Raw genomic sequence first — 72,089 nt, 5'->3', positions numbered from 1 at the left:
TTTGACCTAGTGACCTCAAAATCAATAGGGGTCATCTGCGAGTGATGATCAATGTACCTATGAAGTTTCATGATCCTAGGCCCAAACGTTCTTGAGTTATCGTCTGACAACCACCTGGTGGACAGACCGACCGACGGACAGACGGACAGACCGACAGACCGACCGACAGACCGACATGAGCAAAGCAATATACCCCCTCTTCTTCAAAGGGGGGCATAAAAATACAAAATCAAAAACTTTTGCTCGAGTATTTTAAATACTCCCGCAAAAGGCTTTGATTTTGTATTTTACTCATCAGCTAAAAAAGTAATGAGTGAAATACTCTGCATCTTAAAAAATTATCTGGAGCTCTGATCGTTATCTTAACAAATTGAACTAGTCCAATATGTGGATCTCATCAGTTCGATCTTTACCATTAAAGTCGTCTGAAATAACAAGGTACATTTAGACCGTGTTTTGATTATCTCAGTTCGATACTTTTTATTCCGTCTGATTTTAAAAATAAAGAAACCAGTCTGTACACTGTCTAACAGTAGGGCCAAATGTTGAAAATGCGGCATACTCCTGGTCTCTTATGGAATAAGGGAGATCACTGCGCATGAGAGTGACCATATTTTAGCTTTATTGCTCCACAAATAATCGCGTGTCAACATCCGGTTTTGTAAAACTTAATTACGGCTTTTATACAATGTATTTGTTTGTATTCCTCGACCCGGCTGGTTGTCCACGGACAACTTAATTGAAAAAAATCAGTTGCCCAGACAAGCAAATGTACGACTCGGGCAACTCGGACATTTGATTTCGCCACCCCTGGTTCGAGTCAGGATTTTACTATCTGTGCGGTAAAGTTTTAAAACAAACAATATAAAAAATTATATATATTTTAAAATGACTGGGGGATTTTCTTGAAGAGTCATAGCGCACCAAATGACGTCTTTTGATGCTGTTTTTCTTTGAGTTATAACGCATCACAGAACGTGAATTGACATGTTAATTTTTTTTTAAATCTATGTTGGGAGGGGACACCCCTCCCAAACCACCCTGGGGCGCCTGACAAAAATCCTGTGGAAAGCACTGAAGTTCTAAACTTTTACTCCAAGGGTCAGTGTTCTGAGCCCTGTTTAGGATGACTTCTTTATCCTTTCTTAAATTGTATTCTTGTCTTTATTTGACATATTTAGTTCGTTCCAATGTGAACATTTATCAATTAAAGGATTTAATGACCAACTTCAATATATGCCAAATAATTAAAAAAAAAAAAAAAAGGTCCCTTTAAATTAAATTTTATTTTGTAAGAGACTACGAAAGGGTCCAAATAAGACTCTATGCGACAGGGCCCTGACAGTATTTCAATACATTTTACAGAACAATTATAAGTCTTAATGTTAATTTAATTTAGCTCAATTCAATTGCTGAAACCAGCTTGTTTTTCAAAAGTTGTTGTTTTCAAATAATTTCCTGTGCAAAAAATTGAACCAATCAAAAGTCTTATACCTCATTCCAGCCTTATGTCTGGGCAAACCCTATCAGTAGCCTTATCTGCCCCTGATAATCAGTACCCTGTTTAGCTCTGAATGCCTGACAGATTGTTATCTGTTTATTGTTAGTGGTGTGAAAAGGGGTGGTTTTAGGTATTGTCTTGTTATTTTGTTGTCTGTTTATGTAACACAGGTCATGTCTGGCATCTTATTATTTAATTGCAAATTAAGAAAATGGATATAATGGTATCATATGAAAATATCAAAATCTTGCATAACTTATGTACACAAATTAATAGATTATTTCCAAAATAATGTTTCCAATACCATAATTATTTAAATATGCAGATTTAACAAGTAATTCCTGTTTTAAACAAATATAAACAATCATATAAGATTGTTTTAAAATAAAAATAAAAAAATAATTTTAAGACATAAAACAATCATAAGATATTGTTTATAATACAAACAAATATAAAGAAAAAAAATCAAAGCGAAACACAAACTCTTTCATTTTCAGGTATAAAACTAAGTTTTATCATTTTTAGAGTTTTTGGCAGTGATACTTGTTGTCCATCTGTGAACCTGTGATGTTCTGAAAGAGCCATTTTCATCCAATATTCACTAAAAAATTATGGGGAGCACACACATTTACAATAGGGACAATGGCAAACAAGCTGTAAAAAAGCCCCTTTACAATTGACTTGTATTATATATGGCTATAAACATGAAACAAAGACCTAGTTGAAGAATTATTGTTTTATTGATGAGTATTATTTATAAACAAAAGACCCATTTATTGAAAAGTGTGTTAAAGTGAGTCTTTTAGCCTGGTTTCAGCTCTCAAATTATTTACAAAAAGACCAATTTAAACTCGCTTAAACCCACTTCTGTTTAAAAAGGATCAACTTCTGTTGTAAAAGACTCGCTTATAAAACAAAAAGACACACTTAAACACACATAAACCAACTCATAAATAAAAAGGCTCACTTTTGACACACAAAAAACTGACTCCTTACAGAAAAAAACTCGCTTAAACACACATCTTCTTAAAATAACCAACTTTAAACTCAGTTAAGCACAGTTTAGCGCACATAAAACTCGTTTTTAATAGCAAAAACCAACTTCCGCTGAGAAAAACTCAGAAAAAACACAGTTTTATGTTGGTTTAAGTGTGTTTTGGTATGAAAGTGGGTTATTTTTTTGACAAGGGTCAATCCATTTTGGGGAAGTAGTCGCTACCCTCATGAGGGGGAATTTTCGCGGTGTTTCCCTTTTTGGGGGATTTTTTTACTTACTCTCTCATTATTACATTTGTACATGTTTGCACTATATTCATTTCTTTTTCACAATTAAGTATGTTTGACAAGATTAAATTGAAATAGAATAGAGATATAATAATCATGAGACACATCTTAAAAAAAAAAAAATTAATAATATTAAATCAGGGGGAATTTTTCCCCCTAAAAGCAGGGCTTCCGCTGTCGTTCGCCAAATTCGCCGTTGGCGAAAATTTCGCAAATTCGGCGAGTAAAATTCTCGGTTGGCGAAAATGCTCGGCGAAACGTTTTTAAAATTCGGCGAATAAAATTCTCGGTTGGCGAAAATGCTCGGTGAAACGTTTATTGCCTGTCAAGTACCATCCCAGATAGTAAACTCTTTAAAACCATCGACTGTGCGTCAATACATCATCGTATTATTAACCATAAAATTTAATACGCAGTCTGCAGCAATACCGGTCAGAACCGGTCATCGAAACAAAGGAAACTTGCTGGTGCATTGTGTACTGGCAGTGACGTCACCATCTATGTATAGAACGCTTGCTGGTGTGAAAACAAAAGGTGTTATCGAATATTATGTCAATACCACGGGCCCTGCAAAAGCATTTAACAAAGAACTATTTCTTCACAAAAACACATGAAATCTTGTTTCAACAGGAATTAAAGAGCATTTCTGTTTAATAGTTTCATTATTATAATATTTTGGGAAAGGTAAAGTTTGATTAAGAAACCAACAATTTCGGAAATAAAAGTATACCATTCACTCGTTGTAATATATTTCGGATATGTTAAAAATTCGAACATTTAAAGATACGGACATTTATGTGTTGGTTTGTTGTTGATAGTTTGTTTTATCATATTTCAGGCAACTAGAATGGATGGTGGCAATTATCTGGGCCTTTCTGTCAAGAAATATGCGTGAAAAACATTCATTTATTTGAGCCTAGAAATCATCCACCACTTACAGAAAATGTTTTAACAACAGACTTGTCAAAGCTGATGTATATCATATCCAAATGACCAAATATAACTGTTTAACAATATGAAGTGAGAGGCTTTGAAAATAAAGCATCTTTAGTCTTGATCAACTGTTATGTTTTGCATAGATTGAAATATGTGCTCAAGAATGAATATCTTTAATATAATGAAAATGTGCTTATTTTGTAAACAATGTGAACTGAACATGTGCTTATGATGTATGTATAAACTGATATTCTGTTATGTAGAATAAAAGTATGATTATTACATTGATGTAAGTTTATCTAGATGTATGCATATCTATACATGTTTTTTGTTATAAACTGATATTCTGTTATGTACAATATTTTAAAAGGATGATTATAGTAATAAATATATTTCAGCTTCATATTGTAGTTATTTGTGTTCTTACACTCCTAGACTTTTACGAGGCGGTCCTAAATGCTTGGCTAAAACTTTGGCTACAGTTTCTAAAATTTGGCTACAAAAAAATCCAATTGGCTAAATTGTTGGCTAAAGAAATTTTTGAGCCAGGGGAAGCCCTGTAAAAGGGGAAAAAAGTATACTTTTCAGGTGGGGGACTGCGGCCGAAATTCGGCCACAGATTTGATAGATTGAGGGCCCTGTGCGATCAAGGTTTGAGTCACTCAGATATCCAGGGACGATTGACAGCCAGACAAATCAATGTCTAATGATTCGATTATTAATAGACACACTACTGTACATGTACATGTAGATATAAAAGATGCGAACATAACCATAAAAACCATAAAAACTGCCACCTTTATTTCTGGGGGTAATATGATTATTACAGATTTGGTCATGATTGAATGAGAAGTCACTGCGCTTTGGGCCGATTTTGGTATTTTGTGGTTATGAATGCAAATGTTTGCGTGTAAGACCAAAGCTAAATATGTTAATGAGTGACACACAAAATGTAGTAAGAATATATCATGCATATGAAGCATGCTGTCCAAAAATGGTGTCACACAAAACCCTGCAATATATTTATTTAACCCTTCCCCACTCAGAAGCAAAGTGAAAATGGCTATGTGCAAACAGCACTAAAGCAGAACAGCATGGGAGTAACTATGCTGTTTGCTGCTCATCAGTATCTAAGGTTTGGAAATAAAGCCTTAAAAACTATCTATTAAGAAAGGTCTTCAATTAAATATAACTTTCTAAGGGACTTCATGCGTGAAAATACGTATCTTTAGAAGTGATAAAGGATTAATATAAATTTTAAAGGCTAAAACAAGATTTTGCTTACATGTAATCAAAGCGTTTTTGCCTGCTATTTCACATTTTTGAATCATGTTTTGTTTGTTGTAGCTTATTTCAACAGGAATATTGTAATGTTATTTTACATAGAGGATATTTGTTGGATCCGGTGGATTATCGATTTTAATTCACGAGTGATCATAGAAAATAATATTTTCACGAGTGGCGCAGCCACGAGTGAAAATATATGTTTTCTATGATCACGAGTGAATTAAAGTCGATAATCCACAGAATCCAATAAATTTTCTTTTTATTTAATGCATTTTTCACAGTTTATATACATTGTTCAAGAGTTTAACTAACGAATTTTGCTGGGATAATGACGTCATTTCGTCAAAAAAATGACGTCATTTCACAGTAAACAATGAAAATTATCGATAATTCTCACTGATAATTCTCACTGTTTGAAACAGTGAAATTATCAGTTTTAATTCACTGATATTTCTCTATAAACCACCGGAAAGCATTAAATAAAGTTCAATTATTGCAAAAAAACAGAGTTTTTTTTACCATTTTTGGAAAGAGACCGTTAGGCCCTTTGGATAATGAAAATTTTGGATATTGAATAAAATTGGGAAATTGGTGTTGTTTTTTTTGCACACAAATACTTCAAAATTGAGAATAAACGTATTTTCAATATTATATTTACTCAGCTTCAACTAATACAACTGGATAGGGAGATGAAAATAATGTTAAGTAATTTATGAAATGCCATATTAATCACAGAGCATAGCATCTCCAATGTCCCTTCATGATCTGGCCGGTTCTGTAATTGAAAATCTATAATCATATAAGCCAGCCATGTTCATATTGCATGACTCACCGTAATTGTTTACCACAGCGGCTCATTTACTGGGTTATCTGAGGCTATTGGTAAAAGAAACGAGACAGTGTCACGGAAAGGAATACAGCAACCAGATTATGTTCTCAGAGATTGCATGGCGAGGATGGCAAAGAGGTAGTGAGGACCCTGCTTGCAGAAGTTCAAATCTTCAGTTTGTTTTTTTTCATCATTTTGGGAATGGGGCCCAGTCACTTTGGATTGGGAAAAATCATGTTGTTTTGACTAAAATTGGAAAATAACTGTTTTTTTGCTACAAAATACTTTACAATTGAGGATAAACTTATTTCATTATCACATTTGCTGAGGTTTAACTAAAGAACTGGATAGATGAACAAAAAAAATGGGGGGAGGGACTTCAATTGGGACTTTGTGGGTCCCATTTGGGCAATATATTTTTTCATTGGAAATGGGTCCCCCTACAGGACCCAAATTTGAATTAAAACAAATCACTGATCTTTGTATCAATTCTAATCCTTAAATGCCAACTGTGCCTGCTTCCTACATTTACATTTAATGTCATATACTACTGTTTATGGTTTTGAATTTTATAACTTCTGCGTTTTTCACCGCCACTTTAGGAATGGTACAAGTAACAGACATAACAGAAAATGAGCGTTGTTTTAAGCATAATAAGGAATTTTTATCAAATTCATGAAAGATGTACACACCATCAGTAGCATTGCTAAACTCCTTAACAATAAGATGCTTTTGCTATTTATATTTTTTTTTATTTTAGACAATCATGTTTTAAAGAACAATTTCTCTTTGCTGCAGAGATTTTCAAATGAATTGATATTCCACATGTGGCAATGTGGATTAAAGATAAACAGGTTTCAGGGCTCTCGGAAACGCTTAATTATGTGTATTTGTACGCATAAATTTAAAAAAGGACGCATGTTCCAAACCAATGGAGAGTCCCTGGTACGCACATTTTTTTGCAATAAAAATATCGAAAATTGCTTCATATAAAGCAACTAAAATGTGCTGAAATTGTCCGCCATTCAAATCAGGACTGGTTTTCAATTTGGTTTTATTGTCAGAGTAAGCATTCAAACAAAAAGCGAAACCCGGTCTGCACCATAGTAAGCGACCACGCGTGACCTTTTTGTTATGGAGCGGGCATGCTAGCTGGGCCAATCAATATCAAGCTCGCTTTCACATGAAATGACGTTGTCAAATGAAATGTGAGAATGGGTTGAGCTATCGGATAATATTGGGTCATTCATGATCCATGCACAGACAGTACACTGTATACATTGAATACACAGTTAATATTGTCGTCTGCCTACAAAATAGCGACCGGACGCTAAATTGTATAAAGAGATTAGCAAATGAAAAAACAACGTGACAATACCCGTAAATAAATATTTCTAAGCTGACCACTTTTTATCTTTCTACAGAATAATTACCTTTTTTGAAATAAAGAGTGGTAATTAAATAATTAGTTCAATGAATATATATTACACCTTTCTGCCGACTGTCGAATTTGGCATTTGATAAAAAATGTGTTATGTTAATTGTATCATGACCACTGATTAAAACTAGACATTCAAGTAAGGACTAGTGTAATATGGGTTTTTAATAATAAAACCAATAAGAAAATCATGTATATTTTGCTGACAATTTGAAGATGTGTGCAAAATGCAACTGGACTCCTACTTTTTCCTGTTGGACTCCTACTTTTTCCAAGGAAGGAGTCCATGAACTCCTGTGTTAAAATCCTAGCGAGAGCCCTGAGGTTTGCAACATTAATTTATGTAACTAAGTAAATACATTAAGCATCTTTACACACAAGTAGTAAATCAAGAGCTTTTTTTTAATAAGTCATAATATTTCAAAAAGGAAGTCTTAAATAATTTCTTCGTTTTTTTTTCTCCAATTTTGTACTTTCAATTTAGTTTCTCTTTTTTAACATTTTCACTAAAATAATAATTTATAACTAAGGTTACTTTTATACAGAAAACATGCTAAGTTACTTACCTTAAATTTAAGTGAACTACAAAGAGCTAAATTGATTTTATTTGCGATGCAATTAAAAAAATAATAAAACAATAAACACCTTGCTAATCACGATATCCACCATGTGTTTTTTTGCACCTTATAATAATACATGTACTTTCTCAATTAGTGAATATGTGTGAAAAACATGATCCTTTGACATCAACCAATCTTGTCATGCAATTAATCCATCAAGTAATTGACATTTTCATCACCACAATCATTAGACAATTATCAGTCCTTCCCAAAATTATAATTTATTGCCGGCCATGAGGTCCTATAATCATGCAGCCATTTCCGGCCCAGACTGATTATTTCAGGCCCAAAAACTACAAAAGGACGACGAAAGACAAATATGACATTTTTAACAATATTTAATAATATCAGATTAATTAAATGCCCTGCTTGCTTAAAAAGTAATCGGATATAACGGGAACCAAAAGTATATGGTATTGTTTCTCTCCCTTTGCGAATCTACTCATATAGTGATGACGTAGTGTGTAATTTGCATTGACGACGCAGCAAAAATCTTCGGATACCGTATATTCACGTACGTTATTCAAGAAATGCAACCAATGAAAAAATGTTTTACATGATTGGAGTATTCATAAATAACTCAGTAAATTCCCACTTTTGCCTTGAAACTTTTCTGGAAATAGCTTATGGAATTCCAAATTTCGCCATAATTTTATAACCGGACACGAGGTCCGGTTATATTAGAATCATTTCCGAATTTTCCAAATTATTATCGGAAAAATCCGAGGACCGACGGTATTTCGAAAAGACTGCAATTATGCATTTTATTACTTTTTCTTTTTTATGCATAGCAGACATAGATAGAGTAGTAACTCTGCCATTTACATCGTAACTGAAAGTGACAAACAAATTGGGATGCAGAACTGAACAGTTCTTTTCTGCACAGCTATTTGTTTTCTTCTTTGTACAGGTTTTTTTCCACTTTTTGGGAAGATAGTCCATGGCTTTAAAATTGGGAATTTTATCGGCATTTTCATTAAATTGGGAAAATAAATTCATTAGCCTTTTTATTCCAAACGAAAAGTCCACTGATTAGGGAAATGCTAAATTTGATATAAGTCTTTATAATCATTCAAATTAAAAGAACAAAATCATATAAAACTTTGTTAGATGTAATTGAATTAAAATTGAGATAAATAAGACACTTCTTTCTAAAAAAAAAAAAATTTTTTTTTTTGGGAAATTGGGAATTTTTTGCCACATTTAGGGAAAAAGTATACTTTTTGGGATTGGGAACATAGCCGAATTTCGGCTATAAAATCGAGCCAAAAAAACCTTGTAAGTACCAGAAAACGGCACTTTTCTAATTAGGAAAGAACCTAAAAATTCCGAAATATGTGTAAAAAATTCCAAATTGGAAGATTTCCAAAAAAAATCTATTTTTATAAATACATGTAGAATGCAACATTTGGTTAGTTTCCATATGCAGCTCTATGACTTGAACCTAAAGCCAGAATTTTTTAATAAAATGATTCTCCGACCCGCAGACTAACTTTTGACGAAAAAAAAAAGAATCTTGATTTTTTTTCAGATGCCAAAAGCTGGCTTTTAAACATGAAATGGGTGCCGGGTTTAAAAAAAGTTCATATGAGTTATTAATCATCATAATAAACCCAGTTTTAATTACCCACATTTATACATGAACATTCTTCATGTGCTGGAATTTACCAAATGCTACGCCATCATTGTTTGTTCAAGAATGATAGTATTAAAATGACTAAAAATTATCATGAAAGCAATAAGAACAGAACCATTTAAATTTAACAGGTGCCCGAAATGCGAAACCCATTTACGCCTATCAACTTTAAACCTTCAATATTGTACGCACAAATAAGGCCATATTTTAAAGGATAAAATTGTATGTGTTGTTTAATGCAGTTGTAGTGAAGAATTTGTGCATATGTGTTTTTTTGTTATTTTCAATGGGTACGAAACTTCAGTTTTGTTCCGGACTGGTTCGTAAGTTAAAAAAACTCCATACCATAACATTTTTAAAATAAGTGCATATTTGGTAACCCCTCCTTTTTTTTCCCTCCTCTGACCAGACACTTTTAGATAAAAAATCGGAGAATCATTTTATTACTGGCCAAACCTTTGATTAAATGTACATTTATGTAAATTACATTAAAATATAGCAATTTTGAGTGTTGCATGGTTGGTGAAAAGATCTTCTAAAATTTCCTTTTGCGTCCAAAACAACGCAAAATTCCCCCTCTAAGGGCCCGGCCCCAATCCCCCCCTCTAAGGGCCCGGCCCCAATCCCTCAAAGTGTAGCAAGGGCCTTGATGATCAAGATTCTCAAAAAATTGAAATCTCTGGAACATCACTGGGCCAGACAAATTTTATTTAAGGTGAGGCATCAAGGGGTGCCACAAACATATTTTTCTAAAGATGGAAGATAAAAACGGAAAGTTGTCCAATGTCATTCTGCTTTATTTAAATCCTTAATCATTGTTGACTAGGGCCTTACCAATAGTGGTGACTGGTGTGCCCAGGGCAGCACACAAGTTTTAAAGCCAGACATTCCCAAAAGTGCCAGACCGTCGGACCTGACCAACGTTTTTAAGACAGGTCCGATTAAAAATACTATATTGCCAGTCCGAATGTCCGGCAAATAATTTATGAGATTAAGTGTATTTTGTTCAAAGAATTAAAACTTGAAAATAAGCGAGAGCTATTATGAACTATGAGAAGGAATTAAATACGTCTTTTTTGGTTAATATTCATAAAATGTTTCTGTGTACGGCACTGAACACTTCATCCTTTGCGAGTAAAGCTGTCTTTTACGGTTAAACGAAAACACGGTCTGCAACTCAGATTGTTGCAATTGGGGGTATTAACAGTTAATTCTGGATCAAATTTCGCTTCATAGTGCTTTTTCATTGATTTATATATCTTTGTAAACAGTTTGTTAACATTTGAAGTTTAATTTTTAGTTGTCATATAATTTCGCGACCTGGAAACATTTGTCATTGCAATTTTCGTAATTCCGATAATTGCTTTGTGCTTAAAAACTTGGGCATTAAAATGATGTAATTGATATCCCAAACATGATCTGTTGTTTTAGGTACTTCTTTGATTCCTAGCAAGTATAAATGTGATTTTTTTGTAAAAATAGTTAATTTAAATTCCTCACTGTCACAAATAACTATCTGTTTCTGAAAACACTTGTTTTAAGAGCAATTGGCTACCAGTATACAATTTTTTAATTTACAATTGAGAAATTGCATTGTTTTTAACATTTTGGTTTAAATATTTTTCTTTAGAATACTGTGAGTGTGTTGTTCATACATGCCATACGTCCCGGATTGTCCGGGACAGTCCCGGATATCGATTGTCTCACGTTCGTGGTCAAACCGAAAAGGCGGCATTGAGCAATGTGGTTATTAAAGGGATCTTTTCACGCTTTGGTAAATTGACAAAATTGAAAAAAGTTGTTTCAGATTCGCAAATTTTCGTTTTAGTTATGATATTTGTGAGGAAACAGTAATACTGAACATTTACCATGGTCTAATAAAGCCATTATATGCATCTTTTGACGATTTTAAAACCTAAAAATTATAAAGCGTTGCAACGCGAAACGATTGAATAATTTGGAGAGTTCTGTTTTTGTCGTTAAATTTTGTGAAACTACGAAGATTGCTTATATAAGGTATAAAATACTTTAATTATATGTTCTAGGCGGAATAGCTCAGTAGGCTAAAGCGTTTTTACTTCAGGACTCTGGCAGGACTCCAGGGGTCACTGGTTCGAAACCTGGTGCGGGCAATGTTCTTTTCCTTTTTTTTAATTTTATTCTTGATTTTTTACTGGAGCTTTTACCATCCAATGTTTACATTTATCGATATAAAGCATTTAATGAATAAGTTAAAAAATGCCAAAATCTGTGAAAAGGCCCCTTTAAGTGACTTTAATCTACTACGTCATTATTTCCTGCTGTGTAAGGGCAAAGGATAGTTGTTCACACATCTGAAGTCCAACATCGCTGAGTAAAAAATTAAAAGCAGTTTATGTTTGCATGTTTAATCGACAAAGAAGTTGAGTAAAAAAGTAAGCATATAAAAACGTCATCCCCAATAGGTTTATTATTGTCTTGTTCTAAAAGCCCCAGTAAACATAACGTTACACACCGGTCTTAATAACAATAACACAGTGACGTCACCATCTATGTTTAGAACGCTTACACTGAAAGCACGTGGCTTGTATCTTGTAACGGAAGTACATGTAGTAATGTTTAATTTGACGTTAATAGATCAAGTGTATTTCGGATAGGCTTTCAAACTTTTGCAATTTACGATGCCAAACAAAAAACACACACCAAAAATATATGTCTATAAATATCGCTACATTTTATACATGTCCTGGAAAATCGGCAAAAGTCCCGGACAATTTAACTCAATGTCCCGGAATTGGTCTGATAAATTATGGCATGTATGGTGTTGTTTTTTTTCATTGTTCAGTGTTGTGCTGTTTATTTTTATATTAAATTTTTTCAATTATCATTACGTCAATAAATTTGAGTTGTTTACGTGATGTTTTGGTCCTATGAATCCCAGTCCGGTCCTGCAAGTTTTTTCAAGTCCACAGGACCGAATGTCCTGTGGACTTTAACTTTAAATACTTTTGGGGATGTCTGTAAAGCTATATTTTTGATTACAGATTGACAATGTTGACATCACTCAGATCAAACATGACAGCTCAATCAGAACATCATGGCACTGCCCTATCAGCAAAAACAATGTAAGTTTATTTTAATAAATTCGCAAATTGTCAAACGCCTGGACGATTCAGACGCCGGTAATTTCAGCATCATTTTTACATCGTTTACTGAACTTTCAGTTTGTCATTTGAGAACATGTTTCACAGAAAACATCACAAAATGTTCTGTTTTACTTACCATGATGGCAAGGAACATATTAATTCACGAAAATAACTTAATTTGCACTTTTTATCACACACACTGTCACTTTATCTAAAATGGCAGCTGTATCAAGAATGACGTCATAAGGCGCTAGAAAATCTCTTCGTTGTGTAACTTGAAAAAAGAGGCTAATAATCACCATATAATACGGAACATGGTTTTTGTCATAATACACCAAATAGTTTCCCTATATAATTCAATGTAAAAGCGACAACTTTGAGCGAAAATAAATGCAACATTTTGCACATAGAGACCCCCATAACCATACCTTTTCTTAAAGGCCATTCTAAGCGGAATCGATTTATGCAATAAAAAAGATATGTCATGTACAAAGCAAGAAAGAACTTGACACAAATCAAAATCGACTGTTTTTGCAACTTTTTTTTTCGGCCGTTTCTTAGTGAAATGTAACCTTTTCTACTGCAATGGTTTACTTTAGTCTTCAAGTGAATCATATTTCAGGGATTCAGTTGTGAACACCTATTCATGCCCTACCATTATCTCCGCAAGATAACACCCGAATAATGGTAAAAAGTGTAAAACATGCCTTCCTGTCAACTATGATATTTTTTTAGAGAGTACAGCCCTACATGAAGCGATCATTTAGTGTATTGTAACCTTTTCTGGTATGTTTAAGAATTGTTTATCTGGATCGGATCTGGGCGGAGAAATCGAAGATACCATTTCTGGCTTTTACTCTACGGTGAGATGTGTCAGATTTGACACTATCGTTGTTTGAAAACACTGGTTTTTAAAGTAGCTATTGTTGAAGAATTCACTATATCGTCACTGAGTTTTTTTCCACTCAGGCATAATTCTTACAAAACGTTTTTCGGCGTAGATATTAAACCCAGCCTTTCATCTTAAATGACCTTTACATAATTTCAGCAGGCCCGAATGACTGCATTCGAATATTTCATTGACTGATTCGAGAGAAATTCCCAAGAACTTTGGCCATGTCACTGCGTCGGTGTACAGCGTATAGAATGTAACACTGTTCAGTGAGAGGAATTTCGGACTACTGTCTGCATGTTAATACAACACAAAGGCACACATTTTTGCCCAGTTACAATACGCTTTTACATCCATCTCGAAGAATTTCGGGGTCGGTACTCGGTCACTTAATCCTGAGGGAAATACATAGTGACTATCGTTGATATCTCAAAACATGTATTGCTTTCACGATAAGAAAACAAACACAACCGAAATAGTATAGTGTCATGATAGTGTCATGACTCATGATAACAGGGAAATAGTTTAATTATCTAACCACAAATGTTTTTCGTACTCGGTCAGCCATTCTGGACATCGTTCCTGAAAGCCTTTATAGGCTGCCAAAATTTGACAGTGTGCTAAAAAATAGCACAGTTTGAATTCAATTTTCTATCGAAAAGTAGAGTGCTCAGATCGTTTTTAAAAAATGTAACTCTGCTGCTCTGGTCTCCTTCCTACCATTGATCAATTAAATGATAATTAAATTGAATGTGTTTTTATTCCCTTTTATTATTGTTTCATTTGAGCTGCAATGCTATGAGGTTAAATATTATTTACACTTATATGTATCATGAATAAACTCCCAGTATTTTGCACTGACCGTTCAAATGTGGTGACCTCAGCTTTATTCTACTACGTATGTATGGTATTTCGTACTGTTTTGGCGATTGGCATAAATAAAGGATCACGAACGTATACATGAAAGGAATGCAATACTGCTGGAGCAGCTGGAGTTTCACTTCTTTACTTAAGATGTTCAATTTACAAAACGCAATCAGATTACAAGACCCACCTCGCGCGAAAATGGGTATTATGCATCTGGCTGGCTGGTCAGGAGATACCTAATGAGATCGTGAAGGCTTGCGTGATTTAATAGCGGACATCGTGGCACCTGACCAGACTGCACAACTGCGCAGGCTGGGTTTGGGATACGCTGGCTGAAACGCCATAAGACCCATGTTCGCATGACGCGACTCTGTAAGTGTGATTTTAATGTGCCGATAGAAAACAGCAAGTCAATTAGATATTATTAACATAACATAGTGAAGAAATAAACTAATAATGAGCCTTGCGAGGACAAATATAATGTGATCTCCCGAAGATTATTTTTTATCTACGAACACCATTGTGTGGTTTGAATTTACGTGCACTTAATAACACACATTTTATGGATATGCGACTAACAAGAAAAGAAAACAACAACAACAACGAAACATTTGTTTTCAATTTAATTATTTACACACGTAAATGTTCTATCGTTATTTGAAAGTCAGGATACACGCCGAATATCTTTGTTTAAAGATATTTATTGTGTAAGAAATCAGTTTTAGCTTGAATTTGATGGAAACACAGGATAATATTGTTAAACACAATGTTCTGGTGATTGTATTTCTCGTATTTCTTATACATATTTGTACGTTAAGACGCCATGGCGTAGTGGATATGGTGTCCGCCTAAAGACCGGGATGCCCCCTACTTTGCTCTCGCTTAGTGATAATGGTGTAGGTTTTTCATTGCATGTTTTCGGATACATTAATACCACAGTGTGGGTGTCTTGAAATCTTCTGAGGTTTATGTTGTTAATGTTATAGAAAAAGCTGAGTAGGTAGCATTTCCTTGCGTTGAAATCCATCCCCAGTCATTCGTCCATTTGCGAAGGCTGTCCATGTCCATCTTTTAGTATATAATTATATATTCTATAACTGATGTTATGTATCTGTAAATGAGACTGTAATCTGCGACTCTCTGACTTCGTCCTCTCTGGCAGGTCGTTTATACGACACAGGAATAACAATAGCCCTATCAACCTCCCCTGTGGAACTCTGAGCCTACCGGTACGTCTTGTAACTTCTCTCCAACAACTACCACACGTATGTCTCGGTGTTTGATGAAGTGAGAGACCCTCGGATGAGTAGATTACCTCGGATACAGTTGTTCTCGAGTTTCAGTAGAACGCGACTGTGTGGGACCTGTGAAAGGCCTCGATGAAGTCCAGGATGACGGTATCAACTTGATTGTTTTTTGGTCGTAAACGTACAGAAAATCGTGAGCAGTTGCTATTTGTTGAGTTTCACAAGAATACAACGAGCGAACACCTCTACATAGTGAAGTGAGGATCTTGTTGTTTTGGAGGTTTTTTAGGATGTGGTGGCATATTGTGTGCTCGAGGAGGTGACACAGGTAAGGGAAAAAGGACGTTAATTCTCCGCTGTGTGGCGATCTCCGTTCTTGTAGAAGGGTGCTTTATTGGTATTTCTCCATTCTTTCGACTGTTCTCCAGTGTTGATAGATTGCTGCAAGATAGAGATGAAAGCTTAGGGTAGTTCCGTAGCACTGGTCAGGATAACTCTGATAGAGAGTTCAACCGGACCAACAGCTTTCTTGACATTTTTGTTCATCAGACGTTTGTGTACATCTGCTTGACAATCACTGGCGTGGTAATGCTTTCTATTACATTGGCGGAGAGTTCTGGTGTCCTATATTTTTTATGATAATAGTATTAGTACATTTTTATCCAACTCTACAACGTTTACCTCTTTTTCTGGTTTATTTTGTATGTTAGGATTGATACTGTAAATCATTGCATGCTGGGAAATTTGTCGTCTGCTAAAATGTCGTCTGCAGAATTTCTAAAATTTGCATTTTCTTCTATTTATTTTCAAAGAATACTATCACAATAGCAAACAGTTTGGATACTGATGAGACGCCACGTTTTGTGGCGTCTCATCTGGATCCAAACTGTTTGCAAAGGCCTTTAAAATTTGGTTCCCGCACTGAAAGGGTTAAATCATTGCGGTATGTAATTATTTGGACCTCGTTCTGAAACAACTGGGCTTAATGCATGTGTGTAAAGAGCCAGCCCATAGTAGACTGTGTAGTCCACACACGTTAATCAGAATCGACACTTTCCGCTTAAATGAAACGTTTCGTATAAAGGAAGCCTTTTTTGACAGAAATCCAGTTTATGCGGAAAGTGTCGTCTCTGATTATGGACTGCACTTTGCGCACATACATTTTGCCTAGTTTATATTTATAATTAAGCTGATGCAGCCAATTTAAGCAGCAAGTATATGCATAACATTGTTTCTGAAATCATCCATTATATAAAGACGGAGAGGAGCGAAAGCTTGTTTAGGTCTAATGTGTAGTCTGTAGCCCAGCATAAACACGATTATATTGTCTAATAACGTGATAATTTTCTTATTAATTGTTTTTTAAAATCTTAAGCGTCATCAGTTTTTAATTATCATATAAATTGGCTTCCACAGTGTCTTTATCCACGACAGGAAAGTATTTTATAACATGTCGTTCACCATTAATAATTAAAAAGAGATCAAGGTATAAATTTGCCATTAAATTGCTTTCTCACACGCTGGTACAAAAGTTCTTTTATTTCTGTCGACATTTTTACTGAATATTGCGGTATACAAAGAATGTGGGGACTATTTCAGACATCCTAATTGCTCGTATCAATGCGCGACTTGCTGCTACAATGACATCTCTGACGTCATTCCTGATAAACTGCCTGTACTGTAACCCCCAGTCGTTAATTCGTAATTGCCGAGTTACTATTTCAAACAACGCCGGGTTGGAAATAAACAGGAACGGGGGTGGGAAGCGACTTATAATGGCATTTGTGGCATTAACTTATGGGCTAATTTTGACACAGATGTAATACTCGGTAAAACTTGTGATCTTATTACTAAATCAGGAAAGCGGAGACGTTTCGGATAAAGTTATACACAATCTCAGCAATGACTGCCGGTAAAATGCGGAGAAAAAAACAAACAGGGAAATTTATGTAAAATGTAAGCTGGTGTTATTTTGCTTTTATTTTCTTCTATAGGTCATTTTTGTTTGAGGTTTGTCTGAAACTGAGGTGGAAGTGTTTTGCACGGAATCCGGATAGGGCAAAGTTGATTGTCGCGTGTCGATCTTCGAATTCGATGCTCGACATTCAAGCGACGCTCGGTATGACACTCGACATTTGAAGTCGACATGCGACAATCAAAATTTGAGTGTCGCGTATCGTTTAAGAAAAAAAAATATTGCAGAAAATCTTGACTGTCGACTGAATTGAGGACTGTCATACCGTGCGTCACGATTAATGTCGCGTGTCGCTTCGCATGTCGACTTCAATTGTCGTATGTCGACTTCAATTGTCGTGTGTCGACCTTGATCGCGGCACTCGACATTTGAGCGACGCATGATACGACGCGCGACATGCGATATGACACTCGACACTATATCGAGCATATATCGCGCAAATGTCGCGTGTCGACCTAAAATTCCCTAGGTCGACACGCGACATTTGCTCGACGCACGGTACGACGCGCGACACGATATGACACTCGACACTTTATCGAGCAAATGTCGCGCAACAATCGCATGTCGACCGGTTTTATAGTTAAAATTTCAAAGTGCAAGTCAGGGAGGCCCATTGCCTTATCGGTGAACATCACACCCCGATCCAAGACGGACTACTAAAAACAAGAGTATATTTATTTTGGGATAATTATAACGATGGTAAAATATGTTACTTGTCTTGGCTTTTACACATAAACTTTGTCAATCATTACATTATGCGTTTTTGTTGTTGTTTTTCCTAAATAAAGTTATTAGAGATCTACCAATTTTCCTTGCTCGCTATTGTTTAATTTGCTTGGTAATAAGCATAACGAATAAAAATTGTGGCTCAATACATGCACTAGGCAATCATATATCGCAACATTTTTATGCATGTACGTGTCTGCAGTAAACCAATAAAATGTTTTGTTCCTACAACATTGTATAATGATAAGATATGTGTTATTTTAAGTACAGCTAATAAATCACACATAAATATTTAATTGACTTAAACTGAAGTTATGTTATTATTTTTTATTTTTTTTATGATGGCATATACCGGTTCTCCACGCAGTGTTTTTTTTTTTTGTTCAACTGTATTCTGTTTTTATGTACATGGGTATTTAAATCGTTGTTTAACCGCGTATAATAACTATGCATCAAATTATTTTAATGTCAACCATTGAACTGTTTTATATGCTAACTGATTACTTCCAGTGTGAGTGCCCCTATGTCATTTGACCGGTTTCATAGCATTACGTCTTGTTCATATTAGAAAAAATTACCGTAGATGCAGTACACTACGATTTTTCTGAAACGGAAGTTTCTTTAGATGTTTCTATTGTCAATATATCGGCATATTTCAGGATTAACTTCCTGAGTAACATGTGTACAACTGGCTTGCAAATGCGCAACTCTACTACTGAATATTCTAATAAATAAACTATAAACTTACTGGGATGTTTTGTACATTTAAAAAGACTTGTTCACATTTGTGTAAAAGTTAAAAAAAATGTGTTTATATAATTTAACCGCAAAATTAAAGCATATGTATTAACAAAAACATAAGTATTTACCCCCAAAGAGAAAACACTTAAATAAACCTAACTAACCGGGACCTGAAACATCGAACGAAAAGTCTTTAGCGCTTAACTCTTTCAGTGCTGGAGCCGAATTTTGAAGGCCTTTGCAAACAGTTTGGATCCAGATGAGACGCCACAGAACGTGGCGTCTCATCTGGATCCAAACTGTTTGCTATTCTGATAGTATTCTTTGAAAAAAATCGAAGAAAATGCCCATATATTACAAATTAGCAGACGGCATTTTAGCAGACGACACATTTCCCAGCATGCAAAGGGTTAACGCCGCAACTACTCGGTTATCTAGGTTTAGGTAAACGAAAGAGATTAAGTTACTTTCTGTAGGCGATACGCTATTTTCCAAAATTACCGAGAAAAGCGCTAGAAACGTTTTATACTTTTGTCTATTTCCGGTGATATTTTATCACCCGCCAAAAGGCGTAGGGATATTGTTTTTGTGTTGTCCGGCCGTCTTTCCGTCCGTCCGTCCGTCGCATGTTTGTTTCCGGAGCTGTTTCTCGGTAACTATTTCATAGATTCATGAAACTTAAAATAAATGTGTATTATCATACTGCGGATTCTTTCGAGATCGGTAACTCCAAGTTATGCACCATAAATCGAATTAAATTCACTAATTGGGTATGACCGGAGCTGTTTCTCATTAACTATTGTATCGGTTTTCATGAAATTCAACAATAAATGTGTATGATCAGAAAGCAGTGGTGCAAGCTTACATTCAGTCGGGATCAACTTGGTAGCTCTAGAGTGCATGTTTTTGTGTGTTTTTTTGCGTAGTACTTATAGTTTAAGTGTTAGACGTAGTACTTAAAGTTTTAGTTTTAGATTTTTTGTTTCTTTAATTGTCTAATTGCTATATATACACATAGAGTTATTTCTACAGTGTCTTGTTGATCTTTCTTATCTATGGTTACTGTGAATGTTTTACGTTCTACTTATAATATAAGTATAATAGAGTAGTTTTATAGTATAATTGAGTAGTTTTTGATCGATTTCTTTTGAAACGGTGTTGCAAAATGTATTCGTATCTGCGATACGTCAAATTTTCTAATGTGAAGCGCCTTTGAACGTGCACTCTTGCATGAAAAGGGCGCTATATAAATCCGGTATAATAATAATAATAATAATAATAATAATAATAATAATAATAATAATAATAATAATAATAGAGTTATGCCCCCTTAATTGATTGTAATTGAGGAATCGTGTGTGTGTGTATGTCTGTAGCTGTTTGAAATTTATGAAACTAAGTAATAAATGTATAATATCATACTGTGGTAGTACATGTATAAGTTTAGTTGGGAGCGATTAGTTTACTCAAGAGTTATTGTCCCTTAATTGATTTTAATTGAGGAATTTTGTCCGACCAAACCTGTTTCATACTTAGGTGATGCACGCGTAAATTCTGTCGGGATCGACGAGGTAACATAAGAGTAATACCCCCTTTATTGATTAAAATTGAGATATTTTGTTAGACTGTGTACAGTCCTGCATTATCATTTTATCATTTTTGTAGAGATAACTCTCTCCTACTTCTTGTTCTGAACTTATGCTACACAGATTTACGTTTTCTTATCTGCTTACAATGCAGGACTGTTAAACCCTGCGAGAGAGGTGGGCAGAATCCTGGGAAGATTGTAATCTGATATGGCCAGCTGATGGGCCAGACTTAATTCAGCCAGAAGAGAAAGGGAGCTTTGATATTGTATTGCAATACATCTCAAGAAGTAATTGTGAAATTAGAAAAGAAAAAAATATCAGTCTGTTGACAGACTAGAATTTTGTCTGTCCTGAACTGTTTCTCAATACGTTATGTATGGAGTTGCATGTAAATTAAAAATAAATGCGTATCATCGTACGGCGCTAGTGCACGCATACATTTTGTCGGGATCGACATCGTAACTCCAGAGTAATGCACCCTTTATTGAATGGAATTGAGAAATTTTGTCCATGCGGAGCTGTTTCTCGGTAACTATTGAAAAGAATACAATGGAACTTCAAAAATTAAATGTTTATCATCTTACTGAAGTGGTGCACGTGTAAATTATGTCGGGATGGACTTTGTTACCTCAGAGTTATGGCTCCTTAATTGATTGAAATTTAGACGTTTTGTACGTCCGGAGCTTTTTTTGGTAACCATTGTATAAAATGTCATGAACATTAAATAAATGTGTATTTTCATACTGTGTTAGTGCACGTCGGAGATTCGTCTGGATTGACTAGGTAACTCCAGAGTTATGACCCTGTTATTTATTTTAATTGAGGAAATTTGTCTGTCATAAACTGTTTATGAATAACTATTGTATCAAATGTGATTAAAGAAATGTATAATCATACTGTGGTCATGCACTAGCATGTTTTGTGGGGATCACCTATAAAGTTTAGGCCCCCTATTTGTTTGCTTTTGAAGAATTTTGTCTGCACGAAGCTGTTGTATAGAATTAAATACAATACAAATTAAATGTGTATTATCATACTTTGGTGCTTCTTAGACAAGATTCGTTAGGATGACTTAGGCCGGGTTTCCATGCATCCGTGTCCGCGCTCCGCGTCCGCGTTCCGTGTCCGCGTTCCGTATACGGACACGGAGTGTCGTTTCCATGCATCCGCTTATTATTTTAGCCTTTCCGTGTAAAAAAAACTCATTCCAAACGTGCTTGAAATATATACTGTGTCTTTTGAAAAGCGATTATAGAGTGTACAATATGCAGACGATATATATTCGCATATTACTATTCTCACTTACCTGAAACGCCATCAATTGACATTTCGTTGGCTATGCTTTTCCAGATGTTTGATGCAATTTCTTTGTCTTTGTATTCTTTTATACGTTGGTTGTATATTTCAGGGTAATCCCTTGCTAAATTTATTATTTTTTTTCACAAATATATCTATGCTTGAAAGTCGGCCTTTCAATACGCGGACGAAAAATGCGGACACGGAACGCGGATACATGGAATCGCTCCAAAAGATTTCAACCAGTTCGTTTTTTTCGCGGACACGGACACACGGACACGGAACGCGGACGCGGAGACATGGAAACCCGGCCTAAGACAGTTTAGAGTTATAGAAAGCCATTTAATTGATTAAAACTAAAGGATTTTTTTATTCGGCGGGTGATATCAATTATTTGCTTATTATTGATATGGATATTGTACATTTCTTTATCACAACAGACGTATTTTTTCTACCTTTATCTGGTACGTAATCGCTGCCTGACGCACAGCAAATGCTTTAATGCTTTAATCAACATATGTGGAGGTTGTTAAGAAGAGATAATATGGTCAATATAAAACGAACGCGACTATAAAATTGTGCAGTATAAGATATATTGGCAATGGGTAAAAGTTTCACAATACAAGGTCCCAGAGTTTTCCGTTTGGTCCTGGGTATATTAATTAAAAAGAAATGTGGCATTTAAAAGGGCCCACATATGTACTGTTCTTACAAACAATCAAAATTGATATTATTTTTGTAAGCCGGAAAACGATTGTGTAAAATTGTTTGCTCATATAGTTTAGTCATATAAATCGCAAATGATGTGGCTTTTTTCACCAGAATTTAAATGAACGGCTATTTTATCATTTGTTCTTGCATACAAAAAGGAGGATCGGTCGGGTTTAGTAGTGGAAACAAACAGCTTTTTATTTTACGTCTTAATAGAACACGAACTATCGCCCTTGTTGCTTCATTTATAACGCATGAGGATTCGAAATCTAGTATATAAAAAATCAAACTTCAACATCTTCAATCACTCCACGTTTGTTGTAAACTATTTATTAAAAAAAATAATCGTGTTAGAAAGAGGACTATTTCAAAATTCGTGTTAATTTTTCCCCACATAAAATCCTTTTGTGAAAATAATTGATAATTGTATTAAATTAAATTATCTTGGTCTATGCGGTATATAATACGGTAGTGGGCGAAGCCTCCCATTGAACACACTTTTCATCCGGAGGTTGGCTTTAAAGGTTAAAAGGAGTACTCGGGCGAGAACCAGCCACCAGGTGGCTCAGTTGGTAGAGCCGGCGGTTGTGGGTTCGAGTCGCTAACAGTTACTTTGCCTACGTGGTTACTTTAGTTTGTTAAACAATTTATCTTTGTACGTATGTAATGAAGTTGGTCGGAGTCCCTCTGGTCCTGTTTTAACGAGCCCTAGATTGATATTTTAAGATTTACGAATGTTTCCTGAATGACAAAACTTGTATTCGTTAAGTTCCTGTGCAAAATGAATTACTGTATGCAATGCACGGAATAAAAATGACTTACGAAATAACAGGACGGAACGAAAGTTTCATTGGATTCAAACCCCACCCAACAAAAAGTATCATTCTTGAGCCGGCCTTGACTTTCATACACTAAATCTACTCTATTTGATGACGATGAGCACGTTTGCCCTACACCAGAGGTCATGGTACCGGGGTTCTCGAAGACTTAATCTTAATGTGAGGGGACAAAAAATATCACTTGACCGCAAATGCGAACGACCACTGATATTTTGACAGAAACATCGAGTCAATTGGTATTTATGGATGCTTTTTACATTTAACTATTTGAACTTTAAAAGGGGACTTTTGCACAGTATGCGCGGATCTTTCCGCCTTCTCTCGCGATATTTCCGCTTTCTATGGGGATATTTCCGTGTTATATCGGGATATTTCCGCTTTCTATATTGTTTGCAAGGAGCTATACTTTCTGAGATAATTCAAAGACGAATTTCCATTCGACGATGTAAATGAACAACACTTTGTGTTAAAATGTTGATGTTTTGTTAATCAAATGTCCATTTCCAACTGACTGATTACACGCATACCCGGTATATGTAAATCGCTTTAAAATGTCGATTTTGAGATCAATGGAGGTTTAAAATTTGTGCAACGATTGCCAACAATTGCAAAGTCGAACTTTTTATTACGCGAATGACCACACTCGGAAAGTTTTGCAAATGTTTTACAACAAATGTAGCAGAAGAATAAATCAAAACAATAACAGAAAACTAAATGTTTCAGATGAAACATTCCAATCCGGCCAAAGTCACATAAGTCGTATGTCGTTATTGTGACAATTGGGGTCAGGTAAATAATTTACCGCGCCAGCATGAAATTAAATACACAGTGTCAATTATGAGGTGCACTTGCAGCCACAGCAGGGCGAATCAATATTGATACACGAGCAATCTCCGGAATCCTCCGTAGATGTAATAACCCTTCACCTGATCCAGAGTGCAGCGCAAATCAAATACCGATAGGTAAAGGTACGCTTATTCTGAAACGGTTAAGTTTACAATTTTCGCAAAAAAAAGATCTTAATAAATAGATATACAAAAATATATAACCACTTTCAACACGTATTTATAAACGTTAACGACGTGTGTGAAGTTAGCCTATTTAGCAAGTTTAGTGCATAGGTTGAATCATGCATCCTTTTTAGCCTTTTTAGCACCCTTTTTAGCACCCTTTTTAGCCTATTTAGCCTATTAAACACGTTCAGTACATAGGTTGGAAAATACATGAAAATTAGCCTATTTAGTATATTCAACAGCCTTTCAGCATATTTAGGAGGTTTGAAACATATTTTTTTTAAATAAATCCTATTAGCATATGTACCAGTATTTTCCGCCTATTAAGCGGATTTAGCAAGTTAAGTACATGCCTATTATAAAATACATCCTATTTAGCATACTAAGCTTATTAAGCAGCCTTTCAACAAGTGTATTAAATAGGTTGAAACAAACAAAGTTAGGCTATTTATAAACCTATTCAGCCTATGCAGTCTATTTAGCCTTTTAGCAACCTTATTGAATAGGTTGATGCATTTATCATATTATTAAGTTTTAGCCTATTTAGAAAGCCGATTGCACTATTTGCACAACGAGTTTGTATGCACCGTTAAGTGCCCCTTTCGAACAAACAAGAGTTATCCCAAGGAAGTGACATAGCGCACGCTGATCTACCACCGGCTGCCTGTCGGGCTGACCTAGTTTCGGCCCAGGGTTTTAGTTAGGGTTGGCGTCAGGAGGACGTTCATCAAGCCTATTAAGCGTAGTATACGCAATATCTACGGCAAGTCGATATGCAACTTTAAGGGCCCCTTTCGGAAAAACAAGAGGATGCGACATAGTGCACGCTGATCTCCCGGCGGCTGCCTGTCGTATTTACCTACTTTCGACTCGGGGTTTTAGTTATGGTCGGCATCAGAGGGACGTACATGTAGCCTTTTTAGCGCATTATGCGATATATCGACGATGAGTGGGTATGCACCTTTAAGGGCCCTCTTCGAACAAACAAGAGTTATCCCCCGGAAGCGATTTATTGCAAGCATATCTCCCGCCGGCTGCGTGTCTGGCTGACCTAGTTTCGACCCGGGGTTTTAATTAGGGTCGGCGTCAGGGACACGTTAATTCAGCCTACCGGTATTTAGCGTAGTATGCGATGTATCTACGCCGAGTGGGTATGTACATTTAAGGGCCCCTTTCGGACAAATAATAGTTATCCCCCGGAATCGACCTAATACGCGCTGATCTCCCGTAGGTTGCCTGTCGGACTGACCTACTTTCGGCTCGGGGGTTTAATTAGGGTCGGCGTCAGAGGGACGTTCATGCAGCCTATTAATTGTATTATGTGCTTTATCCATGGCGAGTGGGTATGCACTTTTAAGAGCCCCCCTTCGAACACACAAGAGTTATCTCCCGGTAGCGACCTATTGCAAGCATATCCCCCGTCGGCTGCGTGTCGGGCTGGTTTCGGCTCGGGTTTTTAATAAGAGTTGGCGTTAGGGGGACGTACATACAGCCTATTTAGCATATTATGCGCTATATCTACGGCGAGAGGGCATACACTTTTAAGGGCCCCTTTCGGATACACAACAGTTATCACCGAAGTGACCTAGTGCACGATGATCTCCAGTTGGCTGCCTGTTGGGCTGACCTAGTTTCGATCCGGGTTTTTATTTAGGGTGAGCTTCAGGGGGACGTACATACAGCCTATTAAAAAAGCGTTTTATGGCGAGTGGATATGCACCTTTAAGGGCCCGTTTCGGACAAATAAGAGTTATCCCCAGGAAGCGACCTAGTGCACGCTGATCTCCCGTCGGCTGCTTGTCGGTTTGACATAGTTTCTTTCCTGGATTTTAATGAGGGTCGGCGTCAGGGGGGGGGGGGGGGGGCGTACGTACAGCCTTTTTAGCATATTGTGCGCTATATCCACGGCGAGAGGGTATGATCTTTTAAGGAACCCTTTCGGATAATCAAAAGTTATCCCCCGGAAGCGACCTAGTGCACGCTAATCCCCCGTTGATCAATACAAACACCATTATAACCATCACGATCATCACCAACACCATAACCACCAACACCAGCAACATCATCATTTCCACAACCACTACCACCATCGCCACCACCATCAATATCATTATAACTCACACCACCACAATGAACAATACCATCACAACCACCGTCACCAAACCACCACCATCACCACGACCATCACCACCAATTTCACCACCACCATCACGACCATCACCACCACCATCATCACCACCAGCACCACCACCATCATCACCACCACCACCACCGGCTAAAATTAAGAATCTTCGTGGCATCCGTAAACGTTGCACAATCCTTCTCCAGCAGTGGAACCGGATCGTGATAGAGTCCCATCTGACACGAACTAGTAACTGAAATGAAAATAAATTAAACACTACTTTATTGAAAATATACACAGTTTCATTTTAACCAACGAAAATATTAAGGGGCGATAACAGATAAATAAAATAAACACGTATTAGCATATATACCGGTAGGTAAATTAGAATACGTCCATTTTCAAGAAAATGTCAGAGTTTACGTTAAACAGCTGCACTGAAAAGGGGATAAGATGGATAAGATAATGTAAGACCTTAGTTACTGCCTTTAGTTAACCGTATTGCTGTTGGAAAACTGAACGAAAACGCTATCGAGTAGACTTGATTTTTAGAGCTAAGGCGTTTAAACACTGCTTACGCTGACTCGGACGACTCGGACTCGCTGTACCAGCACCGTCGACCCGCGTCAGTGTTTACGCTAGCGGGTAGAAAAGTGTGTCCCTCGCAGTAAAACTGAGGAGCCTTGCCAGAGTTTGAGCACACAGACAAACAGACAGAGCGTCAACAACATTAAAACGTCCTACCTCTAGAAATTAAGTCGAATGGACAGTGTTGTCTTTCTGCGTACCAACAGCAGTACTGCTTACCATAGGAACTCAACGACAATCGCACATCGCCATTATCCCTTTAATCATACCTGTCTAACGTCGATTTCAAAAAGATATATTATCACTTATCTTTGTATTTACAGCAGTGGCAGGGATGACATTTCAACGATCCATACTTCGGTCTTTTTACTGTGACCTCCAGCAGTTGGTCATGGTGTATACGATCCCGTCGCGAGTTACTGTCTGTATCCAAGTAATCGGACAGCTGTTTGAAAAAAGATATGTTAGAGATGACACCCACTACGTATATTAAATACAGACAAAGGACATGTAGCCAATATGTTTTGTCAAAATCTATTGATTAAAGTGTTCCAAATCACAATGTGATTTAAATTTTCCAAATTAGTTGCAGCGCGACAACCTTTTATTTACGATAAAAATTGTCAGTTTTGAAAGTTCAAAAGGAGTGGATTCCGTGAAAGTATTCATACATATTTGGACGCACTAGTGCATTTTTAAATGGCTATCGCTTTCAGGTGGAAAACAACAAACATATAAATGTGTGTTTATGTTCTGCTTTAATTCGGTAATATACTCGTTGTTTTCAATACAATTAGCGGTATTTTAGTCAACAAATTATTTTTTCGTTCTTTTTCGTTTTACGTGATACATTTTGTTAAGCTTTTTTTTCATTTTCTTCAACGAAACTTTTAAACACTAATCACCCTTACAAGCATTGTCTCAATTGCAAAGCATACGCAAATACGTAATAAGTAATAAACATTTATATTTACCTAATCAGGTGAACTGCACATCCATTCATTTCAATATCCCAACAACCAATGATCAACCTGATCAAGTTTCACACCTTGATAAACCACCTGATCACATCTCAGAAAGATGTAACGTGCCACTTGCTCAAATAAAAAAAGTATTTGTGCAAAAATGGGCACTGTCAATTGTATTTAATACAGCAATTATCAGCTTATTCACACAACTGAAGCATTGTATCGAACTGATAATGTATTGTATGATTAAAAAAGAATACTTTCACATCTTGTGATTTTAAGTCTGAAGTAATTGTAGTCCTATGAGCTAACCCTAGGCTTGAAAACGTATAATCATTATATATAAAAAAAATCGCTGAATGATATTTGGATGGCACTGGTTGAAGTTTAACAAGTTCCTTTAAACTTTAACAAACACCTAGCGATTTATATTGTTTAGTTTGGCCGCACACTGTCATATCGTCGATGGTATTTTTTTACTGGATCGGGCGTAGGTTCTATACTGTCAAAACATCGGCCAATTTCGAATAAGATCGTGGCGACAAATTATGCAATGAAAGGCACTGAGCAATATGCAATAGACTGCTACCTGAAAAGCAAGAGTTTAAAAAAACACACTAATCACCCCGGTACAAACAACGCTGGTACGTATATCAACCAATTAAACAAAGATAGCTAACTTTAAATAATAACGATTAATACGATGTGTGACTTAGAAAGGATTATAAATGGGGCAGCTTTATTTGAACCTGCAGATAAGTGGGCTTTACCAAAAGTTCCTTTTCCGGGATACATATATTATCGTCAAGGTATCGGACGGCCACCGATACAGTCATCCAAAGGCCCCTATTTTACGGGCGGCGGCCTAAACTCGATTCATGTTTTAGTTAATTTCCTTTGCAATAATTATGCATGCGCTACGACCCTCACATTCACATCGGTACATTTATACTGCTATAAAGATCGAAATGCATGCCCCATTAGTAGTTCATTACATGTATACATGTAAGCGTAAAATATATATAAATATAAACGTGACATTGACCTACCGGTCTCGATCCATTTCGTCACAACCCTCATATCAGGGTGGTATTCCATCTTAGTCATTTCATAAATAATTTCACTGAAGTTCAAAATTAAAATGTTTTGTATTTCTTTACTAAATAAGGAAACACATGTTTTTTGGTATTCCTAAAATAACATTGGCGTTATGATGTTATTTAAAGTGATATTATGGCCATTTTTCACTGTTGAATTGAGCTGAAAAGAATTAACAGGTCAAAAGAGTTAGTTAAATGTGGTTACTGACCAATTATCTGCAACTCATCATGCTACCAGTTGTTTATTAAAAAAATATTTATTATATTCGATATTTTACATGACTCACCCAGTCCTCTAAGCCGAAATGATCCGTAAAACAAAATAGTGCCTTTGTGTCGTATGAACGAATCTGCACTAAAACTAGATTTGGATTTACATCGTAAATCGAATCATTTCTGTCGTCAGTTGTCAAAACGAAAGTACGGTTGATATTAACATGCATTATTTTTCTATTTGCGGGATATTGTTTTAGTATGTTGATGCTGCATTAACAAATATAAGTGTATATGAAGTGAAAACACCAAAAATAAACAACGGTTGAGATAGACACCTATATATTTGTAAGATGCCCATAATATCACTTTAAATGTATATCTTGATGCCAATCTATTGCAATAAGAAATGAAACACTTAAGAAAATCTCCCAATAATATTGCTAAATGTTGGCGTCTCAAATGTTTGCTGTCTTATAACATACTTGATATTACATCGTTTTCTTCATACAACGACATTGAGAATATTTCGATTCTTACATTTTTTTGACGCATTTATTATGTTATAACAATAAGAACGGCACACGTCTATTGTATATGCCGCTGTTACACTGATTTAAGGAAAAAATATATTAGTCGTATATTTTATATTAACCCATCTGTATATAAATTCCACAAGTTATTAGCCTCATGTGACAAACCAGTCATTTCAAATGTATGTAAATATATGAAAGAAGCTTTTGCTATAAGAAATGCAATTCTTAATAATGCTGTTTAATAAATTTCATTACCGCTTTGATAGAATTTACGTATTCATGCAATTTGATTGTGTTTATTTATATTTGAATTCTTAAATGACCATTTATGTTATGTAATGTTATGTTGTTATACCTATTCATGTGACAGAAAATAATGTGTATATTTGTGTATTAAGACGATGTACTTATGTATAAGTCTGAATAAACTGTCTGTCTGTCTGTCTGTCTGTCTGTCTATTTACCCCGCCGCCTTATTCCTCTCTTATATACATTTAATGTTCAATGGATTGTATTAAGAGGCCTCTGGTATAATCGCATATACAAAAACAGACATATGGACTTTCAATATAGTGATATAGTGATCTCATGTAGCTTTTTCGAGTTATTTCAAAGTGCACTCCACTAAACCCCACTGTTATTGTATGTTTCATTAAATAATTATCGCACGGCTTGCGTAATGCATAACAATATGTTTGTGTTTATAATGAGGACACGAGCTGGTTTCGATTTTATAATGTTTAGTAGCGACCTAATAACACTTATAAGTCTACGCTAGTCACCAAAGTGTTCAAAGCCATCCAACTCACACAGAACATTCGCAACCGGCCTGTGTAGTGATTAAAAGTAAATAATTCGAATAGCTCAACAATTATGAATCATCAAATTTAAATAAATATATTGTAATAACTATTAGACATACTTACTGACAGTGCGTCTGAAACATATATATTTATACTTAGAGATCACATAATATGGGGGATGTAACATGGTTCCAGAATAAATACATTATATAATAAGTCATTATTTTTCTAAACAAAAATTGCCAACGAACCTGCGTTTATTTAAACCAAACACAGACTTGAATTTTAAGCGCAGTGTTAATCAAACTTCTTTAATTCAGTTTGAAGATCATGCTATGCATCACAATTAATAGCGACAAAAAACAGCCTTTGTATCCACACACACACACTAACAGTGAAATAGAAAATTCATCCTAAAAGCAATATAGGAGTGTTCAGGGCATTCTCCAAATTTTGTTAAAGCATTCTGAAGGAGTTGCAACTTCCGCTTTACCAAGCAACATCTATCAATGTCTGCCTCCAGTTCTGTTTTAAGTTTATCTCTTAAATCTACAAATTCCCGTTTAGCTTTTGCTTCCAGTCGATTCAGCGATTTGTCTATTTGTTAACGGAACGCTTCGATATCTGCAAATTGTGTGTCGCTTGTCGCCTGTAAGTCCTGTGTATCTTTCCTTCTGCCCTCTTTAAATTGGTCTAATTGTCCTTGCTTGGACTCGATGATATTCAACAACTGTTCAAAGTTGGGTGTGTGTTTTTTCCCTTTATTCTATCGGCGATAGATTTATCTGACAGTTTCTGTTAACTAAGCAATATATTAGGAATAATAGTTCAGTCAATCAAAAACCATTACATGTTAAATATAATCTGTAACAATATGGAGTGGAATATATGATTTACTGATGACTATGTACTTGAGATAAGTAATTTTAGATATAAACATAATTATAACTCGAATTATTACTAGAAGTCATCCTACTTCCTTCCATGTTAAGTCTCATAAGCTCATAATATGACATTGATTGCCTGATATTAAGTACAGTCAACCCGATTATTAATAAATGGTTAATAATTTATTACAAATACAAGCATTTGATTTAAATCCGTATCAGAATAAGGAATATTACAAATAAATACAGGTTTTATAAAATCTGCAATTACCGATGATTACTTAAATTACACTTTTCACACAACAACTGGTCGTGATCCAGAAAAAGTAACTTGAATGTCTCATTGCTGTGTTCCTGACAATGAAAGATTGGCTCTAGACATTCCTCCTTTATTTCTATTTGCCATCGCCACTGTTCTTCCCGTCCAATTGAATTGTGCTTCTTGAACATCCGACTGTGCTGGTCGCTGCAACTTTCACAAAAACATCTGGAACACTTTTCACAGAAAGAAGTTGCCTCTGTTTGAATGTCATTTTCTTCACACACATAACAACAGAAATCGCGTTCCAGATCAGACCCCTTACACGTTGAGAGCATTGAAAGTTCAGCCATCATTAAAAATCAATTGTTAATATCAGTTGTATCTGCTTTAAATTTCCAGTAAGGTATACAATGTATTTTATCTATGTGAACTTCACAAATTCTTAAAATGTAGTTGATAAATTTAGAAATGGAAATGCATTAAGATGACAACTGCTTAAAAACCATGTACGAATAAAATGAATTGCTGATACTCCTACTAAATAAGCGAATTGCACTATAAGATCTATTGTTATTTTATCGATTTGCGCAGTAATTTCACGCCATTTCAAACCACAAAACAATCATAAAGGGGTAGTTAATCTGGAAGAAAACGAAATATGATCGCTTATGATATACTCAATTCACAATAATGTATGTTCTGTTCACCATTGCAAGTGAATATTAATGCGTTTTCTGTGTTTATTGATCTATTTTTTGCCTCAATATCCGCATGTACAATCTGGCTTTTCAGATATTATTGAAACTTTAGGAATGAACACCTATTTGACACTTAGACGTTTGTTATTGATAGATGATAATAATGAAGTATGTAACGCTTAATTATAAAATATAATTGTGGCACTACTACTACTACTACTACTGCTGCTGCTGCTGCTGCTCCTACTACTACTACTACCACTACTACTACTACTAATACTACTACTACTACTACTACTACTACTACTACTACTACTACTACTACTACTACTACTACTACTACTACTACTACTACTTCTACTACTACTACTACTACTACTACTACTACTACTACTACTACTACTACTACTACTACTACTACTACTACTACTACTGCTGCTACTACTACTACTACTACTACTACTACTACTACTACTACTACTACTACTACTACTACTACTACTACTACTACTACTACTACTACTACTACTACTACTACTACTGACTACTACTACTACTACTACTACTACTACTATACTACTACTACTACTACTACTACTACTACTACTACTCTACTACTACTACTACTACTACTACTACTACTACTACTACTACTTACTACTACTACTTCTACTACTACTACGTACTACTACTACTACTAACTACTACTACTACTACTACCTACTACTACTACTACTACTACTACTACTAACTACTACTACTACTACTACTACTACCTACTACTACTACTACTACTACTACTACTACTACTACTACTACTACTACTACTACTACTACTACTACTACTACTACTACTACTACTACTACTAACTACTACTACTACTACTACTACTACTAGTACTACTACTACTACTACTACTACTACTACTACTACTACTACTACTACTACTACTACTACTACTACTACTACTACCTACTACTACTACTACTACTATACTACTACTACTACTACTACTACTACTACTACTACTACTACTACTACTACTACTACTACTACTACTACTACTACTACTTAAATCTTCTTGAAATCGTGAAAGTTTTTTTTACCCTAACTTTGAACTGTCAATGAAACAAGCAAATTCGTTAAATTGATATCCCCCCGCTAATATGCTTCTGGAAACAAAATGTTATATTTGACATTCAAAAAAGCCAAGAACCAAAGGGCCCTTACTCCGTTATTAACAGATGGTGTACAATGCCATTTGGCGTGCATCATCCTCTTATCCATATATATACTCATACCAAGTTTCAATGAAATCCGCCAAAGCACTTCCAAAATATGGCTCCGGACACACAAAAAGCATTTAACATATGGCGTGCACTGCCATTTGGCGTGCATCATCCTCTTATCCATATGTATATATATATATATATATATATATATATATATATATATATATATATATATATATATATATATATATATATATATATATATATATATATATATATATATATATATATATATATACCAAGTTTCAATGAAATCCGCCAAAGCACTTCCAAGATATGGCTCCGGACGGACGGAAAGACGGACGGACAGACAACGCCAAAACAATATCCCTCAGCCTATGGCGTGGGATAATAACTGTGCAATCGCTGTCCCGAAAACATAGAGTCCAGTTGAAACTGGTCTGTCGCGTCTCTACATAATAGCTCACGCGCTATACGTTATATTACTAAATATGTCATTAAGGGTGACAGCAATAATTATATACCTTTACATTTGAGATTTTAGAATCGTGGTTTAACAGTAACTAGTCCACTCGAAAACATACATGCAATACAATTGAGTACAAATGCACCTATATTAACTATTTCATTATTACATGTTTTCTTGTCGAACGGATCATATGCAGCCAGCCAAATCATTCGTTTGAGTAAGTGCAAGGTAAATTCCGTCACGGTAATTTAAAAATTAAATTAAACTAAATCTACGTTTAATCATTCCGTTACGTAAATACAAACAAATTCTAATGGGTTATACAAATATAACCAAGGTTTAATTCAGAGAAGTAAATTTGTAGTAATTGACTGATCAAGTATCACATCGTTCGGGGTCCGTGAAGTAACAATACATAATTATATCGAAATCGAAATATATTATTGATAAAACGTTTGTGACGCTCTCATAAAAAAATATGTTATCAATCATAACCCACACAAAGTATTTAAAAAATAAGATTTGTTTTCGCGGAAAAAACTGTTTGTGTAACGCTTAAATGAACTCAATTTTTGTGATGCATAAAGCAGTCCGATTCCGGAAAATATAAGACATTTTAACTTTAACCCTTTCAGTGCGGGAACCGAATTTTAAAGGCCTTTGCAAACAGTTTGGATCCAGATGAGACGCCACAGAACGTGGCGTCTCATCAGGATCCAAACTGTTTGCTATTCTGATAGCATTCTTTGAAAAAAAATGAAGAAAATGCTAATTTTATAAATTCAGCAGACGACATTTTAGCAGACGACAAATTTCCCAGCATGCAAAGGGTTAATCTAAGAAGATTGGCTTTTGAAGGCGATTATTCGTTTTGATATGACGATCCTTACGACGCTATATTTTTTTAATCCCATCATGCAATATCCAGTAATGAGTCTGAAATGAACGGTTTATTTTGCTTTATCCACTTCAAGAATAAGCTTAATATTTAAGTGTTTACCGTGACCTTGGCATTTAATCGAGTGACGTATTTTTTTCGTGGGACGTGTCATCTTTGAATTGATATCTTTTTTTTTTCAAAATATCATCATGCACAATATAGCTATTGATCGACACGAGCACGTTCATCCACTTTATCAATTTAAAAAATATGCACAAATTTTTAAATGTCCACAGTGCCCATGGCCCTTAAATTACCGTTTTAACATTATATGTGACCCACTACAGATTGTCAAGAGATATGATTATCAAAATGCCAATTTATTTAGAATTATTTACAACAAAGTCATGGATCGGACTGGGACATGTAATTTTAATACATAAATATAATAAATATGCACTTACTTCAAGTATCCATTGTGACCTTGCTTTTTAAGCAAACACACAAAACAAGCAGGAGCCACGAAACAGTTATTTCCACCAATAATTTTTGATGTGATAATGCAGGTTGCACGGCGAGAAATAAGCGAACTAGAGTGTGTCCTTAAAATATATTAAACCTTGCTAAGCATTGAAAGAAGAATGTTTTTACTGAAATACAATTCAAACAATAGTACATTCAGGTTTTTGCTCTACAAATATTTAAAGACATGTTTATGCCTCGAATATATGTAGACACAATCCTTAGTCATTCAAGGTAACCCCCGTTTTTATCAAATTAAATGTTTTATAATGACTCTTCAACAACAGATATATCGTCGGCAAGAATAATTTCATTTCATTTATTTATATCTTAATTTAACGAACGAGCATTGTTTATATGTTGTTGTTGTTTTCTCTGTCCAAATATTACGTCTTCCAATATCGTTAATTGACTACGTCGATAGGTTTTCCAAACTTTATTTGTTAATAAAAAATAACGTATGATTTGGTATCTACTGTGAAATAACTTGAAGACGTTATCGCGCGATATAAACCATAAAGTGACAAATTTATTCACTTTCTTATAAGCTGATGTCCGATCCGCATAGGTAAACACGCAAGCCAAGTTAACGTACGCTTCAAAATATATGTCTTTCACATGACGTGCAGCTGTTGATATTTAAGCAGTTCAACTCATGTTAATAATTTTCGCACTGCCTCGATGTTACATAGTATGGTTTTTAGTTGTTTGCGTTAGCGGACAACTAATTTTAAGAGGGAGTTTTGCAGGTCAGTCTGCTCTTAACTACGCTAAGAACGATAACCACTGCATCTGGTGCATCCGCGCAAAGTTTTCTTCTCACAGAAATTTAATACTTCATTGTTTTTTAGGTGTATCTACTTTCTATCTTGTTTTCTTTGTGATCACAGTTTGTTATCATTTCCTAGCTGAAACCCGAGATTAGGTGTATCTGGCATTTGTTAGAAAAGCATTTTGTCCTGAACAAAGCCTGAATCTGAGATAACCGCGACAATTTTGTGTAAACTTAGGGAACATTTATTTTAGTGAATAATTGTGTCGTACATGTTGTAAAATTGTAAACTTGATTTTAATGAATATCAAATCATTATTTAATTTAAAAGAAGTTCAATTAAAACAATTTAAAACTCTAAGGTTTAAAATACAAAGTTCCATTATGATTTTATGAACAGAGATGTATATAATGTATTACGACAGGTTATGTTTTTGTCTTTCGTTTATATACCTTTTCGCATATGTAACGATACAGTAGTTGATGTATCATGTATTTATAATTTAAAAAAAAAGAAAGAAAAGGGTATGTCATGTATTGTAATGTAAGGGACACATATTGTAGTGTCTTGTTAAAGCATGCAGTCATGAGTTATTTGTTTTGAGGTTTATATCTGTGTGTATCTATGAGTAAAGTCGTTTGTGAGTTACCCCCCAACGAGTTCAGAGCAGACATGGCGAAAGACCTTCAAAATTTACAGGCCAGACTGGCCTACGAGGAGAAAAAATTTACAAGCCAGTTGTTAATTTCACAGGCCTCAATTTTAATTCTTTAATCCTGGAGGCACACTGTATAATAAATTCAAAAAGTAAATGTTAACATGTGTTTGATTTATGAAAGGGCAAAAATAGTGTGAACAGCCTGATTCGGAAAAATAAATTATGTAATTTTTTTCAGTTTGGGAAAAATATTAACACATATTAACATACATACATTATTGAGTTTTATTGATGTATTTAACACAGATTTATTAATGTATTAAATACTTTTACCTTTTATTATCTTCCGTTTCACTAACATGCCATTATGCCATAACAGTAAACTGTAAAGAGTGACAAACATAAATTTGAAAGGCGTGAGTTAATTTCAAACTTGCGATTATTTTTTTAAAATGAGTTGCGTCTTAAATTATGCAATAGCGAACAATTTCAGTGCCTTCAGCGCTTTGATTTAATGTCGCGAGCGAAACTGATTTCCTGAAATATTTTTGGTGGGCAAGTTTTAAGTGGGTCCATAGTTCTGGCAATAATTCGGGTCATTGTTTGGATCCAGAATTTCCACAGTTCAATGATTCCTTATTGCTTTTAGATTTGATGTTTCATTAATTATTGTGCTGGCCTGCGTTCTTGTGGTATTTTGTTGTTTATGATACATTCATTATAAAGTAAGTACGGTTCATTTGTCGCTGGGGGATGTGAGGCTGTGCATCATAATATTGACGAGAAATCAAATAATACGGACGTTCTTCCTAAACAGTATCGAATAGCTGAACTAACAATATATATTTATAATTTCTGTTTCACTTCCATCATATTGGCATACTCAATATTAAGGGCACCCTACATCGGCTAGCTTTTGTTTCAAATATACCGTGCTCGATAGACAGTTGGGTCTTAAGGACCGGTTGGTTTATTAGTATTTTCGTAGAATACCACAGCCCCCCCCCCCCCCACACACACACAAACAATAAATTGTTTATTGATACTTTATATACTAACTAACTCGACAACATAATTTAATTCTAAAAATAAATGTTTTACACATTTATCTGGATCAAAGAATATAAAATAATTATGCAATTCGCTTAAATGGATATACAGATTATTTTGGGGTTTTTCATATTTATTATAATTATTACAATTATAATTATTATGTGTATTATTATTAAAATAAACTGTAAACAGAAGTTATTATAATATAAAGAATCGAAGTGAATGGAAGCAAAGAAGTGAAACTCCAGTTGCTGGGGCAGTATTGCATTCTTATTATATACAATTTGTTTGTCCTTTATTTAAGGCAAGTGACCACTTGCCAAAACTGTAATGACGCAAATGTCGTGACTCTTCAGTGGTTTGTCAACGCGAAGCCAGTCTCAAATGCGACGTTGCGGCTGCAATTGGTGGCTTCTAGGGGCCGTTATGGAGGCAGCTGCAGCTCCGAGAACTAAGGGCCATTCCTGAGCGCTCGCAGTTTGCGCAGCAGACCGATATCCCATTGATGTTTCCGACGTAGCCTTTGTTGGGGTCGGCAAGGCAGGTGTCACATTGGTCCCCTTTCCAGCAGTCGCCTGTTATATCTGCATAAAATGTAAGTTTACATTAACGATTAATTAACGACAGAGACGTTGATATGTTGTTATCCGTGTTTGTTAACGATAAAGTTTATTTTATTTGTTTTGGTCTTACTACATATTCGCCATGTATTTAAACTTCTTAATACAATTTAGCAAGAGAAACAACAACAACAAAAACATAAAGTCATCGAACCTGCAGGATCATAGCACGTGCAGAATGCGCGTCCGTTGGGATCGTTCCCGGCGCGGCAGCTTTTGAGACACTTTGGCGAGCACACCTTCACCTGTCTGGTCCCAAGCCGTACCATCCAAAAGCGACCAGCCCCACACCCGTCGCATGCACTTCCAGTGACACAGTTGGCTGAAACACAAAATAAAGATTGATTGATTTATTGATTGGTGTTAAACTCATATTTTTACAAGGCATTAGTTCATATTAGTATGTGTATTCTTAAATGTCATTTATAACGAAACTATAATCAAGAGGAGAACCCATGGCTAACTTGCATTCTCGATAAAACTGACTTGTTAAAAATATTATTGTATTCATTTCTATTCATCAGCTTGTCAAATTTCATCACAAGGGAACGACTTATTCCAAATTATTCATAAGATCAAAGAAAACAAATATGAACTTGTAGATAATTTAAAAAAGAATCATTCCAAAGAGATTCTTTCGAGGGACCCCTTAATCGTACCGCTATCGATTTGAGCACTATGCTATATGCTTAAAATGATTTTTGTCATGGATATGCGATTTACGTGTTGACAGCTATTTTTACAAAAACAGCATAAACACTCCTGAAGCGTTCCAAGCTTAAGTGTTTCAATGGCTAAATAGAATCTATTTATTAATTTTCCTGATGATTTCTAGCTTACAAAACGGTATCTGGTGCGTACTCCATTCTATTTTAATATTTGCAATAATATTTTGAAAATTACCAACTGGTCCCATTCAAATAAGTAGCCAATATTTCCCATTTCAACAATTTGTTACTTTGCGATTTGTATCAAAAACAATATTATAACCGAGATATTCCGAACTTAATCATAAATTACAACAACATCCGTGCTAATGCGAAAATATTCAGGGGAAATAACCACTGTAAGGAGTTTGCGTTATAGAATCAAACGTAGTGAGCTCTCTTTGAAGATTCTTCAAAATAACCTCCGAGCTGCATTGAATATATACTAGTGCAAGGCCTTATATTTTGTGTCCACTTATATTAAACAAGAAATCTCTTTAAAAAGACAATCGGAGTTAAAATTATTACGTAGACAGAGTGCATGATCAACGGGGTTCACATGGGTTTGCACACGGGCTTGACAGAATGTAAACACACCGTTAAGAACTTAATTTTGCAAATATCTCAAGTTATTGAAATACATTTTCAAAAATCTTAAGCGCATTAAAGACAGTTTTTCGTGCAGTTTGTGCCGATATATTCAGATTTAAGAATAAATTATTAAATACGTCTGAAATCGGTGCCAAAATTTCACATTGCGTGTAGCATAACCGTGGAAATGATTGCGTTACACAACGAATTTTTAGCTAAGAGCACGGGCTTATTAAATAAAGTAATTCTTATGTATGAAGCGATAAGCAGCAAAAAAAAACAGCAAACAACAGCATAAAAAACGGCATAAAAAACTGTCCTGAAATCCTTAAACAATTGTTTTAAAAATTTATTTGAAGACAAACACCACATACCGGTGTGTTAACATCCATTAAAGTTCACTTGTGAACCCCACACAGTCACGTGATCCTGCACCTTGTATATGGTATTCTTCAAATAATTACAAGAGGACTAAGACAATCGCATGACTTCTCGGACAGCATACTATTAGCCGGGCTTGGGAAAACGGGGCTTAATGTATATGCTATAAATGTCGTCCTATATTTGCATGTGCAGTCCGTACAGGCTAATCAGGGACGATACTTAACGCCTAATCTGGATTTTTGTTTTGAAGATACTTCAGTTTAACGAAAATTCCATAATAGCGGAAAGTGTCGTTCCTTTTTTTGGCCTGTGCGGACTGCACAGGCTAATCTGGGACGACACTTTACGCACATGCGTTAAACCACGTTTTCCAACAGCGAGGCTCATTAAGTAAATGATAAAATGTATCACTAGTATTCAAACACCGTTAGCGTTTTCACGTAGCGCAAGTGATGAAATCGAAAACAATTTCGATGAGTATGAGACCTCTTTTACTTCATATTGCTCGCAAAAATGTTAAAACCTTTTATTATTTAGTAAGTCAATGGTAAACGGTGAAGTTGAAAGACAAGACAGGTGTTATTTTATTAAATTCTTAATAAATTGTAACCGAAATTTCAATTTATTAACAATAAGGTCACGTAATTTAAATGTCCCATCAATATAAACTCTTTTTATCACCGATTTATAAATAAGCACAACGTAACCGCGCGCTGTTTGTATAATATTTACTACCAGTACACTTGTAATTTAGTTACGTGATCTGAGACAGTCGGGGCGATGAAAGAATAAAAAAGCAAAACGAAACGAAACGTTTCGATATAATTAAATATTAAACATAAGCCCTATTAATTTTTCTATTAATATTTCGAATTATTATTAAGATAATACTAAAATTTACAACTTTATAGTATGTACTTGTCAGAAAACAACAGCTACTGTATTCTCGGCCTACTGACAGGAAATCATGAGATCACCGTGAAGATAATCTTATGATCGACTTTAACCCATTTATGCCTAGTGGACTCTCCCATCCTTCTAAATTGGATCAATTTATTTCCAAAATAAGGGGTGTCAAGTATATTTATTTCTATATTTAGAATATTTCATAAAGAAATTCATTTAAGCAAACAGCGCAGACCCAGATGAGACGCCGCATTATGCAATGTCCTTTTTTCAGGACGCTAGGCATAAATGGGTCAAACCAACTGTTCAGACCGTCATAAGTGTTGTACCGCGTACATAGGCCAAACATTATAATTTACTTATTTCATCTAGACCATCTGTCAAGACCGGCATTAGTGTTTGTGCCGCGTACATAGGCCAAACATAATAATTTACTTATTTCATTATGAAAAAGCACTAAACATTCTAAACACACCATACAAAGAGGAAAATTGCGCAAAATTACGTTCGGTTTTATTGTTAAAGTTATATATATGAGTTTTACTTTATTTTTTACCGCTTTATAACGTCTAATCCTCAAAAAGTCTGCAACCATTACTTGTAGACGTTAAACAATTGCTGTACGTATGCATTTCCTTAATTAAGAAAATTTGCACAATTTAAATTGGCGTTCAACATTCCCGCTGCATAATTATCGCAAAAATCTAGGTCAGAGTAAGCTTAGACGGCTTACCCAACAAAATGTTTAGTTAGGTCAGGCAATCTTTTTTTCTTAACTTTTATGTAAAGATGCATGAATTATTTACCATTGAAATGAGAATGTTCAATGGCAGACATCTTCCAAATTCCCGTGCAGCATAAGAATCAAATCCTTTTTTAAACATGATCAATAAGAAAACCCAAAAATAAATCACATCGACTAAATAAATATGTACTCACACGGTGCCCCTTTTACAAGAGCCAAAATGCTCAGCGCGGCAAACAAACACACACACTAAAAAAAAAGAACAAATTATTTCATAGTGATAATTTTATTTCATGTCAAGCTTAATTCAGAAATTTACAGAAAACAATATTTTCTAAGCTATTATTTTTTAATACATTTGAATATAAGGCAGCTGAAAGATTTTGATATTAAACCCGGAATGTCTTAATTCTTGCCGACGTCAACTGGCTTTTCATGCAACGTAACAGCCAAAGCTTTGTTTGCTTTGACCATAGAAATGCATTCATTTGCAATGAATTGCAAGACATGGTCGTACAATGCTATAGAAATACAATTATTCAGCGTTAAAAATAAAATAAAATCATAATATATCATTCTTATTATTGTATAAGTAATTATGAGGCTCCAATCATTCAACCAATATCATATATGGTATATACAGTAATATACGCATCAATTCAGTAATAAAATAAACTTACCAAGTATCTATTCATGATTTTCACAATGAAGTCAACGTGTAAAGACTTAGATATGAAACAGGCCAAGAAAATGTCCGGCTTATATATACTCCGTTTCACATGGAGTGTTGCGAAATGGGCGTACATGTGCAAATGGAGTGTTGCGAAATGGTCGTACGTGTGCAAATGGGTGTTGCGAAATGTGCGTACGTGTTTTATAAAAAAACAACATTAAGTTTTTAACAGGCACTCCCCAAATAAATTAAATTTCACCAGATATTCTTCCAATGAATTGGTTTTAATCAGGCATTGCCCTAATGATTTTTGTGCTGATTCGTTTATTTCGTAAGGCTACCACCGTAAGCAAACAGGTACCAATTTAATAGATGCAGGGGTGGCGAAATCTAAAAAAACTATACTTGTCCACGGACAACCATTTAGGAAATTTAACTTGGCCGTTGCTTAACTACACTTGTCCGTTAATGTTTATATAAATTATAAACGCATTTATTGATTAATGTTAAATAATGTGGAATATATCAAAATGAGTATGATTTGCTTGTTTTGTTTATCATTGTATTTCAATGGTACATTCATTATAGCAGTATATTATAAACAATATAAAGACTTTCTCAAACTTTAAATCTTGCGAAGCTAGTGTTATTAAAACATGTGCTGAACATCTGTACATTGTAATCTTAACAAATTAAACTAGTCCAATATGTGGACCTCATCAGACTGAGGCTCCGCTACTGGTAGCAATTTGATTAAATAAACTGGTAACCATTGAAAATCGGTTAGCAATGTTTCTTGAAAAGTTCTGGTGCGTTTACTTAGATCATATTTTTTATGATAATCTTTCTTAGTTTTTTGGGAGGTGGGCTGCTCAAAGCTTCGGGTTTCTGCTCCGTTGTTGAAGATAAAAAAAAAGTTTCATCTTTACCATTAAAGTCGTCTTAAATAACAAGGTAGACTGTGTTTTGATTATCTTAGATTGATACTTTTTATTTCCGTCTGATTGAAAAAATAAAGAAACCAGTCTGTACACTGTCTAACAGTCAGGCCGAATGTTGAAAATGCGGCATGCTCACGGTCTCATATAGAATAATGGAGATCACTGCGCAGGAAAGTGCACGTATTTTAGCTTGATTGCTCCGCAAATAGCACTGACAATGTAATCGCGTGTCAACATCCGGTTTTGTAAAACTTAATGACGGCTTTAATACAATGTATTTTTGTATACCTGGACGCGACTTTTAAAAAACTTGTTGTCCACGGACAACTTAATTGAAAAAAGTCAGTTGCCCAGACAAGCAAATGTACGACTCGGACAACTCGGACATTTGATTTCGCCACCCCTGAGATGGTATGCAAACTAGAAGTGCATTAAAAATTTACGTTTTGATTGAATTATGTTCACAATATCTAAGCTTTCATCACTGTATATGTTGCACTTGTTTTATACGATGTAATAATGGTCCCATTTTTTAGTTCAACAGTTGAAAACCTATTGACGCGAGCTTCATAACATTATGTTAATTGGTTTGACGTTAGCTTTATTTATTGTATTGTTTAGCCTAAAATGCACGTGAGCATTCTGAATGTATAGTGTGAATATAATTACTGTAATTACATACCAGGCGTTCTTTTTGCATGTGTACCTTGCCTGAAATAAAGGTTATTACATATTAATTAACCCATTTATGCGGCGTCTCATCTGGGTCTGCGCTGTTTGCGTAAATGAATTTCTTTATGAAATATTCTAAATATAGAAATAAATATACTTGACACCCCTTATTTTGGAAATAAATTGATCCAATTTAGAAGGATGGGAGAGTCCACTAGGCATAAATGGGTTAATAGATATAGTTTATTCCCGGAAGGTAAAATCAGGTTAAACAATTCCACCCTAACATGTATGCTATTTCACGATTATTTAAAGTTGCATTCAATCGCGTCTCTTGAACAGATAATAAAATCGCCAAAACTGCAACCGACAGTTATTTACATAAAAGTCTAAGTATTATGATCAGTTATTTAAGATTGCCTAAGCGAAAACACAATCTAACAGCATTCCACCGGAAGATAATTTAGAAACGCCACTTAATACTCTTAAATTGCGTAAACATGTTTACAAATAAACCACACGGTCGAGCGTACAGTGTATTGGTGCATTTAAGGTCACGGTTTGGTTGCTTTGTTCGAGCTGCACGTATATTGCAAGGACACTTGACTTATAAACTTATTCAGTCGGGAAGATACACCAGGATTTTAAATTAAAAAAAACACAAACACATTAAGCGATGAAAAACAACAACAAACAAAACAATGACTCTGTACGTAAATATCTTAAAAGCAGGGGAGTAATTTCACTTGGCTGATAGAACGTGCCTGCTTTAAGGGGGAGGCGGAAAACTACAACGGGCGAGGCATGGTTAGGGGTGATAACCCCAAAAAAGGGTTAGGGTAAGGGTTAGGGTTAGTGGTCGGGTTAGGGTTAGGGTTGGGTTTAGGCTAACCCAAACCCTAACCCGACCCCTAACACTAACCCTAACCCTAACCCTAACCCTCTAACCCCCCCCCCCTTGCGCAATACCATGCTATGCCTCGCCCGTTGTCGTTTCCCGCCTCCCGCTTTAAGGCAGATATAAACTCTCCGGTGGCAGCAGCAGCTTTAACGTCACGTGACCAGGGACGACGGTTACTTAACATTCAAATTGTATCTACCTATTTCATACTTAATTAGGTTCTAGTGGATTCATTGTTGTTTACAAAAAGAACATAGAATCACCATTTTATGTTGCATGCAAACGCCATATAATGGCGTAAAAGCTACAATCGTCTCCACCATTATCATGATATCATAATCATGTTCATCATAATTATCAAAATCAACAACACCATCATTAAGTGCATCACTGTCGTCATTTTTAAGACCTCTTTTCATCATTAATTATAAAAGCAGCAAAAGAAACATCATTTAAATCAACAGTAATAACAACAACAACAACACAAATAATTTGCACAAATGTATTTTGAATTTGTTAATGCGTGCACGTTACATTAAACACACACGAATTAAAAAGCCTTAACAATTCTATCAACGATCCAGTGTTACGGTGACCGGCTTGCGACCGGTAGGTCAAGGATGCAATCCTCACTGTGTGAGCGTTCTTTAGATCTCACCCAAGGACAGCAAGTACTAGTTCTACCCAACAAGCTGACTCGAGAGCGTTTCAATAAGCCTTAAGCTTTCGATGCAATTGAGCGAAATCAAATAGGTTCAAACTTAACTAATGTGACTTCTAGAGTGTTAACAACGTTTTACTATAAGGAAAAATGACCCCTGGCGGTATGTTTCAACGAACCGGAAGCAATTTCGAACGTAGGTGAGATATTATTAGAAAAAATGTTCTGACCTAGTTTCATGAAGATTGAAATAGAATTTCTAGTGTGTTAACAATCTTTTTCTTTTATTTGACCTAGTGCCTTATGTTTGACCTCTCGTGACTTAAGTTCGAAAGCGGACAAATCTCCTGACCAATTTTCATGCAGATCAGACTGTAAATGTGGCCTCTTGCGTGATATGATAATAAGACAAATGTTGACGGACGATAGGCGATCACAAAATTTTCTCCATGAGCACGTTGTGGGCCATAAAAGGGGCCATAAATATTGAGGAGCACATCTTAACATGATGGGTATATTCGTAAAGATCTCACCACTTCTAGCACCAATACATTAGCGTTACCCACGACACTGTGACAGATGGATGGAAAAGGGCGAATCTATATATCCCCTCCTCTCCTAAAGTGGGGGAATTAAAATAACTTCATATACCCAAAATCACAGGTGGTTAGCGTGTGGCTATGATATTAATTAGTGAAAACATCATTTTGAATGATAAATAATCATATTATAACGAAAAATTAACTTTTCTGAAAAAAATATTTCACTATCAAATATATATATAACAAGGTATGCAACTCAAAATCAGCCCAAAACGGGGTGCATCGCTTTGAACAGCCATATCTTTATCAATTTTGCAGCGATTTTCACGATTTCGGTCTTATTCAACGCAGAAATGAATTTCCTTTCTGGAAATGTATATGTCTTGCAATATTTTTACAAATGCTGGGTCAACTTTTAAGAAATAACACGATACACAACACGCATGACCCAGTTGACAGTGATCATGCTTACTTTAAGACTGAAATCTTCACGGAGTAAAGGGCAACTTCCCTATAAAGTTCATGTAGTTCGATACCATAATTCAATAAAACGTATGAAAAAACATTATTACCGTTCTTGTCGTAACATTCTGCATCAAGACTAACTGTCCAGCGCCGTTTGAAACCTTTGTTTACATACATTTCAACTAACTGACATTTTAAACATACGAGTGATTTCATTGGTCCAATGCGGAGGTGTGTCTTTACAACTGGAGATTTCATTCATAAAGAATACATGATCACTGTCAACTGGGTCATGCGTGTTGTGTATCGTGTTATTTCTTAAAAGTTGACCCAGCATTTGTAAAAATATTGCAAGACATATACATTTCCAGAAAGGAAATTCATTTCTGCGTTGAATAAGACCGAGATCGTGAAAATCGCTGCAAAATTGATGAAGATATGGCTGTTCAAAGCGATGCACCCCGTTTTGGGCTGATTTTGAGTTGCATACCTTGTTATATATATATTTGATAGTGAAATTTTTTTTTCAGAAAAGTTATTTTTTTGTTATAATATGATTATTTATCATTCAAAATGATGTTTTCACTAATTAATAGCATAGCCACACGCTAACCACCTGTGCCCAAAATGGTGTGTTAAATGAAAAATGGCGAGAAATAGAAGTAAAACAATTGAGTAGATATTACTACAAATACTTTTTTCGGTGTGAGCAGAACATTTTGTCAAATATTGACGTCGTGTGCACATCAGCATGTAAATTGATTCAAACTGCTCTCATATATACACCGTACAAGGATCATATTGCCTTACGTTTCTTTGTTAATCGAGATAAATCTTGTCTTTTCTTGATGTACCTATAATAAGAAACCAGGAAGTTTTAAAGGGACATGTTCACAGATTGTCAAAACGACAGTTTTCAAACTTTTTGTCACAGATTCAAGAATAAAAGAACACTGTACAACATGTACACCCGGGAACGTTATAATACTTATGGCATTGACTCATACTGAAAATACTAGTTCGTGCTTGATTAATGATCATTTTGAATGGATGAAGTTCAAAACATGAATCGATTGGATGATTCAGAATGTTTCTGTTGTTCTCGTCAAATCTTGTAAAAACACGCGGATCACTGATAATTCAAGCTAATTAAACACAGTCGGGATTACAAGATTTTTATGGATATATACTTTAAGTCCTAAGGAAACTTGTTCGACCCCCGATAAGGGCAAACTTTTTTTATTTCAATTCCTTTTTTATAAAATTATATTATTGTTAGTATAATGGAGCTCTTAATGGTTCCGATGTTTAAATCTAACATTTCAAGGCATTTATTGATACACTTAATAAAACTTGAGTCTGTGAACAAATCGCTTTAAATAAAACAACACACAAATAAAACTGCAAACACTATCTCATCAAAATGGCAGCATATTCTTCATCAACAACAGAAAAAGGATCTGACTCAGAGCTTTCATTTTGGTGCTCAACATGCGAAGAAGGAGGCACTTGTATTGAGGCAGAATTCTACTGTGAAAAGTGTGTGAAATGTTTCTGTGGAAAATGTATTAAACCACGCAGTGAACAACTAATACTGCATATGGGAAAGGCGACATGGAATTCTGGCCAGTTCCAAAGGCCGTAACAGAGCTACTAGAGAAATGTGAGATACATGCTGATGAGAAATTCAGATTTTTCTATGAGTTGCATACTCAGTTGTGCTGTATTACATGCATCACCCAAAGTCATCGGTAGGTGGAGTCATTATTTGTAACATATGATAGTTAGTAATATGTATGTTTACATAGCATTTAAGCTAAAAACGATTTTTATTAATTAAAAAAAAAACAATATTCTTTGTTATATTGCTTTCATAAATATAATCATACATACATGTACTTATATCACGGTGCAATCATTTTTCGTTATGGTTTTCTCACAATTAAAGATTAATAATGTATTTGTTTTAAACATCAGCATAACAATACATTAATTTTCATTCAAAATTGTAAAATAAATAAATAAATGCTTGGCATGTGTTGTTAATATATCGCAAGTATATAACTGAGGTAATCTAGGTCAAACCTATTTTTAGTTTAGATGCAATATTTGTACGTTATTTGTCTTGAAATCATTTTTATGCCCCCCTTCGAAGAAGAGGGGGTATATTGCTTTGCTCATGTCGGTCTGTCGGTCTGTCGGTCGGTCGGTCTGTCTTTCGGTCGGTCCGTCCACCAGGTGGTTGTCAGACGATAACTCAAGAACGCTTGGGCCTAGGATCATGAAACTTCATAGGTACATTGACCATGACTCGCAGATGACCCCTATTGATTTTGAGGTCACTAGGTCAAAGGTCAAGGTCACGGTGACCCGAAATAGTAAAATGGTTTTTGAAAGATAACTCAAGAATGCATACGCCTAGGATCATGAAACTTCATGGGTAGATTGATCATGACTCGCAGATGACCCCTATTGATTTTGAGGTCACTAGGTCAATTTAGGTCAAGGTCACGGTGACCCGAAATAGTAAAATGGTTTCTGGATGATAACTCAAGAATGCATACGCCTAGGATCATGAAACTTCATGGGTAGATTGATCATAACTAGCAGATGACCCCTATAGATTTTGAGGTCACTAGGTCAAAGGTCAAGGTCACGGTGACCCGAAATAGTAAAATGGTTTTCGGATGATAACTCAAGAACGCATATGCCTAGGATCATGAAACTTCACAGGTAGATTGATCATGACTCGCAGATGACCCCTATTGATTTTGAGGTCACAAGGTCAAAGGTCAAGGTCACGGTGACCCGAATAGTAAAATGCTTTTTGGATGATAACTCAAGAACGCTTTTGCCTAGGATCATGACACTTCATAGGTACATTGATCGTGACACGCAGATGACCCCTATTGATTTTCAGGTCACTAGGTCAAAGGTCAAGGTCACAGTGACAAAAAACGTATTCACACAATGGCTGCCACTACAACGGACAGCCCATATGGGGGGCATGCATGTTTTACAAACAGCCCTTGTCTAAATATCCCTCTTTTTGTAGATTCATTAAGTAGTAGTTTATTAATAAATTGAACATAGGAACGTGTTTCCTCGGACAACTCTTATTATGGACAAACACCACAATGTGAACAAATCCAGAAAATTGCTCATATTTACCAAATTTTATTATTTTGAGGGTTTTGGATAGTGTCTGGTGTGAAGTTATGAAATTCGCCTCAACTATGTTCCTATCTGTTAATTGTCCGCATAACGACTTTTAAATGATGCACCTGCAGTTGTTACACTGGTCTTTTTATTATGAGTTTTCTGCGTTGACGTTTGTGCTTTTTTTATGTTAATCATTATTCATTTTAATATTGTCTACATTTTTGTCCTCGGTAATAGGTTTGCCACCCACAATTTTACTAAGTGTGCTTCTTGTTTGAGTAACGATTGGACAAATATTTAGTTCTTGGTTTTTTTGTTAAGGAAGTCCTCTCCTTTTTACAATGTGGTGTTTTCATCTGTGTAATTTTAAAAAAAAAACAACAGAAGATTGCGCATTATGCTCAGTAGAAAATACTTTGGATGGAATGGTTATATGTCACTATTCTTGAATGTCGATTGAAATTTGCTTAAAGTTTACGCTGATGTATTTTGTTACAATTTTCCGCCCTGTGACACGAATATTGTTGCAAAAGCAGAATTCCATGCGGTTTGAAACGGACAGCAACAACTTAAATTCAGTGGCTGAAAATATGGCTGCAGTTAGGAGGCAATAAAATTTGCATTGTGTTTTTCATTTCCGCCTAATGAAGCAAGGAAAGTGACACAAGTCATTTGTGTCCATCATACATTATAAGAACTTGCTCGTTTTTAAATCTCGCTGGCATGAAATTGAATTGTAATGTACTGTAGCAAATAGGCTGTTGAACCACCTAGTAGGCGAAACAGGTCCTTGTGCTCAAGCCCTGTTTATAAATCAACGTCCTTGTCCAGGGGAAACAAAGAATTGATTGTTGTCAAACAGTCTTAACACAACCGATGATATATTGTAGGGCATATTTTAAAAACAAAATGTAAGTCGGTCAACGTTCAACGTGTTCAACTCCGAACAATACGTTTATGCCGTGATTTATTATGATCAAACATTCTTTTTCGTGTGATTAATTCCAAATTAGTGAAGGGTAAACAAAATTTGGAAAGTTCATCTTATATTATACCGTAATTGCCTAAAATATGATAATAAAATACAAATTAATGCAACTTCACAACCAAGGTTAACAAAATAAAAGCGAATTTCGAGAAATTAGGATCAAAATAGTACGTGAAACATATATTTTCCCAATGCGTTTGAAAAAGGGTTTTAACATGAAGTAGATTGTGCCAGGATATATGCTTATTCTTTCATATCCATTATTTAATTAAAGAAACATTATATTTTCCAGTCAGTGTTCGAAACTACCATCAGTCACCCATGCTACCATATAATATCCCAGTCACCAGTGAACAGTTCGCACGTTCAAGTGAAAATGAAACTGAAACACTCAGAAAAGTTTCTGTAAGAAACTTCAGTAAAAATTCCAGACAAAATAACATTCCAAGCTAACCCATAAATCAAACAGTTTCTTTCCAAGTTGTCAAGTCCTGGAAAGATTATTGAAGAAGATTCAGAGGCAAAGAGTACATGGTCACTGCCTGGATGGAGAATGTTTAGCCAGTAAGGCTTCATAAAAGTCAAGAGGGTCATGGGCCATCAGACGCTCACCTGAGACCTTTAGGTATTTAAATATTCTGAGAATATGGAGTTCAGAATAATAAAAGTTCTTTATGAAACATACATATTTAATATCGAAGCAAATTTTTATTTTTACGTTGAATGAGATATCAGTAAAACAAATGTTCTGACCACGTTTCGTGATGAAATGACTTGAAATTTAACTTCTAGATGTTACTAAGCTTTTTTATTTGACCAAGTGACCTACTTTTGTATCTTACATCCCAATTTCAAATATTGCAACTGTTCTGACCAAGTTTAATGAATATTTGACTTAACACGTGACACCAATAGTGTTTACAAGATTTCACCATAGCCATATAAGTAAAATTGTCTCGCCCCCCTGGCGGCCTTTTGTTGCAACAGAGCAAAAGCATTTTCAAACTCGACCTAGATATAATAAGAACAAAGGTTATTACCAAGTTTCATGAATATTGAACTAAGATGTGACTTCTAATGTGTAAACAAGCTTTTACTAAAGCCATATAAGGTGAACTGCCCCGCCCCTGGTGGACATGTTTTTCAACAAACCGGACTCATTTGCGAACTCAGCCAAAATATAATGTTCTGACCAAGTTTAATGACAATTGGACAAAAAATGTTACTTCTATAGTATTAACAAGATTTTACTAATGCCATATATGGACAACTGCCCTGCTCCCTCTCCCCCCCCCCCCCCTGGTGGTCATATGTTTAAAAGGGCGGAACCATTTTCGAATTCAGTTGGTATATCATACGAACGAATGTTTTTATCAAGTTTAATGAAAATTGGACTAAAATGTGACTTCTGAAGCAATTTTTTGTATAAACATGCAAGAAAAACGTGCCGCAGCCATTTTCAAACTCAGCTGAGATATCATTAAAACACATGTTTTGACCGTGTGTATTTTCATGAAGATAACACTAAAAATGTGCCTTCTAGAGTGTTAACAAGCTTTTACTATAGCCATAGTATAGAAACTGTTCCGCCCACTGGTAGACATTTTTTTTTACACATACCGGAACAAATTTCGAACTCGGCCCAGATATCATATGAACATTTGTTCTTAACAGCTTTCATAAAGATTGGACTAAAATGCGACGTCTCTAGTGTTTACAAGGCTTTACTACTGTAAGCAAAACTGCACGCCCCCCCCCCCCCCCCCCCCCCCCCCTTGGCGGCAATGTTTATTAACGAACCGGAACTTTTTTTTAAATCAGCTCAGCTTTAAATGTATTTAAGGATAAGAATAAAATTTAACTTAAGATGCTACTGGAATACGACCCCAGACCCGTAGACTAGACGCACGCAAGAACGCAGGACCAAAACATAAATTTGATGAAACTTTGCAAAGTCAGCTCGGACACCGTTAGGCTGACGCAAGGTTACCTCACATTTGACGTACGTTTATTGATTTAAATAACGACAGAAGTGGACCAGCGAAAGATGCGGTTGACATACTGCACCGTACGTCAGTCGGTTGTTGTGAGTTATGTAGTTTACTGTAAACAACCCCGAATATACTACCAGAAAAGAACTCAAGAAATATCTTTTCTTTTTTTAAAGATATTCGACGTATATCCTGACTTTGAAATAAAGGTAGACAATTTACGTTTCTAAGTTATTAAAATAAAAACAAAGGTTTTAGCATTGCTGTGCTCTTTTTTCACTGAATAGTCGCATATCCACCGCATGCAATGTGTGTCATGATGTGCACGAATATTTAACCACATAACAGTGTTCGTAGATTCAAACAAATTTTACTACGTGAGATTACATCACATGGTTTATTTTGAATTTATTTTTTCGTCATCGAATCATGGAATATGTTGATATTAATCAAAACGCAGTTTTCTTTCCACACATTCAAATAAAACGGTAACATACGCGTCATGCGGAAATGGATCTTATGTTAATGCGGAAAGCGTAGCTTAAGCTCAGCATGCGCACTTACACAGTCTGGTCAGGGGCTACGCATGCGCACTTACACAGTCTGGTCAGGGGCTACGCATGCGCACTTACACAGTCATGTCAGGGGCTACGCTTTCCGCTATAAAAAGCACGCAATGTATCGTGGTATCGCCAGAGTAGCCTATTCTGTATGCATATTCCGACAAGACTGCGCGAATGCTGTGCTGGAGCCACGCTGGCAGTATATTGCATTAGACCCATTTTCGCATGACGCGGATTTTAAAAAAAATAATTGCGTCTTGTAAATAGAACATCAAAGCACTATACATTCCGAAAGAAACTTGAAGTCACACAGTCTTATTGATATCAAATTGGCAATTGTCGATAGACTATTCTGGCTTGCATACGTCACACATGTGTGGCTAGATAATTAAACGATTTCCCTTTTATCATGGATACTAATATTTCGGTTGTTTTATCTCACAATTCAAGACACGTGTCATTTACCGATAGGTTTTTAGACTATAAAAGAACATTATACTACTTTTCATAATAACATACTAACAAAAATCCTTCCAGATCTAGAAGGATTTTCTTGTGATGGCAGAAATTTTATGTGAGAGCATGGAACGACAACTGCGTGAAGATTGTGCGCCAGCATAAAGTAAACTGTAACGGGGCAACGATGAGGTACACATGCAGTCACAGCAATTGTGATACATCGACTTTCTCCGGAAACTCCGCAATATATGCAATAAATCGTTCGATGATCCGGAGTCAATCGTGATACAACGGCTATCTCCGGAAACTCCGCAATATATGCAATAAATCGTTCGCTAAGCGGAGTCAATCGCGATACATCGGCTATTTCCGGAGTCCTCTGCTGATCCAGAGTGATCCGGAGTGGCAGTCACATCAGGTCAAATCAGATACCGATAGGTGAAGGCACCCTAATCCTGAAATGTTAAGTCGACAACTTTCGCAAAAAAAGAATCGTAATCTATCCTGTATAGTCTGTAACTATGGAGGCTATTCGTTGCCAAAAATCCATTCATGCTGATCTGTGTTAAACATATTGTTTCCGGATGATATACGTACTCGTTTCTTCTTTTATAAACTCATAAGGTGTATCTTGAAAACGAGGTTTGTTGATGTAACAATTTTGCGCGATATTTGCTCGAGATAGTGTCGAGTGTCATATCGCATGTCGCGCGTCGTATCATGCGACGCTCAAATGTCGAGTGTCGCGCTTGAAGGTCGACATAATTGAAGTCGACATGCGACAATTGAAGTCAACATGCGAAGCGACACGAGACATTCATCGCGACGCACGATATGACAGTCGACAATTCAGTCGACAGTCAAGATTGTCAGCAATCTTTTTTTTCTTAAACCTAGCGTGATATGCGACCCTCAAATATTGATTGTCGCATGTCGACTTCAAATGTCGAGTGTCATATCGTGCATCGCTTGTATGTCTAGCATCGACCTCGAAGGTCGACACGCGAAAATCAACTTGACCCTTTCCGTCGTTTTGTCAGCACGCATAAAACTTTACGAATTCAATGGTCGAAATTCCTAGTACTTGATTTCGTTACAAGACCATGCTATGGAAAACAAACGCAAAGTTGCTACGTTTTATTGTTGTACTGTGATTTCCAACTTATTCGATAACGAATCTGTGAAAAACGTATTAACCCATTTATGCCTAGCGTCTAGAAAAAAGGCCCTGGCAAAGAGCGTAGACTCAGATGAGACGCCTCATGATGCGGCGTCTCATCAGGGTCTGCGCTGTTTGCTTAAAGGAATTTCTGTAAGAAATATTCTAAATATAAAAATAAATATACCAGATAGCCCTTATTTTAGAAATAAATTGATCCAATTTTGAAGCAAAGGATAGTCTACTTGGCATAAATGGGTTAATTATTTCGGTATACTTTCGAACGAACGTTTATACACCATTAAATAGTCCCTAAATATGAGCGTCTTCGTATTTACAAGGTACGGGAACCGCGAATTCACCCCATGAAACAGTAATTATATCGTTCCTGACATGCACTCTTAGCACACTTGGTACTTCCACAGAATTCCTTCTTTATCCAAGAAAAATCCAGGAAATATTTTCCGCTCCAGTTTCTGCCATTTTCCCTCGACTTCAAGACGGTCCATAAGAGGTTCGAGACGGTCTCTGTACTCCTCCACAGTCTCTAGGTGCTGGGCTCGAGTTACGATGACAATGCGACCACCTGAAAAACAAAAAGAGACCGTTCGCTTTCTGGACAACTCTAAATTTTAATTGTATTCAAAAGAAAACTTACAAGTTAAAGTTTCAATATGAAAGTCTATGTATAATTTCCGTTTTCAAAATAATAAAATATTTCTCCATTCAGCAATATTTATTTGCTTGAAAAGATGTAATGTAAAAAAGACCTCAGCACGAACAAAGTGATTTAAGTAGGATATTGTTTAGTTAAATACATTTACATAAGTTTTTGCTAAGATGTTTTCATGCATTCAGGTCCCACGTATGAAAATGTCTATACTGCAAATGATATTGTTTTAGAAATGTTTAAGTATTCAAATCGTTAGAACCATTATAAATATGTTTAAAACAAATTATTTTTAATTTCTGCATAAATCTTAAAACTATCAAACAGTACATAAGAGGAGCAATTAACGGAATACCGTTAGGGCCATCGTGGTTACACATTAAAATCCAGAGGGCGACAATGCGATAGTGCGATAATACGATGGCGACAACGCGATAGTACGATGGCGACAATGCGACAACGCGATAGTACGATGGCGACAATGCGATAGTACGATGGCGACAGTTCGATAATACGATGGCGACAGTGCGATAGTACGATGGCGACAATGCGATAGTGTGATAATACGATGGCGACAGTGCGATAGTACGCTGGCGACAATGCGATAGTGCGATAATACAACGGCGACAGTGCGATAGTACGATGGCGACAATGCGATAATACGATGACGACAGTACGACAAAGCGATAATACGATGGCGACAATGCGATAGTACGATTGTGTCAATGGGATGATACGATGGCGACAGTACGATATGACTATCGCATTGTCGCCATCGTATTATCGCGTTGTTGCATTGTCGCCATCGTACTATCGCGTTGTCGCACTATCGCCATTGTACTATCGCATCGTCGCCATCGTACTATCGGAGTGTCGCCATCGTACTAGCGCGTTGTCGCCATCGTACTATTGCACTATCGCATTGTCGCCCTCAGGATTTTAATGTGTAACCACGATGGCCCTAACGGTATTCCGTAGTAATTGCGATGATTTCCATCAGACTGCAAAAACGATGATATGCGATGAACTGGCGAACATTTTTAAAACTTGACTGGCAGGACTTTTGCCGCAGTATTTGACCCGCCTGAACCTGATGGGATAATCACGTGATAGCCAAGATGGCGACGTCCATGCTGGGCAGGTATTTTTCGCCGTTTGATACCCTTTATAGCTTGTATTATTTTTTTTAATTCCGCTAACTTTACAGCCATATCAACAAGAAAGATACTAGTGTTTATTTCGTATTACTGGTAATATTCGCTCTATATCTCGACTTTACTCGCTGCGAAATTTCATAGCGGGATGACCTAATTACAGCTCCGTTAAGAAAAATTCGCGGGGATTAAGTCGAAATATAAAGCGAATTTAAATACGAAATAAACGCTAATCACCTTTTTACTGATATGGCTGGAAAGTGAGCTTCATTTAACAATGAAACAAAAGTAATAAAGCGTATAAAACGGCGAAAAATAACTGTCTCGACATGGAATTCGCCATCTTGACGATCACGTGATTAGCCCCTCTTGGACTGTTTTCATCTTAGAAATACCTGGTTTGACAACTCGTACCATCTCGTACAGAGCACAGCACGGGATATGTCCCTCGCCAAGCCCTGCACTGACTGTCAGCACATCGTACGTGTCTGAAACAGTAACCAACGTCGCGTAATGGATATGCTATCCGCCTATTGGGTGGTGCGGTGGTCGAGTGGTAACACTCTGGTCTACCATTCCAGAGGTCCCCGGTTCCATTCCCGGCCGGGGCACTGGAAATTTCAGAAATGCTTCAAGTGTTTCCCACCCATCTAGAGATGTACTGGAATGAAACCCAGGTAATTCCTGCGTGTATCGGTGCTATACACTGAGTACGTAAACAAACCATAGGATCTATTCGCATAAAGCTAGGGTATCGCACCCGGATTCCTTGTATCCCACTACTGTCTCTTCTGCTTGTTGTCTCTTCAGCAAAAACCAAAGGACCCCATTGGAAATAAGTGCATGCACTTTCATGGGTTATCCTTGACTGCAAGGTCAAAAGAAATACATACATACATATCGACTGGGAGGTCAAGGGCTCGATCCCCAATGTGGGAGCTTTCTTGAGATCCCCCACACAGACACCAGTACTGATTTTAGTCCCAGATAACGGACTCGAGAGCGTTTCAAATAAGCCTTAGGATTTCTATGCAATCGAGCTTAAATAAATAGGTTTAAACTAAAGTGTAACCGAAGCAAAGGTGGAAGCAAAGGTGAAAAGAAAATTACCCACATCGAGATTATCTACAACCATTGTAGCATTAAAAACAAAATTACTGACAACAGCATTATCTACAAGAATTATTGTCATACATGTACTAAAGCGTCTAGAGTTAGGGTATGGTTAGCATTGTCTAGAACGATAATTCTAATACTAAAGCGTCTTGCAATACTTTCAAAATTCACAAGATCTTCAATTTGACCAAAAGTACTTCTCTGAACAAAGAATCATTTAGATCTGCAGCGTGTTTACATAATCTTGTTTTTCATCAAATCTTTATTAAATTAAAAATAATGTTTGCATTTTTAATTTTAGATCGTATCAATTGGAATAATAAATATTGTTGATGGAATTTTGATCATATTAACAATAAAATAATAATAATCGTGAACGCTTAATAATGATATGATATTGATGATGAAAACGATTATTACAACAACGACGGTGATTATAATTGTGGTGATGTTTGAAACGATGATGATATACGAGTTAGAAACAACAAAACAATCGTACCGTCGTTAATGTCGAGCCTCTTATCCGTGATAAAGTCGCATATGTAGCGATCATATAAGTTCTTGGCCCGAGCCTTCGCCAGCATTCCCTCCGAGGGGTCAAGGCCGTCGATGTGTTGGAAACCATGGGAACGAAGCTATGAAAACATCATATGACCGGTGTGTTGGAAAGTGTGGGAACGAAGCTATGAAAACATCATATGACCGATGTGTTGGAAACCATGGGAACGAAGCTATGAAAACATCATATGACCGATGTGTTGGAAACCGTGGGAACGAAGATACGAAAACGTTATATGACCGTGAAATGCGTTCAGGGCGGTTACAATGCACCATAAGGAAAATAAATATCCAAACATTTACGAGCAAGCGCGAGATTGGCTTCGGGCAGCGTCGAGCTTCCGACTCTGTGCGCATCCAACCTCGCGTTCGCTCGAAATGTTCGGATATAGTCGCCGGATATTTACATTGAATATATTGTCACACACAAAATATAACCGAGGATTTTGTATCTCGTTAAATCTATTTTAACAGACCACATCCAACGTTGCAATGTTGGCTATTGCTAAAAGGTACACTGATTTTTTAAGTGTTAACTTTGTCTTTCGAAATATATACGAAATATTTTGAGTGTTTATGGGGCTTTAATGTGAAAATTACAAATAAGTTTTGTTGAGTTTTGCGTACAAAATGTTGTTACAATAACAGTATTCTTATTAGTTTAACCCATTTATGCCTAGTGGACTCTCCCATCCTACTAAATTGGATCAATTTATTTCCAACATAAGGGATGTCTAGTATATTTATTTCTATATTAATAATATTTATTACAGAAATTCCTTAAAGCAAACAGCGCAGACCCTGATGAGATCATGCGGCGTCTCCTCTGGGTCTACGCTGTTTGCCAAGGCCTTTTTTCTAGACGCTAGGCATAAATGGGTTAAACAAGTTTGGTGTTAAAACTAAGAAGGCCCATAATTATCTTATTAAAATTTAGAGAAGTTCAGATATTTCCTAAACCTTTGTCATATGAGGAATGTTGTTTACGACATTTAATATATAATGTATATAAATACTTAAGAGACTTAAGAGTACCTGGGGTACATGTAAGTAGTACCGAGCCGACAATGACCAATCGAGCATTACTTACCATTAAACACGTAATTCACGCGTTTATTAAGCCTCATGCGTACCCAAAGAGAGCACAAGCCGGTGCCGGCAGCGACGTCAAACACACGCACCGACGCTTTTTCCTCCGCCGTCATTCCGTCGGCGGCCGCTGCTGCTGTCACAATTGGCGCATTGTAAACGTCTTCTGGTAGCTCCTGTAAGATGCGGACGTCAACCACATTGACATTAACTTAGCTTTACTAGTATACATTTATGAAAGAATTTACATCTGAATTTTTATGATTTTATAAGAATAAATTGCCGATTGTTGCATTTTTATGTGACATTTTATCCTTATCCAGTTACTTTCTCATACTGCAGGTCGTCTGCCCATTTGCTATAGAACTGCGCCACCTCTTCCTGTGATATTCCCTTGTGCATCACTGTCGCGATCTGCTTATACACGTGACTGTGTTCCGGCTTCTCGAAACGATCCCATTCTTTCTGCGAGAGGTCGGCCATCTTGGATTTTTATATTTCTGACCTTCTGACCTTTGGCCTGATTTTTGATTTCACTGAAAAGATTACAATTTATTTTTCGAGAGGACGGTCATCTTGTTTCTTTTACCTTATCGTCTTACCTTCTGAACTTTGACCTATTATTTGAAGTAACCGAACGTAAAATTCCATTCATTTTTTGAGCAGTCGGTTCATTTTGGTATTAAAATGTCTGACCTCCGAACATTTTACCAGATTTACAAGGTCAACGAAATGAAACTTGACTTATTATGAGTTCTGAGATCTGATAAGAGATCTGCTTAGATTTTAGTTTTTAGACATATGACCTTTTGGACTTTGGCCGATTTATAGATCACTGAAAGTTAAAAATTGCATTTATTTTCTTAGAGGTCGGCCATGTTGGTTTTAAAATGTCCAGCCTTCTGATCTCTAGCATGTTTGCCGAGGTCACTGCAAAGAAACTTGCATTTATTCTGCAAGAGGGCGGCCATCTTGGCATTAAGTTGTCTGACCGTTGACCTGATATTGATAAATATCATTTCAATAATATCGTTTCTTATCCTACTCCTTCTTCTCCCCCTCATCATCATCCACATAATCACCCCCCCCCCCCCCCTACCGCAACTTCGTCCTCAGCGACATCAACATAGAAACATTCAGAGAAACGTCAACTTTAATCTTGTGAAATTGCGAAATACCAGCACTCGCTTAAACGTAGCATAGCATTGTACGCCCAGGGGGGGGGGGGGGGGGGGGGGAGGGATCTGTAACCATGCTGGGATAGTATAATATATTGTTTTGACTAAAAAAGCAAAAAATCAGAATCAAAAATAATAATAGTTACTATTTTGATTTTAGAAATTCTTGGTCAATATACACTTTAAATATTATAAAATCCCAACATCGTTCCAGCCCCTGTGATTGGACCAAAGTTATTTAAAACACGCTCCAGATAGGTTTCAATCGGTTTGCCGCAGTTTAGTTTATGGTATCCTTTTCAGTAGCAGTAATAAAGGGTATAAAACGGCGAAAAAACTCGGCATTGGTGTCGTCATTTTGTTTGTCACGTAATTACCCAACCTCCGCGCAGAGATTTGACGGGAACCAGCAAATTCCTGGTACAATAATTTTACCGTTGTTACTTTGACTTATTTTTTAATTTAGGTAATTAATTTTTTGACGAACCTAAACTTATACAATATGTTCAACAGGTAAAATAAAAGTATACTACTTTTCATAATACTTTAACCAATAAAATAAAATCCTACCAAATCTGGTAGGATTTTCTTGTGATGGCAGAGATTGTATGTGAGAGCAAAGAACCACAACTCTGCGTGGAGATGGTAATTACCTCATCCGAGTACCACTGGTAAAATAGGTCGTGTAAATATGTATTCCCCACGCAGAGCTCTCACATGCAATCCCTGCCATCACAAGAAAATCCTACCAGAGAATTATTTTATGAAAAGTAGTATCATTTTCTTTGATATTTTGAAAATAGTTTATAAGTTTAGATACATAATAAAAAAATACCTTAATTAAAAAAGAGTTGGAATTACAACGGTAAAATTATTGTACCACGTTGCAAGGCTATCATCGTGTGGTTGGTTATGAAGGCAGAGATTTGATGCAGCTATGCTGGTTCCTGTCAAATCTCTGCGCGGATGTTGGTAAATATTGTCATGGATTTCATTTAACAAAATAATTTGCTGGATCTATGCAATAATTGCACGCGAAACAAACGCTTTACAGGCAGACGCCATAATGGATGCAGCCATAACGTGATTTAGCGAAATTACAAATTGTTACAATTTAATTTAAAAGACAACGATTCGAGCATTAAGAAAAAAATCTAACAATAATCAGCATTAAACACATTATTCGCATACGTTCCTTGACAAAGAAAATCAGGACTTGTTAAATCCGTACCGCTTCTAAAGAACGTATGCCAAGATCTGGGCCAGTGCTTTTCGCTGTTGCATCACACTGTTACAACACTTGCTGGGTAACTTTATCTTAAAACAGGTATCATATATTTTACTGCACGAACGTGAAATAAACTGTACGTGTGTATGAAAACGAGTATGTTGTTGAATTAACTTGTGCAAAACTCCTTACATACTAGACTCGTGAACGTTGGGACAAATTTTGAATTACAGCTGCAGTTTCCAGCTATTTGGTTGTTATTGACATATTTTAAATTTTGGTGTAAGGGGAGGCCGGAGTACCCGAAAGAAACCCCGCATGTCCGGTATGGTGGACACCAACCAAGCTCACATGCGCCCGGGTACAGGGATTGAACCCGGATCGCAGAGGGGAGAAGCGTGTACCAACCACTGCTCAAAACTTTAATGAACAAAACAAAATTCATGTAAAATTATGCGAATAATTCACGAGGGCCATGACAATGCAGTCGGGCTATTCTAATCACAGTACAAAAAAAAATAATATTAATAATATGCCGTGCGGGCGAATATGTGCGTGTGTGAGAGACGTTCGTGTTTATCGTTGTATACTGATCGATAAACAACGATCAATAAAACGGTATAGATTTATTTTGCTCAGATAATTTGTGGTTCTAAGTGTTTCTCGATTGCCAAACAATAATTTGGATAATGTGAGATTCTGAATTTAATTGTTGCATTATCGTTGATACCTTGCTTATCAGCAGCTCAGTTTTGTACTGATAAACACACTATAGAGAACTGCACAAGCTAATCTGGGACGACACTTGATGCCCATGCGTTAAGCCCTATTTTCGCAGAGCGCGACCCAGTTATATCATTCTTGGCTCTAAATATTTTCTTTATTCTTGGGTCTGAGAATGGTTTATTGGATACGGGCCCAGAACTTAAACTCGTGGTTAATTTACCCATAATCAACTATAACTCCAAATTGAAAAACTCAATCTTGCTTTGCACATTTGTTTGACATCTTTCCTGTTTGCCCAAACGGGAAACATCTTTCCTATAATTGATATTGAAATCGAATTCCCAAACAATACGGCTGTGTCTTGTAAAGTGTCAAATCGAAACCTGTAGAAAGGATATTCGGATCATTTTCAGTTACGGTGCAAACGGGTTTTGTCGCCGACGAAAGGGTGAATTAGTTATACAGGTACTTTCATACACTTTTAGAATATTAATAAAAAAAGTGGAATTATATGCGAATATACGATTAGAAGTAAATATGGTAATACAAATACACGATGAAGTTATTTATTTGTTTGTTTGTTTGATCGTTTTTTGGTTGAATGATTAGTTCGTTCGTACGTTTATTTATATACAATTTATTTATTTATCTTTTTATTTATCTATTAATTAATTATGTAATAATTATATATTTAATCGCAAATTACAGTCATTTCGTTTATATATTTTAGGCATTCAATATATTTGTTTCATTTCACATTACCAAAAAAATAATTACAATAATGCATCAGTCATTAAATGTCACCATATGTTAGGTTAGGTCGAGTAACTTAATTTGCATGCGTCAGTATCAAAACAAAAACGATGCAAACAATATGCATTGTAAAATAACAAGCATATTAATTGGTTGTTAAAGGCCAATCGATGGTCGTTAACACGTACCTTAATTCATGAATAATCCGAGAGGAAGTGAGAGATGCACCCGAACATATATTTTAAAATGAATTAATGCAAAGTTTTATATTACCTTGAACTGTACTGTAACGGTGTTAACTCGTATAAAACATGTAACGGGTTTCATAGGTAAGTTTTCGCAACAGTTACCTGATAACAGATAACTGGTATCTCTCAACGATATACACACACAAGATAATATAGGAGCCATGTCATGCGAAAACGGGTCTTATGTAAAATACGACCAACGTAATTCATTAGCGCAGTCAGATCAGGAGCTACCCACTATAAAGTCACGTAAGTTTCGTGGTCTCATTAGCGATCATGGTGGCTCCAGATCGCACCGGCTGGAATGGGTATACGCTGGTCACACACGCTGGTATAGATATACGCTGGTCGCACAGGCTGGTATGGGTATACGCTGGTCACACACGCTGGTATAGATATACTCTGGTCGCACAGGCTTGTATGGCTATACGCTGGTCGCATAGGCTGGTATAGATATACGCTGGTCGCACAGGCTAGTATAGATATACGCTGGTCACACACGCTGGTATAGATATACGCTGGTCGCACAGGCTGGTATGGGTATACGCTGGTCACACACGCTGGTATAGATATACTCTGGTCGCACAGCCTGGTATAGATAAACGCTGGTCGCACAGCCTGGTATAGATATACGCTGGTCGCACAGCCTGGTATAGATATACGCTGGTCGCACAGCCTGGTATAGATATACGCTGGTCGCAGAGCCTGGTATAGATATACGCTGGTCGCACAGGCTGGTATGGGTATACGCTGGTCACACACGCTGGTATAGATATACTCTGGTCGCACAGCCTGGTATAGATAAACGCTGGTCGCACAGCCTGGTATAGATATACGCTGGTCGCACAGGCTAGTATAGATATACGCTGGTCGCACAGGCTGGTATAGATATACGCTGGTTGCACAGGCTGGTATGGATATACGCTGGTCGCACTGGCTGGTATAGATATACGCTGGTCGCACAGCCTGGTATAGATATACGCTGGTCGCACAGCCTGGTATAGATATACGCTGGTCGCACAGCCTGGTATAGATAAACGCTGGTCGCACAGCCTGGTATAGATATACGCTGGTCGCACAGCCTGGTATAGATATACGCTGGTCGCACAGCCTGGTATAGATATACGCTGGTCGCAGAGCCTGGTATAGATATACGCTGGTCGCACAGGCTGGTATGGGTATACGCTGGTCACACACGCTGGTATAGATATACTCTGGTCGCACAGCCTGGTATAGATAAACGCTGGTCGCACAGCCTGGTATAGATATACGCTGGTCGCACAGGCTAGTATAGATATACGCTGGTCGCACAGGCTGGTATAGATATACGCTGGTTGCACAGGCTGGTATGGATATACGCTGGTCGCACTGGCTGGTATAGATATACGCTGGTCGCACAGCCTGGTATAGATATACGCTGGTCGCACAGCCTGGTATAGATATACGCTGGTCGCACAGCCTGGCATAGATATACGCTGGTCGCACAGCCTGGTATAAATATACGCTGGTCGCACAGCCTGGTATAGATATACGCTGGTCGCACAGCCTGGTATAGATATACGCTGGTCGCACAGCCTGGTATAGATATACGCTGGTCGCACAGCCTGGTATAGATATACGCTGGTCGCACAGCCTGGTATAGATATACGCTGGTCGCAGAGCCTGGTATAGATATACGCTGGTCGCACAGCCTGGTATAGATATACGCTGGTCGCACAGGCTGGTATAGATATACGCTGGTCGCATATACAGGGGTCAGGATCAACGGGGTTCACAGTGGTTTACACACAGGCTTAACAGAATATAAAAACACCGTTAACACAAATATTGTTAATACAAATACAAATATATATACATGTATACAAATATATTAATATCACAAATTATTGAAATACATGTGCAAAAATCTGTAGTGCATAGAAGATAGTTGGTGCCGATATTTTAAGATTCATAGTACATCCTTGAATACGACTGGAACTCGGTGCCCAAATTTTACGTTGCGTGCAGCATAACAGTGCACATGAATGGTGCACACATCGAATTTATTGCCAAGTACAAAGGCTGATTAAATAAATTAAGTCTTATGTATTTTACATTGCCATAAGCAGCATTAAAAACTGTCTTGAATGCACTAGTAGAAATTCGTAAGATTTAAAAAATATATAGATATGAAAAAGCTCCATTTCCGGTGTTTTTACATCCGTGAACGTATAATTGCAAACCCCACAAAGTCACGTGAATTTTCACCATGATATGGCATAAGACCCATGTCCGCATGACACAGTTTGTATTTAATAAGACATTGCTATATCAGTTAAACACTACTGGTACCGGTAACTGAGTAACTATAAATATGATAAATGTACCTAAAGCATAATATTTAAAAAATATATAAGTAACTTTAAGTGGTTTCTCATACGACAAGGGCATTGTTTACTTTTATAAAAAAACAAACTTTGAGCCGTTTGGGAACACATTAAATTAACGTTTCGAAATATTGTAAAATAGAAACGATAACAGCTTTAATTCCTGCTTCTTTGTCCGTTCTCAATGATAAACCACATGCAAATGCAATAACATGGTCGTCCTCCTATTTAACTCACCTTTTGCCTACGGATTGAATGAATATTTTACAAAACAGCATTCGTACATTTGCGTTGAGGTTGCAATCTCCATGCAGAGTTGTCGTTCCTTGCTCTCACGTACCATCGTAATCACAAGAAAATCCTACCAAATTTTATAGGATTTGTTTAAAGTACATTTTTGTATTATATTATGAAAGTTATATCATTTTCTTTTATATTTTGAAAATAATGTTTATGTTAAGGTTCATAATTAAAAAATAAAATACCTAAATTTAAAAAAGTAAAATTAACAACGGTACAATAATTGTACCACGTGGCTTGGCTATCATCTCGTGGTCGGTTATAAAGGCAGGAATTTGATCCAGCTATGCTGGTTCCAGTCAAATCTCTGCGCGAAGGTAGCTGCAGTATAACTTACATTATGGCTCCCGATTGAATGAATATTTTACAAAACAGCATTCGTACATTTGTGTTGAGGGTTGAAGGTCTTGTCGATGACCATCTATAAATGATAGATAGATGGATGCATATATAGTGGTGACTAAAGTAATGATTGAATGAACGAATGAATGAATGAATGAATGAATGAATGAATGAACAAACGAAGGAATGAATAAACAAACGAACACATTAATTAATAAATATATTAATTAATTAATTAAAAAAAGAATGATCAAACGAACGAACGTATGAATGAAAAAAAAGAACGAACGATCGAACGAACGAAATAACGAATGAACGATAAAGACAAAGATTTGGAGAAATTCTTTCTTTTATCCAATCAAATCTTCAGCATTATTCATTCGGTTCTACTGGGGGGGGGGGGGGATTTATACATTTATTCAACATTTTTTGGCTTAAGGTGAAGTTTAATACTCAATAAAAGTCAAAACCTGGGACAGTTAGCTTCGCCTAAATTCCGACGAAACTTAAGGATGGGGACAAGGGCAAACCTTTACCCAATCCGTAGAAAGTATAACTAGGGTGGGTCCTTTAGTGTTTGCCTTGAAGTCGCTGACTTTGTCAGACGTCGATATTTTTACCGCATCTTTTCCGACCGGGAGTCGAATTCCCGGCATTCCATAGTAAATTCCACGAAACACATTAGAGACGAGACTAATCCCGTCTAGTACACTCAAGGCTGCTAAGACATTTATGATCCCGACGCTAAATGGACGCAGCAGATACTAAACATCACACAAATGACAGGTTAACGGTGGGGGAGGATAATTATGACAGCAGAAATTCCAGGAGTTTTAAAAATGCGTCACAAGTTCCATACACGTATTATGGAAAAATATAACAACCGGTACATGTTTTGTGGAATACGATATTGTCCTGATAGTTGTTCTATTCAAATATTCCTTATAAAAACACGAAATGTATATGACTGATTTTTTTTTAAATATTTTAAACCGGTTAACAAAACCTGTAGTTTCACAAAATTGAAGTCATTGAATCGTTAAAAAAATACAAATTGACAAATTAAGTCATGTTTTACAATATGACGTTTTTTTTTCTTTCCAGGCACAATAAAATAGGACGAACTACATTCCTTGTTTTATGAAGAAGATTGAAAAAGAAAACATAAACAGGATATCAACAATGCCAACTATTAAACTAAACATTTACCCAAAAACTTGACGTCATGACAATGTAAACAATTTAATGAAACCGTGATATAAAAAGTGGAAGGAACCTATGACGGTCGTTTCGACGCAACCTAAACAACGCCATAGCAACATTTTCTATGGAAACGTCAAATGTGCTTGCGTATATACCCACTAAAATGGAAACTACGGAGAACTGGAATAACAGTGACGCAAATATCACAAACGAGAACGCTTCGGAGTACATCTATTACTACTCGAACAGACACAGCGATTACGTCGAATACGACATAGCGGCTGCTATAAATAGATACTATCTATACGTCATTTGCGGAATCGGAATTCCCGGAAACGTCGCTTGCTTCGTGACGTCATCAAACATGAAACCGTTCAGATCCTCGGATCTCTACATGGCAGCGCTGGCGGTTGCGGATTTGACATCGTTATTGATCAAATTTTCGTATGTGCGGATCACTGCCACGAATTCGCGCCTCGGCGACGTAGGTTGTCAATGGTTCTATGCGTTAGGAAGTACCTCGGTTATGTACGCTAACTGGATAGTGGTAGCGTTAACGCTTGAACGCTTCATCGCCGTCACGTTGCCACTGAAAGTCAAACAACTGTGCCAGAAACGCAGTAGTATTTGCGTACTGGCAGTTTTGTTCATTGTCGTTTTCTTGGCAAATATTCAGTTTCTGTTCACGTTCGAAGAAATGAGTGACGTCTTCCTAACGTGGACGTGTGCGTCAAAGCAGGACTTTCGTACGTTCCATACGTTTACGTGGTACTGGATTGACGGAGCACTATATGCGTTCCTTCCGACGTTGTTTATCCTAGTATTTAACGGATTAATAATTTTCAAAATCCGAAAGTCGACTTTAGAGAAACGTCATCTTTCTGCCGAACAACGTCATTCCACAGAGACTTCAAATTATCAACGTCAGATTACGGTGATGCTGCTATCCGTGTCCGTAGCCTTCGTGGTCTTAACTTTACCCAACTGCACGTTTTTCATCGTAAAAGCCTATTGGTCGTGGATGGAAAGCGCTCATGGTGTCGCGAAATATTATTTAGTCATGCAAATCGTGTTTGTGCTTTCGGATTTAAGCCATGCGCTGAATTTTTACCTGTATTGCATCAGCGGGCGAAAATTTCGCCAGAAATTTCTTAAGCTGGTACAAAAATGCTTCCACAGGAATCGCACCTCAAATCGGATATCATTTAAGCGTGACGTCAGCAAAATTCGTGACATTTCCGGTTTAAATGACGTCACAGGCAGGACCAGAACTTCTAGTGTACAAGTGTCGCCTGAATCCACGCCTGTAAAAGGACGCCTTTGACAATATTAGAGAAACAATATCAGGGTGCATGATCATCGGGGCTCACAAGGGTTTACACACGAGCGAAACAAAATTTAAACACACCGTTCAGAACTTTATGTTTGCTAATATCTCAAGTTATTGAAATAAATTTGCAAGAATCTGTAGTGCATAAAAACAGTTTTTCTTGCAGTTTGTGTCGACATCTTAAGATGTAAGAATAAATCCCTGAATACGTCTGAAATCAGTGCCACAATTCCACGTTGCGTGCAGCTTAACAATGTACTTAAATGCTGTACACATCGATTTTTTTGGCCAAGAACACATGCGTATTTAAGTAATTCTGATGTATTTCAAATTGCCATAAGCAGCATAAAAACAGTCTTTTATGCACTAGATGAAATTCTTAAGAATAAAATGTTGTAAAACGTTATTTGAAAAAAGCTCCATGATGTTTTCATCTATTAACGTTGAATTGTAAAGTCCAAAAAGTCACGTGATCCTGCGCCCTGATATTGAAGTCTAGAAAAACAAGACTGTAATTATCGGACAGCTGACGATTCCGCGATCGTTTCTCATATTTTGCAAAATTAATGACAAACTTCAATACATGCCAAAATCTGTGAAAATGTCCCTTTAACATACATCAATGAGAGTGGAAGTTGAATGATATTTGAATTCCGCACTTATCGCAATTGGACATCACTTGTTGTGTGAATAAAATAATTTGATTTATAGTATCATTTTAACTTTGTATTTGATGTTCAAAACAGCAGTGCTATGTTTGTGATTTTCGATGAACGTAAATGAATAATTTACGAGAAGTTGGAAATGTGATCAAACAATTCGATGTCAAACCCTGATTTGTTTTAAAGAATTTTTTTTAAATATGAACTATTAGAATAGGATACACGTTCAGCCTCGTTCTGAAATTCTGAGAGTCACGTGACTTCGCCCTCTTATCAATTTTGGCTGATTGTGAAAAGGGTCTATTCAATTGTATCGTAGGACACGTTAGCCGTACATATCTGCCCTCCCGGACATGCGCCACCCCGGTAACCAGGGTGCAGTATCACGTGACTGTGTTGGGTTCTCAACCCTGGTAACCAGGGTGCAGTATCACGTGACTGTGTTGGGTTCTCAACCCCGGTAACTGACCCTTTCGTCATTCAGAAATTACTCGGATTATGTTTTCACAGGTTGATAAGCGATACAAATAGTTAGAAAAAACAAATTAAGCTTTACACTTGCCCCTATAGTTATCGGGACTGTATTTTAGAAATATTTAAATATTATTTAAGACCAACTGTCAATGAGGAGTAATATTTAATATTTTGAACAAGTATTTCTAATTATCATGGCCTTAATCAGATGTCTTAGCCATTGAAGCTCGATTGGACATTGTCGGCTCGTGTACTACTTAAATGCACCTCGGGTACTCTTACGTTTACTTCAATATACCCCGGGTACGGTAAATATAGTAACACGTACCCGGGAATTATAACGCTAAATTGGTCGGTGTCTGCTTTTTTCCAAATTAATTATGGTCATATTTATGTCAATATTTTGTAAAATAACCTCTATATATTCGAAACTCATACTACAACAAGAATGTTGAGGCAGGATTTCTGTTTCGTATTCTGTAGTGCGTTTTACGACATCGGATTTATGGCGGGAATAAAAATCGGATACAGTCTAAATTGGCCCTGTAAGTGTTAGTATATTTTCCTTACCCGTATACTTAAAGAGTACCCGGTGTACATTTAAGAAGTACCCGAGCCGACAGTGACCAATCGAGCGCCAGTGTAGGGTCGATTTCCAAGGTGGTAATTATTTTCGGATGGGCAAACGTCCGAGACGGCATTTGCTAGCCTGACGGTGACTTTACAATTTGAAGGAATGACATATATCTTCTTCACCTCGATGGAACGACATTATATTCATTTTTTGTGTGTGATTTATAGCGAAATATGTGATTACAAAACTTTCAATCATTTCACTGTTTTAGGAAAATATAAGTGATTAAAAAACTTTTATTAATTTCACTGTTTTTTCAGCATTAAATAAAAAACAAGGGACAACATTGTCACAAAACCAGGTTTTCAATTTGAAAAAAAAAGTCTGATAAAGGGAGACAATTCAAAATGTGCATTGTTACTGATTGTTCCTAGTTACCCCCCTTGTGTCAAATTCAATCTATTTTAAGTCGTGGCGACCTTGACCTTGGAGATATCGACGTAATTCTTTCGCATGACACACCGAACAAATGTGCAAAATGATTTTAAAATCTGACAATGAACGACATAGTTATTGCCCGGAAAAGTTTGTTCCGCACGCCCGCCCACCGACATTCGCCAATCTAATAACCAGTTTTTTCCTTCGGAAAA

General features: G+C 36.3%; 3 protein-coding genes and 1 long non-coding RNA gene across 10 annotated transcripts in view; 1 reads left to right on the top strand and 3 right to left on the bottom strand.

Annotated features, from left to right (window-relative positions):
- LOC127860710 (cAMP-regulated phosphoprotein 21-like) overlaps positions 1-12,898 on the bottom strand; it is a 125,533-nt gene extending 112,635 nt beyond the window's left edge. For all 5 annotated transcript variants that reach the window (XM_052398969.1, XM_052398971.1, XM_052398970.1 and 2 more), the window contains exon 1: positions 12,793-12,898. The gene's annotated coding sequence lies outside the window, so the exon portion shown is untranslated. The remainder of the gene's footprint in view (positions 1-12,792) is intronic.
- Positions 12,899-37,778: 24,880 nt separating this feature from the next.
- On the bottom strand, positions 37,779-43,082 carry LOC127860721 (uncharacterized). The gene is made up of 4 exons (XM_052398989.1): positions 42,972-43,082; positions 42,486-42,540; positions 39,113-39,280; positions 37,779-38,922 (listed from the first exon to the last, which is right to left on the bottom strand). The coding sequence occupies exons 1-4, from the start codon at positions 42,984-42,986 to the stop codon at positions 38,753-38,755; spliced, it is 408 nt and encodes a 135-aa protein (XP_052254949.1). The 5' UTR covers positions 42,987-43,082; the 3' UTR covers positions 37,779-38,752.
- Positions 43,083-49,285: 6,203 nt separating this feature from the next.
- LOC127860724 (uncharacterized) lies at positions 49,286-49,809 on the top strand. The gene is made up of 2 exons (XR_008039900.1): positions 49,286-49,505; positions 49,654-49,809. It is a non-coding gene; the product is annotated as an uncharacterized LOC127860724 (long non-coding RNA).
- Positions 49,810-55,433: 5,624 nt separating this feature from the next.
- Positions 55,434-64,299, bottom strand: LOC127860718 (demethylmenaquinone methyltransferase-like). 3 transcript variants are annotated; one of them, XM_052398986.1, is made up of 6 exons: positions 64,214-64,299; positions 60,383-60,591; positions 60,100-60,231; positions 58,908-59,043; positions 57,688-57,780; positions 55,434-56,054 (listed from the first exon to the last, which is right to left on the bottom strand). In XM_052398986.1, the coding sequence occupies exons 2-6, from the start codon at positions 60,536-60,538 to the stop codon at positions 55,870-55,872; spliced, it is 702 nt and encodes a 233-aa protein (XP_052254946.1). In that variant the 5' UTR covers positions 60,539-60,591; positions 64,214-64,299; the 3' UTR covers positions 55,434-55,869. The 3 variants fall into 3 exon arrangements, with proteins under 3 accessions (XP_052254946.1, XP_052254945.1, XP_052254947.1); XM_052398985.1 differs by having other exon boundaries at positions 64,129-64,292; XM_052398987.1 differs by lacking the exon at positions 57,688-57,780 and having other exon boundaries at positions 64,129-64,292.
- Between the last annotated feature and the right edge of the window lie 7,790 nt (positions 64,300-72,089).

The sequence above is a fragment of the Dreissena polymorpha genome, chromosome 15 (genome assembly GCF_020536995.1).
Source record: "Dreissena polymorpha isolate Duluth1 chromosome 15, UMN_Dpol_1.0, whole genome shotgun sequence".
Taxonomy (NCBI): domain Eukaryota; kingdom Metazoa; phylum Mollusca; class Bivalvia; order Myida; family Dreissenidae; genus Dreissena; species Dreissena polymorpha.
The sequence above is the reverse complement of the archived record's forward strand: the minus strand, read 5'-3'. Positions and strand labels throughout refer to the sequence as shown.

What these genes read in the sequence shown, in the direction of transcription:
- LOC127860718 (XM_052398986.1), bottom strand. Translation starts at nt 60,538, where the DNA reads ATGGCCGACCTCTCGCAGAAAGAATGGGATCGTTTCGAGAAGCCGGAA. An exon ending in GAGGCTCGACATTAACGACG is followed by an intron (nt 57,781 to 58,907) that starts GTACGATTGTTT and finishes TTACTGTTTCAG; the next exon opens with ACACGTACGATGTGCTGACA. An exon ending in GGTACGAGTTGTCAAACCAG is followed by an intron (nt 56,055 to 57,687) that starts GTATTTCTAAGA and finishes TTTGTTTTTCAG; the next exon opens with GTGGTCGCATTGTCATCGTA.
- LOC127860721 (XM_052398989.1), bottom strand. An exon ending in TCTTGTAAAAGGGGCACCGT is followed by an intron (nt 39,281 to 42,485) that starts GTGAGTACATAT and finishes TTTGTGTTTCAG; the next exon opens with CCAACTGTGTCACTGGAAGT. An exon ending in CACGTGCTATGATCCTGCAG is followed by an intron (nt 38,923 to 39,112) that starts GTTCGATGACTT and finishes CATTTTATGCAG; the next exon opens with ATATAACAGGCGACTGCTGG.